We start from the raw sequence: 72,089 nt of genomic DNA on the forward strand, positions 1-72,089 counted from the left end.
TCTTCTTGACTTTGACACGAGTCTTCATCAAGTAACGCGTCTAATTCTGCATCTTTGAAAATCTTCTCCTTCCACCGCGATGGCTGCCTTCGACATGAAAATCGCCATTGTTGAAGCATTGAAACCACTCACGACACGTTCTTTCACTAATGGCAACCTCGACCATACGTATTTGAGAGCATTAGATTAGCCTTTACTGCCTTTGCTGTTGGAACTTGTAACACATTGACCAAAAACATTATAATCATATTAGTACAATTCATATTTTTATTGTGAATTTATGTAGGAACTAATAGATAATGGTTATAAAAAAATAAAACAAAAGTTTTTTCCACCACTACTATTTATTTACATATTATTTGTATATTTTTCAAGAAATGTTTGCGAGAAAGATTTACCCAAATATTTAAATTTTAGAGCTAATTTCAACTAGTCGTAAATAACTCCATGACAAAAATTTGGATCAGGTGTGGTAGAGCAGGGTTCAAACCTCAGACCATAAGTCCTCTACACTACTACAGGGCCACAAGCCGGTTATATATATATCTTCTTCTTCTTCTTCTTGGTCTAGGTCGTATGGCCTATTTGTGATGGTGGGCTGTCCTGTGATGACATCCAGCTGTCCTTCCAGGATATATATACATATATTAGTCGCCCATTTTTAAAATTCACGCTGTCTAGTTTAAATGAACTGAATATGTCATTTTATGGCTTATTAAATGAGGCACATAAATCTTCTTCAAAAATTTCAAAAACTATTCTTATACAGTCAGTATAACGGTTGAAAAGCATTGTCCAATTTCAAAATGCATCTTGTCTATCTGCTCCCCATTTCCAAATAATATTATCTTGTTCATTTCAAGGTTACATATTTTGTTTACTTTTGTACTTATTCGTTGTTATAATAAATAATAAAATTAACAATGATACATTTTCTCCCCTTAAAACTACTCAAAATATTACCACTAATTAATTTTGCCCCTTAGAAACATTTCCAAAGTGCCATAACACAGTAAGTTACATGTTATCATGTCCTTAAAACAGCAAAAAAAGATATCTTGTCCATAAAATATCTTTTAATAATTTTAAAAATATCTATCGTATTTTAGAAAAGTCGTTTTTTTTGTTAACGCCATATTTAATTCCATTTAATTAGAGATTTTCCTCTTTTTCTTTTATTACTGAGGTCTATACAATTTTTTTGTGAATATCTCAAAACTAAGAAAGTGGACAGGGTGAACATTAAAATAGGCGACTGATATATATTTCTGTATTGATTTCAATTCACATTTTACAAATTTTATGATGAATTCCAGTGATTCTTTGTTTGCAGCGGGAATATTAACAATCATCGGTGTCAGAACTAATGGCATTATCTATTTTTGGAAATACTTTAGGTTTAGGAATTATCTCATTTTTAAGACTACGGATGATTTTTTTTCCAGTCGAAACTTGCTTCATTTTAGCTGAAAAAAAATACAGTAACTTTAATTTAAATAAGATGTTTAAACATCTGCATTTCTACATTTTGAGCTTTTGAAACAAAAGCCGCATAGTTTACATAAATGTCCAATAATTATTGTAATATATAATACACTAGCAGACCCGACAGACGTTGTCCTGCCCGAACGTTGGCTTGCCTGCCTTGGAAAAAGACTTTTCATTGATAAGCAGGTACCTAGGTACTTGTTTATGATTAAATTCCAAAACTAAAAATAAATTAATTTTCAAATATAAAATTATTTTTAAAAATGCCAAACTCGTCTCTTCTCACCAACAATGGTGGTCTTTATTCATGAATGCGATTTAAAAAAAAAAATTGAATGTTAGTTTATATTATTTTAGTATAACCAAAAATCCAGTCAAAAGAAAAAAATGGAGAGAAATTATAAGGAATGTAAGGAAATAATCTGATTGGGATCCATAAAAAGCAAATGTTATTTGTAAATATTCAAAAACAAACTTTTTTTAAACACAAAAAAACAACATTCTTCCATTTTTCTGTAAATGCATTCTCGTCGAATGCAACTCTGGTAGATTGATGAAAAAAAAATTTATGCTTCTAACTTTGTTTTTACAGATTTGAACATTTTAATTTCGACGAACCCGCGCAGCGTAAAGATCTATATTTTGTTGAAAATCACAAGTAAATCGGTTTACCCGTTTAGAAGAAGTTTAGTGACTTCACATGTACAGAAGAATTATACAGGGTGTTCCTTAAACCCTGTCACATCCGAAACCACAATGATCAGTATGACCAAGACATATTGGCACATTAAAATAAATTTTTAGAACGAATGAAATTTACAAAAATAAAATATTTAAAAAAACAAATGGTTGCTTACTTCTTCAAGGGTGCAGTAAGGAGAGGGGAGGGGGGAGTATGATACACCGTCAACCACATGGCCACGCCCCCCTCGCTTCTCCCCTGCAGAAGTAAGCAACCATTTGTTTTTTTTAATATTTTTTTTTTTTAATTTCTGCGTTTTAAATATTGTTTTAAATATGCTAATATGTCTTCTTGCCCATACTGATCATCGTGGTTTCGGATGTGACAGGGTTTAAAGAACAACCTGTATATATAAAGATAAATTAACCTTACTTTGAAATATGACTGTCGCCCAATATATATTGACAAAGTCAAATTAATAGTCAATATCAATAAGTGTACCCTCCTGTCTCGGAGGGGTAAAACTAAGACATCCGCAGCACATGTTCAACCCAGGTCCACTGCCACACCTTTAAGACACTTATTATAGAACGTCCGTTTTCGGAATTCAATATTTGTTATAAAATCAAACCACCTTATAAATACTTTTAATTTTTTAGTTTCATCATTTTTGTGAAATTTTTAAATATGATTTCATTTTTAATCAGTTTTCTATATATTTAAAAAATATATATATTATCTCTAGATGTTATTAAGACTGAAATTAAAATGCTGCCTACCTCAGAACAGGTATTTACAAATACCTAGTGAGGATAGACAGTGCCTAATATGTTTGCATACAATTTAATTTTAATTTAACTTAATTGTATTAGATACCATTGTCACTGTTTTGCAAATAAAACGTACTGCATTATTGACTATAATAAGCGCCGATTTTCGGCACTGAACTGATACTTAGTAAGAGAGAACTTGAAATTTTCAAAAAGTAAAATAACAAAGCATCAAAAATTTAGTCAACATTTTAACTTAACTTTTTTTGTTTTTTTTTGGTAAAAATAAATATTTGCGTTCTTATGATTTACCCAATTATTTCATTTTGAGGGCCATTTTCAACGAATTATAAATAATTCACTATTAGAAAATAAGAATCAAGTTGGCGTAGAGTGGGATTCATACCACGGACCTTTGAGTCGTGAGTCTGAGACACTAGCCACGGGATCACAACCCAATTCAATGTTACCAAAACTGTAAAATTTCGCAATTTTAAAATCACAATATGACAATTATTATTTATACTAACACACAACACACGATTTGGCTAATCTAGACAGACAAAAGTCCTGAAATTGAAATGTTTGAATATTGCTTTTCGTTATATGCCCTTGGATGTTTCCACTAACCGGAAATGCACTCCAAACTATTTATTGTGCCATGGTCCTCTCAAAAACAATGAGTGAAGTTACCATTTCGGATGCATGAAGCCGGCAGCCCGCTCAGGGCGACCGTGAACGTTAACTTTGGGCATACATAAGTGTGTTTTATGTAACTTTAAGTACTTTTTAGTGGTGGATTCTTCAAGTAGAGGTAATGATTGATTTATTATTGCATTTTAATTCACCAAAATATTAGTGAAAACTTAGCAATACGGTCATAACAAGCACCATTTTCAAAACACTAAAAATAGCATAATTTAATTTCGGATACGCCTAAAGTACATACTTTAGCAAGCTGAGTCAAGGCATGAAAAAGTTCTCAACATATCATCGCATCATTTGTGGAGGGTATAATTATTTCGAGCGATTATTTTATGATTTTTTTTTTTTTTAATTTTTTCTTTATATGTGCCCACATAAAAAGAAAAAAATTGATATTATTATTACCTTAACCTGCAAACTTTTATCTTCACTTTTACACAAAGAATAAGATCTTAGTGCATGAAGCAGAAATAATAAGGCATTTTGTCATACCAATAAGACAAGTAATGTCCAAAAAGGCTTTAGATGCCGACAACAAAGAAATTAAGAAGGTTAGATCGGGTTACACATCAAAAACTTCTTGTGTTCGTATGAATTATGGTTTAATTAAATATGTATGAATATCATCTGATCCCTATATTTATTTGTAGCAGAAAACGCCTAAGAAAAGCGGCCAAAAATATTTCATTAATATAAAAACATATTTAAAATCAAAAATAAATTGAGTGGAATCAACGAAATGATGTTTTATTTGCTGGCACATCTCTAAACTGTCACATCGAGTTTAAAATCCTACAAGTCTGATTTCGATTTTTGTCCAGCTAGATTGATCAATTTGTATTTAGCCTTTAGATTTGCAATGACGTTAGATTTTAATTATAGAATAAAACAAAAGTATCTCACGATTCCCCGGCCCATTGATTGCTTCATATTCAGCGAGTTCAACTGGATGCTTCCTTCGCTTGTGAATTCTACAGTTTGATCCATCAGCAAAAGTTTTTGGACACCATGGACAAGAAAAGGGTGTTTTTCCAGTATGAAGATTAAGATGACTCTTAAAAACAAAATTAATAGATGAATACACATTTATTTGACATGTTTTACAATAGAAAATATAATATGTACAAATCAGTGTTATTTTTTGAAGCAGCATTATTTGCCCATCATCTCCCATCCACCATCAAAGATGTTACTACATTATCTCTGTTTAAATCACGTCTGAAGAAACATCTCCTTTCTCTTCCTTAATCTCTCTTCCTTTCCTCTTTCCTATTTGTTCCCTTTTCCTATTGAGTAATAGTTTTGATTTAAGGTAATTTATAAACGAATATGTTTATTTCTATTTTTATAGATCTTTAGCTTTTTAATCTTTATTTTCTATTGAATGTGTTCTGTAACTTGAATTATAAAAATAAAACTATTATTTTTTTGGTTGGTTAGAAGAAATTGCCATTTGGCAATAAGCTAGCCAATGTACAAATAACATTATGTACAAAAATTTGAATAAATAAATAAATATTTGCGATGCAATATCCTTGTTTAGTTTTTAAACCTTCCGAGCCTGAAGAAAATCCGTAAGTTTCTGGGGGAGTTACCAGGAATACCCCAGCTAAAATGCTGTAAATACAACTTCAAAAAAAAAAAGTCATTATGTTTGTCATGGTAGTATTTATAAAACTGTTTCATAATAGTTTTCTGTGAAATTCATACATTTTTTAATATGAAGGATGCTATATGGCAACACGCTTCTCTCTCTGCCACACGTTAAACAACACTGATCAAAAATCTCTAGGAGTTAGGAGCGAGAATGCATGTAAAATGTAAAGCACGAAATCCATTTTTTCGTGAAATTTGGCTGGAAATTTGCGCCCAAATAGTAAAAAGTACACATGCTAACTAACCAATATATCAAAGATTATTAAACTGGTAAGCGATGAATTGTAATGCTTGCTGTTTGCACAGAGGGAAAGCAAAGACAAATGTGAATTATTATTGAAAGAATTCGGCAGAAAAATATTTTAATAATTTTGATATATTCTTAACATATTGACAAAACAGTTGTTGAAAATAAATGCTACCTGGGGCACCCTAGATACCCCTCTTAGGCCCGGAAGGGTTAAATACATAACACCTTAAATATGATATTGAATGTATTTTTATATTTTTTAATAGAAAGAGTATTTTTTAGAAAACTATATTAATAAATAACCTACCTCAAATGATCGTTTCCATTTAAATCCTTTGTTACAAAATCCACAAATAAATCGGAATACATCTAAATGAACGTACATATGTTCTTTTAAAGTTTTTTCGTATGAAAATGTAGAGGGACATTTAGAACACTTATATTTTACACCTTCGTGGGCATCTGTGTGTCTCCGGAGGTTCCTCGAACTTTTATAGCTGGAAAAAATAATATAATTAAATGAAAAGTTCACAATATTATAATGATTTGTTAATATCTTTTATATTAATATATCGAGTGTTTAAATAACAAAAGAAATATTACGTTTTGGGGCAATGTGGGCAAGGAAACGGTCGTTCTGCGGTATGAAAAAGTAGATGAGATTTCAGATTGCCTTTCGTAGTGAATGCTTTACCACAAATATCACAAACAAAACTTCTCTCCTTATTGTGAACGGTTCTGACGTGAAGTTGGAGAGCATGATTGGAAGCAAACCTAAAGAAATTTAGAAAATATGTAAGTTTTTTTTTATCACATTGGCCAATTTCTTAAAACTACAAAAACGTGTAAAATATATAGGGGCAAGTTGTGTTCTCCGAGTGCTTATTTATTTCTAGACCACTCATTTTCTTATTATACATGCACATAATCTCTAGTCTCTCATAGTGAATGAGGCTTGCTTGACTTTTTAAAAGAATAATCATTTTCTGTTTTTATCCATTTTATTAATACATACATAACTATTGATAGATATTACAACAGATAAACTCCTTAGGGTGATAAAATCCAGTTCTTCTCTTCAAACTTTAAATAACAAATAATTCAGACAGTTTAATATGTAATGTAAGCTTAGTTAGAATGTAAGTATACATATAGAATTGTAAAGCGTCCTTGAGGTGATTTTTCACAAAAATGGCGATATAAAAATATAATTAATGATAATTTTAGATCAGGGAAATATAAAGAGTTATACATAAACACAGAAAAATATCTTAATAAATAAAATAAATATCATATTGCCATATTATAATGTTTGTTAGAACGTGTCATCTTGGTACTTTTGCAGGAATTGAGTAAATAATTAATTGCTTGCTGTACCAAAATAGTGTCCAGAGAAAAAGGAGTTTATTTTTCTAGATAAAATAATGTTTAAATAATTAAGTAACAAGGATAAAGAAAATTTTTGAGCAGGGAATATAGAAGACTTTCATCTGTTGATTTTTGTAAGAAAATTCTTTAATAATAATATGAAAACAAGAAATCAAATAAAAATCTCGCAAACTTATTATAGTTGTATTATTTGGGTAAGCAGTAAGAAATTGCCATAAAGCAATATACCCACCCTTACATGTATGTAAAATGTATAAATAAATATACATATTATAGGCTAAATATTGGAAGTTTTTTCTAGGAATACAGCTTGCTCCAATGCAGTAAAAACTTAGTGATTCCAATCATAATTTGTATTAAGTATGAATATTTGCGATACCAACCTTCCTCCACAAATTTCGCAGCCACTTTTCATCCTTTCTTCTTTAGGGAGATGATTTCTTTCATGTATCTTCAATTTATAATTTTTAGCAAATGTTTTATCACAATGTTCACATTTGAAAATATTTCCTATAGCATGTGTCAATAAATGTTTCGTATAATATTTTTCTGTGAGAAAAGAGCTCTTGCATTTGAGACATCTGCAAATTTATTTGAAAAAAAATTTAATAAAATTTGGAAAAATTGCGGACAGTGCTATTTATTATTTTCCTTGTCCATTTATATTAACACAAAGGGAACACTTTTATTTATTTAAATAAAGATGTTATCGTTTTATGTTTCCTCAATATTTATAGATTTACATTAAATAATATAATTGATTTATTTCTCGACAAGAATAAACTATTTTGGCTGTAGAGTCACATCTTGCATCTACATATATCGACAATAAAAGGCCTAAATGACTGATTTGTCATAAAATAAATTTTGTATAAGGGTCAATAAAGATCATGAGCAATCAAATTCCAATTTCGTATGATAATACGTGATAATATGAATATGATGATTTTATGAATGTCATGTTGTATCGGTGGGTTTTTGATGTAAATGCCAAAATTAATGTCCTGTATTCACGGGTGTCAGCCAGTGACGTGCGGTGACAATTTGACCACTTTCATTGTGGGTGTTTTGTCATTACTTAAATCTCAAATCACACATATAATTAACGTTCAACTTAATCATTTCCCTGTTTGCACCCGATGCAGTGTAATGCACTAATGCAGTATATGTTACACGAAGGTAAGATGATCAGCCTTACGCTTCAGACGCCAGTCCAGGAACATGAAATATTGCACGGTAGAACTACCTTTTTACTTAATATTTCATGTCGACCTTCCCGAAAATCATACTCGGGACCTCAAACACGGTAGGCGGATGGGCCATCACTACACTACGAGGTGGACTTATCTCCACTCTAGTTATTTAGGTTGCTTACCTAAGAGCAGCCATAGAGTTGAAAACACTTGTTCAGGATTCTGGTTTTATTTCAGACACATTACTGTATTCTTAATCCGCCCGGACACATAGAAAACTATACACGTTAATCTGATTATAATAACGTATTCATAAGTCCTTTTTGTCCACCATTTATTAATGTTTTACAAAATAAATATTTGGGTCAAATTTCGGCTATAGTGTAGAAAGAATGATAGAATCGGGTTGTGGTCCCGTGGCTAGTGTTGCGGACTCACGGGCCGGAGGTCCGAGGTTCAAACCCCACTCTACCCCAACTTGATTTCCATTTTCTAATAGTGAGTTATTTACGACTCGTTAAAAATGGCCACCAACATTGAAATATTAGGGTATATTATATGAATACTTCTTTTCTTTTAATAAAAAAAAAAAGACTAAAAGTCGTATCTGCTAAATTGAAAATTTTACAGGACATTCCAGTTTTATGCTTTGCCCTGCTGAATCATTTTTTATAAGAGAATATCTCATATTTGAGAAGCAGAAATGACTTGTTGGCTTAGTAAATATGTGAGGCTATCGAATATCTATTACTGAAAAAAAATAGCAAACCAAAAATTTTCAGTTATGACTTTTTTGCTTAGCGTGGCAGCATAGCTATCAGTCACTAAGCTTTTTTAGTGTCAACACAAAGTATTTCTACATTAAGACCTCTTGGAATAACAAGGTTCTAACCAAAAAAAATTGTTGAATTGAGTTATTGAGTAAAAACAGTTCCATTTGCAATAATCCTTCTGACACACTAACACCATATACTGGCTATTGAAATAATTAGGAAGTGTTAAAAGTTTCAACTGCATCCAGTTATTTGATACAATTTGTGAAACAAGGTGCCCAAATTCTATTAAATAATTCAGTGAAATTTTCAGATGGAATCTTGTTATTCCAAGGGGTCGATAAGTTGTTTACCCACATAAGTTTTCGCCCTATTTCAAATCTTCCCATCGTATCAAAAATACTAGAAAAAATAGTTTCTCACAGGCTCGTTAACTATATCGAGCGGAATTCTTTATTTTCGGTAAGGCAATCGGCATACCGACGTTTTCATTCCACGGAGACGGGAGTGATAAGAGTACTGTCTGACATTATAACGTCGGTGGACTCTGGTAATCTGGTGTTGATGGCTCTTCTGGACATGAGTGCTGCATTTGATACTGTAGACCATAATATTTTGCTTGAACGTCTGGAGAAAACTTATGGTATCCGTGATCAGGCACATATGTGGTTCAGTTCATATCTTAATAAAAGAGAATATGCAGTCGTGTTCCAGGGTAAAAGCTCAACCAACTTTCGGGTGTCTACAGGAGTGCCTCAAGGGTCAGTACTCGGACCACTTCTCTATCTCCTTTACACTAAAGATATAGAGAACATTATCAAAGAATGTGGATTGTGGTCGCACTGCTATGCAGATGATACGCAGATTTATTTTTATTGCAAACCAGGCGAGAGAAGTGTGCTTGTCAATTTAATTGATGGATGCATCAAGAAAATAGGAAACTGGATGGCTGAAAACAGACTAACATTAAACCCATCAAAAACTGAACAACTGTGGGTGGCTTCAGCCAGACGACAGAATTTGATCCAGGATACGGCTCTACCCAATGTAGGGAGTGCCGTTTTACCCACCGTTAAACTACTGGGAGTTTTACTCAATTCTGACCTATCTCTTGACGCTCAAATTAGTAGAACGATAAGTTCATGCTTCTACCAGCTGAGACAAATTAAATGCATACGCAAAAATTTGCCGGTTGATGCCGCCCGTCAATTAATAAATGCGTTTGTAGTGTCTAGAGTCGATTATTGTAATGGTATCTATGCAGGTCTACCAATGAACAAAATGACTCGCCTACAATCTGTATTGAATGCCGCAGCGAGACTTATTTTCGGAATCTCTAAGTTCAGTCATATCACTCCACTACTTCGGGAACTACACTGGCTACGTTTTCCACAGAGGGTCGAATACAAACTCTGTTGGCTTATGTATAAGTCACTGCACAACTCGGCTCCGGAATATCTAAGGGAACTATGCATTCCAGATGAACTAGCTGACAGGCGTCTCACGCTTAGATCAGCTACGTCTACGGCGAGAGGAAAAGTTATTATACCTCTACGCAAACAGCGCACTAAATTTGGTGAGCGCGCATTTGCGGTCGCAGGCCCTATGGCATGGAATGCTCTCCCAGCAGAGGTGCGAGGCTGTGAAAGTGAAGTGATGTTTCGGAAAAAACTTAAAACCCACTTGTTCTCTAAATCATTTGAATAAATCCGTAGCACGTGACAACAAAATAAATTATTTTAATCAAATTACAAATTTAAAGCTTCAATTAAATTAACTTAACAGTAGAATCACCATGTAAAGCGCCCTTGAGGTATTTTATTACGAAAATGGCGCTATATAAGTTATCCACAATAAATAAATAAATAACTCATAAGTATTAAAAAATAAATAAATAAGCTTCCCTCGTTAAGTTCTCTTTGAAATCAGGTTGTAGTCTATGGTAATGTCACAATCTCATAAATCTGTGGTTCGAATCCAGCTCTACCACAACTTAGTTCTCATTTAACATCATTGAGTTATTTACAACTCCTTGAAAACGGCCCCAAAATTTAAATATTTGATTAAATCATAAGGATGCAAATATTTATTTAATTTTTAAAACTATAATCTAGTAAGAATGTATGTACATATGTATAAAATATAACTTACTTGTAGATAGAATCTTCGAAGCTATGTTTCTTTATGTGTTTATACACATTCTGTTTAGATCTGAGATATTTACTGCAGGTACATAAAATCTTGGGTTTAGTATTGTGAATTTGATTGGTGTGATTAAACAGATCACTCCATTTTGAAAACTCTTCATGGCAAATATGACAAACAAAACTGAAATTTTAAATAGCCCTGTTATATTTATAATATAAAATAAGAAAATTTAATGTTTTAAAATACATGTATATTAATACTGTACTACTTAACTAAGCCGATACATTTTATAAAAAATATTTTTGTTATTTTGACGAAACAATGTATTTTACTAATTCAGATTTTTAAAATCCTCTCTGTAATTATTCTTTGTAATGTGACTTTTTTTCTGGTTGTTTATACTAAATCTGTGAATTTTTTTATACTACGGTCAACAGGGTGTTTATGATTGGCAAACCAATTTGTGAATTGTAACAACATAAGTATGAGTATTCAAAATGTTACATTTATGTTCATAAATTTTTTCTACTTTTTCATCATTTTAGGGAAATTTCAGAATACAATTAAATGTTCATATCGTTATCGTGTCCATGACATTTGAAAGATATAATTTTTGATATTTTGTTATTAATATTCACATAGACCGGCTATTTAATTTAATATTTATGTTTCGGTGATTTTAAGACTAAGAAGTCCATTTTCCGTTTAAATAATATTTATGTATTTGAGGGCGAAGCTGTACCCTGACTTACGCGAATTTAAGCTATTTTCATGGGATTCACCCATCGTGTAACTTCAAGGTATTGCGAGATTATGAAGTCGGTTTAGTACAATTAAAATTGTAGATGTATTAACCTTTCCCTTACTGTCCTAAAAACACCCGCGCGTTACGGTGCTGTGTAGTCACTACACATTAAAAAAATAAGAGATTAAAAAAGAGAAAAATGGAATGTTTATAGAGAATGGCTTTAATTAACCATAATTTAATTCAAAGATGATAATATTTCAAATCTAACTGCTGAAAACATGAAAAAATTTGGGTATCGCTAATGACTCGGGTGAAACAAACACCTGTGCCAACTTCCGAGAGCTACTAAGTAGCTAGTACTGGACATGTAGTGGACGTGTAACGCCAGGTGTTATTGGTATACTGTGAGTATACTTTTGATGATATTTGTAATTTATCCCCGATTTTCGATAAAATGCTTTTTTTGTGCCTTAATAAGTACTTATTATTTAATAACAAATTATTTCAGTCAATACGTAAATGTGTAATGGAGGCCTACTGAAAATCTAAACTCAATATTTACTGTATTCATAAAGATATTATAGTTATTAGACGCAATGTGTACTAGCTACACATCACCGGGGAGGGGGGATTAATAATGTCAGTTTAAGTACGAGCGTGTCCATATGGTCACAGTGGACACTGAGTCCCGAAACACCATCCTCCCACCTCTAGTTTTAAAGTAACTATAGTTGCGTTTACTATATTTCAGCCCGAAAGATATGTTCTTTAGTTGTGCCACAATGGAATAAACATTGTGTGGAATTAATGGCAATTTTTTTAGTAAAACAATTCGTTCATAAAAGACAAGAACCCTCGTTCTTGAAGGGTTAAAAATCAATATCTGTAAATACACTTTTGTAGATTGATCCTTTTATGCTTCTGAGAATAAGTGAACTACTTACTTCATAAACAAACTATTGTTTAGTGTATATCCTTTCTTTTTCAAGTCAATATTTTCATCTTCTAATTTTAAATCAGATTCGATTTTAACTAACGGGTCCAGTTTTAATTCAGCGAGCTGAGAAACATTCTGTATTTTCATCTCCTTTTTCTTCAGGGCAAGCTTGTTCTTCTTCCCTTTGGATTTTTTACTTTTACGGGATTTACTTGTTTTTCTTTTAGATTTCCTTCTCGAACCTAACATACAAGAGTAGTATAAATATATTTGTTAACACTATAGCATTATTGCGCAGGCCGAGAGGCCCAATTACTGGGGCGAATTACAACACAAAACACCCAGGTTTGAGAAAAATCACATTTTTATTTTTATTGTTCTCATCGGGAATCGAACCAAGAAACCTTTTGAACGTGAGTCAAATGTCTTAACCATTACACCACAGAGGTGGCCATTAAGGGAATATTGATCAGTCTTATATATATAGTAGCACATTATGCCTTATTTCATGTCAACCTTACCGAAAATCGAACCCATCATCTCTTGTATAGCAAACGCGAGGCAAATTTCTCGACCGGCTTGCCTATCACATACCGCACACTACACTAGAGGACATGAGTCTTCTCGGCGGTGCCCACAAGCACGGAAAAATTGCTCATTGCCAAAGGAGAAAAGCTGCCCGAAAGAGCTCTCTGTAATCTGGTAGCCTTACCATTATTATATAGAAGGTAATTTGAGAATTAAAAAGGTAGTTTGTGCTAAAAGAAGGTAATCCAGGAGAACATAATATGCACTTCATTGGATTGAGAAAAGAGGGAAGTGAATTCTTCAAATTCATTAACCACTAGACCACAAAGAGGACTAATTTCCACTTGATTTTCTTTATCAGGATTTCTATCTGAGAATAGCTGTTGAGTTGAAAGACTTGTCAAAAATTCTGGTTCTATTTCATGCACATAACCGTATTCTTCATTCCATTCAGACACGGGAAATAAAGTATATTAAAAAATCTTACTTTTTTCCGAGTAGGAATCATCATCATCATCATCAATGAAGTGCGAATCCTCTTCGGATTTAACAGATTGATCGGAGAATTCCTCTTTTATATAATCCTTAATACTTAAATTATCTTCTGGCTTTATTGAATTCTTGTCGTCGTTATCTATTTGCTTATCTGTTACTGAAGACAGAGTTATTTGAGTTAAAGCACATTTATGTGCATACTCGTCAAAGGATGTTAATCTTGATCTACATGATGTGCATATTTGAATTGGTAACAAGTCTTTGATTGTTATCTAAAAACAAAGGTTTAAAAACAAATAGTAATAAATTGACAATATCTTGGGTATGTCTGAATGTTTGTAGACTAATACTCGATTTCACCCTCTAGGAAGTTTATCAAGATTTATGAAAAGACATGGAGAAACCCTCTGAGAAGGAAGTAGGGTCTGGCCACTTACAGGGCTGTTGTGGGCTGCCGTCGACTAGTGGCGACTTTAATTTGGTCCAGTGATGGCAATAGGTTATATCGCAGATTAACAAGAGAGAAAATTCAAATTAAAATTATTAAAATTGACATGAATTTTTTTATATAAAATTAATCTAAGGAGGACTGGACTGTACAGTATAAATTATTATTTTTTACATATTTCACATGTCACTCAAATATACTTTGTATTTATTCAGTGCCAGTTGATCAGTTAATCCAATTTTAAGTATTGTTATATTATCAACAATGTTTTGAGTATGTCAAAATGTTTGTAGACAGGCTGGATTTTCTCCATAGGGAGTTATCTAGATCTAAATTTGTTGCAACAGAAAGGGAACACATTTTTAAGAAGGGAATATGGAAGTCTAGGCATTTACGGGGCTTATGACCTGTCATTGGCTGGTTTAAGTGGTGATAGAGATTTCAGCTCTTTTACTTCACAAAAGTCAACGGATTGAAGAGTTGATGAAATGTGGATGTTTAAACATAGGCTGAATGGTAAATGATACACAGTATGTAAAGTGGCTACTCAAACCAGCCAATGACAGGTTCACCATTCTGCCTTTGTTAAAACATCCATATTTCTTCAATATGGAGGAGATTCATTAGAATTATTTCACCTAATTGGCAACGCCTGCATTTACTTGCAAACTTGTATACAGTCGAACTCGGTTATAACAATCACGGAAATAGTGAGATCTCGGATTTAACGAGGAAACATTAGTTGACATTTTAATTCATGGTTTTCTCCATACAAATATTCACTGTTATAACGAGCTTCTCCTCGGACATACGGAACAAAAATATTGTCAAAAATTATACAAAAAATCTTCAATTGTTAAAAACATCATTCTCAAAATAAGAATCCAAGTTATAAAATCAAAACGGTTGGCTAATGTAAAGGATAAATACCGCCGGGCGTTGGGATTGGATTATATTTATGATAGCTATGTATGTGTCCAAGTACCTAATTGGATTTTTCACCAACAATATTGAAAAATGAACACACATGGTTTATAAAAAATCCAAGCTTTGTGAACTTAGTAAGTGCCGGTTCGGCACATTGTTACAATTTACAGCTGCTTTTGTAGTTTATGAATGACATGTTTGTTTCGGGGTTTTAACGGGGTCTTTTTAGATTTTTTAATGTTCTAGGCTTATTTCAATACACAATAAACATTACAAGTGGGTGACATCAAATAAGTTCTAGACCAGATCAGTCAAAACCTAAACCCTGTGAAAAAAAACTGTATGAATTATATGTACAAATATGTATTTACTTGTTTACTTAGTGACAATGTGCAATAGCGATTGTATAAAAAACCCTTCTCTGGTATAACGAGTAACGCTTATAAACGAGCAAATTCAAGTGATCCCATCTTCCTCGTAATAACCAAGTTCAACCGTATTTCTATTTAGACCGCCGATGTGATAAATGCTGAATTTTAATTTCATAGATTTTAATAAATCAAAATATTTGTCAGTACTCTTCACAAATATTTTGATTTAAAGGTCATTTTTATAAGTCGTAAATAAATGCATTATAAAATGGGAATCAAGAAGCGGGGGGCGAACATCAAACCTGTGATCCAGATAAATAAAAATTTGAATTAATGCTGACTATTAAACGATTTATTTTTTACTAATTTCAGATCTAAACTGACCATAACTCTTTGATGATCTGGATGAGTCGGGAAAATATTACATTTAAAGAAAATAAAAAAAAATTGTTCAAAAGTGACAAAACTGAAGGAAAAATTGCGTTAGTACGAACGATATTCATTTACAGTTTAAAATCTCAAATGACATAATTATAATATGCGGTAAATTATTATTACTTACACACACATATGATAAACCATTAGAAAGCGCCATTGAAAAACGTTTATTCTAAATCTGACTGCCGTCTTTTCTGAAATCTATACGTAATATAAATTATTCTACATATTAAACAAAAGGGGAAAAAATACGAAGAAGTCATGACAGGCAAGACATAATTATATGAATTAAAGTAGTATATGTAAAAAAAAAATTATATATATATACTTACGTGTATTGAGAGATATTTTTGAATAATTTCTACGAGAGGAACATTATCATCCGAAAAAATACAGTCTAAAGATGAATTACACAATTCAGCACACAATCGACACGGGCTGTTCGAAGTCATTATTTACATACAATTTTTGTGTGTATTAATTTTATTCTAAAAGGGTCACACAGGTAAATAAAGCCGGATCGACAACAAAAACAATTATTTTACTGTTATTGGATATAATATAGAGATGAATGATCGAAATCGAGCAAGATTTGACGATTTGATACAATTTGACACTTGTCAACAGTCAACACCTTCTTAAATATCATAGACAAAAATCAAAAGACACGAGTAGAGTGATATAGTAACTGGTTGCGAGATTCGAATGTTCGATTTTTTACATAACTGTAATCGTTATAATAATCGGTAAAAATCGACGGTAAAAATAGACAAAATAATGCCAAAATAATAAATTCCTGACGATGAAGTAGTAACCTTGAAACCTGTCGAAGTGTAATTTAAAAAATTAAGTGATTTATACGAATTTATCAACAAATAAGTGTAAAATGTCATACCACAAAGTGAAAAATGTTTTTGATAACAATAATATAAAATAATGCTTGTTTAAGAAATTGGTTATACAGAAACTTTTCTTGCGAAAAGTTCTTAGTAAATAAAAATAAGCTTTTATGAAACAATCGTACACGTATCAATTTATAAATGACAAACTTTCGTTTTGCTGTTTTTGAAAATATTGAATGATTTTTTGAATGATTTTTTGAAATAATTGAATAGTAAAGTTAAGATTCATGAAAAAGTTTTAGAAAATATACAACCTTAAAATAAGACACTTGACTCAAATACGGAAGGTTCTGGGTTCGATTCCTGGTGAGAACACAAAAATTAAATGTGATTTTTATCTAGCCTGAGTGTACTGTACTGTAACTTATCACTGTAATTGGGCCTCAAGGCCTGTTGTGGTGCAAATAATTAAAAAATCACTGACTTGAAATTTTAAAAGATGAAAATCTGTTCCTTTATAGTCGTTATCGACTGAAAGATACTACATAAAGATTAAAGATTTTTTTAATTCGAATTAGTGTACAACCGGTTATCAGTTTATATTTTTAAAAATACATCGATCTAAAATGGATGTTTTTGCAAGTGCCAAGTTAATCTTTTGAATTGTGAATTTATTCTGGCAGTTGTAATCAATATTTTATACTTTATATCAAATAAAAAATATTTTTAAAATGTTGGAGTTTTTACATTATTATTATTTCTTATAGTTTAGAAGTTACGTTCGTTCGTTCGTTTGAACATAAATAAAGTAACAAAAGCTGTTATTGTATGGGAAATAATTACCAGTTGCAAATACATACTAAAATCAATTTTATCAAATTAAAAAAAAAACATTTCTTCTTTATTTATTTATTTCATACTTCACAAGAATACATTATATTATAATTGAATTCAAAATGTTTTCCTCACTGGGAAAACCCGTGCCGTGGAAGAAATGTTACAATTTTAGTTTAGTGTAATGTATAAATATATATTTCTTACACAATCATTTATTTAAGGGTTTTTAAATATATATTATTTGAAAACATACATAAATTTAAACACATTAATAATGTTCTGATTATGTTCAAATGCTTGTAGACAGGCTGGATTTCCTTCTTAAGAAGATATTTAGATCTTCATTTGTTGCAACAGAGAGGAAATACATTTTTGAGAATGTAATATGGATATCTTGGCATTTATAGGGCTCATAAACAAAGGCATAAGCTCTGTAAATGCCTAAACATCTATATTCTCAGGCCTGTTAAGTTTTACGAAAATAATTTTCCCTCTTTCCACTCAATTTGCTCTTAACAGTTTTATTTTATTTTTTAAACTGTTTTTTACTTACACTATTGTTAAATCTAGTTTTAGTAAAAAAAAATATTTATAACCCCGGCATTTTTGTTTGATGTGGTCCATTCACTGCGCTATACCTCGAAGAGCTCTTTTCTTGAAACTGATATGGTTCCCGTTAAAAAACAACAAAAATTAATCCGCAAACATAAGCAAAAGGTCTTATGGAAACAGAAAAGATATAAACAGTGTTTGCTAGAAAAAAACAAATCTCCGAACAGCGGCGGACTAGGTAGGTTTCAAGTCTATTAAAAAAAACTCATACAGCATATCACGAGTCAGAAAACCCAAGGCAATTCAAAAATTAATTCTGGTAAAAATATGATCCTAAGCAAATAAAAATTGAACTACAAAATATATATATATCTTGAGCTCAAATATTCACATAGAGAAAAAAATACGCACTGCATTTCAACTTTGTACACGATGCTTTCAAGTAAATGAACAAATTTTGAGTGAAATCATTTTAAAACTGATGTTACAACTTACTCATGTTTAATGACTTCTCAATTATTCCCGTGAACTAATACATTTTCTTTGAATTGTAAATTGCTAAATAGTTACCTAGTTACTTTATTCAATGGAATTTTTGAGAATTGGTAAAGACATGAATACTGAACTTATTAGCTCCTAGAATCCAAAAACCCGGCATTATTATTTGATCTATTTGGGGAAAAATTAGTGTTCGTTTAAACATATGTACGGTATTAAAGGGTTAAGATTTAAAATAAATAAAATCACACACTAAGTAGAAGACTGGTGTAACTCAAAATTTCTGATTTTACAGGAGAGCAGAAATTCAGTTTCACTGTACATCAAGTTATACTTCTAAGAAAAAGTGGTAGATTTTTTCAGTATTTTATATATAATGTATTTGTATCAGGATTAAATGAAAGTGTAATGTTTTTTTATCAAATATAAAATATATAGAAATATATAATGAAAAAGTGAAGTAATTGGTATAACTAACGGGATAGAATTACGACTGTTTTAGTCAAATATGCAGAACGAAATCAACGTTTTGACTGTGTCCATAACTCAAAATCGATTAATTTTGAGTTACAACAGTTTTCTATTCAATGTGTGAAAAATGTAACGAACTTTACCATTCGCTTATGCACAACACTAACCAATAACAATGTAACCATAGAGTAGATTTATATGTCTATGGCATGTTATGGTTATCTTGTTATTGTTTTTATCTGTGTTCTCTATCGCCTGTCATAAGTCAAACGCGTTAAACCACATCGTAAAACGCCGTGAAACCGCGGTATAACCTGTAACCATCTAAAACCCAAATCGTTTAGCCCGTTTTTGGCTCAGGAATAGTGGAGAATACAACATAATTGTATCTATTAATTTATATTTCCAGTGACCCCTTTGAAACTTGTTCTCAATCGGTATAAATTTAAGATTATGTCAGATCCAAGCAGTAAGGAACAAGTGGCGATGAAGACTCCAATGGTATACGTTTGTGGAGGTATTTTTAGAAATTATGAATAAATCATGCCATATGACTAAATTCTGAAATATTTCGAAATTCTGGACACAAATGACAGTCTTACAAGTATATTTTTGGATTCTAGTTCTCCATATTTTTTTTGTCTTATAATGCGTGCTTTTATTTCAGAATGTCATCGTGAAAACGAAATCAAACCAAGAGATCCTATTCGATGCAGAGAATGCGGTTACAGAATTATGTACAAAAAAAGAACTAAACGACGTATCCTTTTCAAAAGTTTATCCAAAATATTTGTTGTCTCATCCCTACAGTCCATAAGTATATTCATACAAAACAAAAATGTTTCAATACATAACCTATCAATTTTTCAAAAATGTGTAGCCTGTTAAATTGCCTTGCAACAAAAAAATTGAGTTATTTACAACTCATTAAAAATGGCCCCCAAAACAAAAATATTTTCCTTAATTATAAGAAAACAAAAATTAGTTTTTTGCTAAGAAAATACGCTCTCATTAAAGAAACCACTGTTAAAATACACTCTTAAACCCTTCACTCTTCTCACCAATAGTAAAAAATATTTCAAACCCCCCATCTACCACATTAACCCTCCCTCCCCGGTAATGTGTAGCTAGTACACATGGCGTCTAATAACTATAATATCTTTATAAATATTAGGTTTAGATTTTCAGTATTCCTCCATTACACATTTACATATCGACTGAAATAATTTGTTATTAAATAATAAGTACTTATTAGGCACAAAAAAGGCATTTTATCGGAAATCAGGGATAAATTACAATTATCATCAAAAGTATACTCACAGTATACCAGTAACACCTGGCGTTACACGCCCACTACATGTCCAGTACTAGCTACTTAGTAGCCTCGGGAAGTTGGCGCGGGTGTTTGTTTCGCCCGAGTCGTTAGCGATACCCAATGGTTTTTTCATGTTTTCAGCAGTTAGATTTGAAATATTATCTTTGAATTAAATTATGGTTAATTAAAGCTATTCTCTATAAATATTCCATTTTTCCCTTTTTAAATCTCTTAATTTTTTCATGTGTAGTGACTACACAGCACCGTAACGCGCGGGTGTTTTTAGGACAGTAAGGGAAAGGTACTCATATTCTATCATGTTTTTTTTTTCTATTAGTTAAAAATGACCCCAACATTGAAATATTTAGGTAAATCATAAGAATGTAAGTTTTTTTTTTTCAAAAATTATTTTTTGCATTTAAGTATTCATAATTTATTTGTAACAGAACATCATCAGAAATTATTAAAATTGTAGATGTGACAGTGTACATGGGCATACACAGAACATAATTGTTGTAGACTACTTTATGGACTATCCATCTAATGCATTTCTTTTCCTCTGCCTATAGTGCATTTCACTATACCAACTGCACCAAATTTTTATTATTTTATTGTTAATTATTTACACGAAGACAAGCTGATCTGTCTTTATCTTTCAGATAAGTGTCAAAAGGAACTATGTAATAACACTTATAACATAACATAAATAAATGATAAAATCATTGTAAATTTTAAGCATATAATTACACCTGCTCAGCATAGCTTTATGTCAGGAAAATTTTTGAATTGGTTGAACAGTTATTTATGTAATTGTAAACTTTTTGTAAAATTGAATGGTTGTTCTTTATATGAATTTACTGTAACTTCGGGTTTACCACAAGGATCTCACTTAGGGCCACTTCTTTTTGTACTGTACATAAATGATTTATCGTCTTTTTTCAGTTATGTTCTTTATGTTGATGACTTGAAACTTTTTAGAATTATTAAAGACTTAAACAATATTAACATACTGTAAAAAAATATAGACAAGCTAACTAAATGGTGCGAACTCAATGCATCTGCAGTTTGGACTCCCACTTATTACTGCAACCCTTATGATCTTGAACGAGTACAAAGAAAGTTTTTAAGATACATTCAATTTAAATTAGGTTGAAAAAGAATTAACTAAAAATTAAAATAATGATAATTTCTTCACTTTTGTTTTAACTCTTTACTCTTGTGTGTATAATTATTTTTTAAATTTATTATTGTTTGGTATTAATATTTATAAAAACCATGAAGTAAACTTTATAACTTTCCTTTTAAAGCACTTTTTTTTCTCTTTTTTTTTCTTCTCTTCCTCTTTTTTAAAACTGCTATTTTCTTTAATTTATTTTTCTTTTACATAGGTAAATATTTATACTTGTTACAGATGTAACACTTTTTTATATATATAAATACTGTTTACCATTGAATACTTTTCTCGATTCTTTTATTCTTTTTTAAATGATGCTATTTTTTGTTGTATTTTTTTTCACTGGTTGTAATTATGTAAAAGGTTCATGGAACCGTAAATAAATAAATAAAAAATGTAAATTTGAAGCTAAACTCACCATAAATATTATCATGCTAGGAGCATAGTAGTCAAACATACGGTCAAACTTGGTTATTACGAGGAAGACGGGACCGACTGAATTTACTTGTTATAAGCATTACTCATTATACCAGAGAAAGGTTTTTTAAATCCAATCGCCATTGCATATTGTCACTATTAAAAAATTATAATAAATGCTTACAAACATACCAGTTTCTAAATTTCAAATTTAGAAAAATAAACATTCATATTTTGTCATAATGTTGACAATGTAATAAGGAAATCAAAAACTTTTTACACACTTTAACATATTTCGGGCCTTGTTCTATTTAACAAATAATTGCCACTTGTTTGCAACTTGAAACTCTTCTGCTTGTTAGTAGTCATGTTTTAAATTCAAAGGTTAGGTTTTAACTTATCTGACATCACCTACTCATAATGTTCATTATGCATTGACTATGGAACATATATTTTTTTTAAACTGTAAAAAACCCCCGAAACAAGGGTGTCATTCATAAACTACCAAAGAAGTCGAAATTGTAATGAGGTGCCGAACCTTCGCTTACTAAGTTCAGAAAGCTTGGATTTTTTACACGCATTTTCAACTGTATGTGTGATACTTTGTCAATGTTGTCAGCAAAAACACCAATTAGGTATTTAGACACTTACATAATATCGTAAATGTAAACTGATCCCAACGCCCAGCGGCATTGTCGGTAATAGTCCCCCATTTTTATTTTTTACTTATGTTCTTATTTCGAAAATGATGTTTTTAAACAATTTAAGAGTTTTTGCTTAACTGTTGGCCATATTTTTTTTCGGTATGTCCGAGAAGAAGCATGTTGTAAAAATGAATAAATGTATCGAGAAAACCACCAACTAAAATGTCAACTAATGTTTCCTCACCATATCCGAGATCTCACCATTTTCGTGATCGTTATAACCAAGTTTGACTGTAGCTAATTGCAACAGGGAATTGCTAAAATGTATAAAGGTCTGTAAGATTTCCTATCTGGGTCACATCCTGCACGGAGACAAGTATGAAATCCTCCAACTTATGCTAATTGGCAAGATTGAGGGACAATATTGGCCTGGCAGAAGGCAAACGTCTTGGCTACTCGACATAATGAGAGACGACTGTGAGTGGAGGGGTTGTTCCGGGCAGCGCAAGACAGAGAGACCTGTAATGCAGAATTTGCCATTATTAAGCTAGGGTTTCCTAAGACAGCGGTGCCCGTATCTTAACGGTCGTTGTGAACGGTGATGCGATGGACAGCCGTCGTAACGGTGACAAAAGAGTGGTTTCCTAAAAAAACGGTGTTATCAACACCGTTTTCCTAGAAAACCACTCTCTAGTCACCATTACGACGGCTGTCCACCGCAACACCGTTCACTACGGCCGTTAAGATACGGGCACCGCTGTCCTAGGAAACCTAAGCTTTAGGGCCATTCGCTTGCTGAATATGACTTCTGCGGATAATATGGACCTATTTTTCTGTACATATCGACATTAACTTCTACCTTATATTTACAGTCTGCATTACGTACGGGTTAAGCAACCTTTTAAAGAAATAAATAGGGGACACCTGACAGGGCGCAAGAAAAATATGGAGAAGTCAAGCATTTTATCTACTAATCGTATGTAATGCGTCTCCCACACCTCGAGTGTGTCGTATTTGAAATAAATTGCATCAATATTTTTATATTTGTAAAAACATTTTTGCAATAAAATGTGGAGTGTCTATCTTAAATTGATTGAGAAATGTATTTTGATATAATTAATATGTTATCTACATACAACATTGAGTGCAGGTTGCCTGAGTCAATTATACTCGTATCTAATGTAAATTATTGACCATGCCTTTTATTTTAAATGTTTTTTTTTTTATATGAATCTATAAAATATTTTTATCCTTAACTTTTTGTTCACAGTTGTGGTTTTTGACGCCAGATGAATCAAGAAATATGTTCCTGATAAAGAAAAATGCTCTTAATCAAATTAGTCTTTTATTTTGTAATCTTATAAAATATGAATACATTTAACCAATAAATAAGTAAAACTTGCGACTTTTCATGTCTTTTAAAACAAAACATTTATTATTTCAAGTTATCTACATGATATGGAAGACTTGCACACTTTTGGATTGTAAAATTGTTACCATTCAACTTATCATTGGAAAACTGATATGCCAATATTCACTGCATCAGCATTACTTCTCGAGGAATATGCTTATAAAAAATACATTAAAATGTGTTTACTATCAATGTTACGACTCAAATTAGAAGAACATAGATTATGCTATCTGAATATGTTAGCGTGATATTTGATGAATGCAACAATACCCCAGTCACCAATACTGACATGGAAGCATTATCAGGGAAGCATATAGTCTGCCTCACATTACACTCGGCATTCAGTACCAGAATTTGGCAACTCCTTGGGCTTACAATTACCACTATTTACAATATTACTTATAGATAAATATCAATGTATGGTGTGCACACAATATGTATATATATATATATATATAGTATGTATATAAATATGTCTACCTCACATAAAGATACAACCGAAGTTGATTTGGTATCCTCGATTCGGTGACATGATTGCACATTTAATACAACTACTTAAATTACTTTTGGCACTAAGTATCTGTGGCACTATATTTTACATAACTCGTTTCATCAGTACTATCACTATCATTAACAGTTCTGTTTTCACCATCCATTGAGGCGTTGGGAGTTTGTGGACTAGGTGGTTCATCATCATCCGAGGAATCTGGACCAGGAGGTAAAAGTGGGGGCGCCATCGTCACCGGATCCCACTTTTCTAATTTAGTTGGATCTTTTTCGTGTAATTTTTGAGCCAGAATTTGTAAACTTGCCAATGAGTTATCACAATCTGTTGTATCTATATCAGTTAAGCTAACACCCGCTCTTTCTATTTCTGCAAATGTTCCAAAAGGTAGTTTTCCCAAACATTCCAATCTCATGACGTGCATCTTGCTCCTGAGGTGTTTGGCCAGATGCCCGTGTATTCTAAATGCAATTTTACAATCTGAACATTTAAAAGGTCTAGGGTTTGTAGTTGTAGCTGCTCCGAAAGTTGAGGTCATAGAAACTTTATTATGATGTGAACCAGAACGTTCGTGTTTTTGTAAATGTCCACGTGTCCTAAAACTGACAGCACACGCACTACAGCGGAACGGTCTTTCCATATAATGAATATTGATATGCAAACGTAATTGAGATGGCTTGGAAAAAGTTTTATTACACACTACACAAACTGATCTTCCATCTTCAGTAAGATGACCTTTAGCAAATGCAGCAACAGCGGAAAATTCGTTGGACGGTGTTGTCAATTTAAATCCCACACCTCCAGCCCCAACGACTACTTTCCTCGCTATACCAATGTGTTCTGAAGAGATTATTCCTAACTCTGTTTCCTTATCGCTTTGCGTTATTTCATCCGCATTCGTATTACAAGGATTAACATCACCATTCATTTTATCTGATCTGTTTTCTACACCTGTTTTGGTATTTTGCATTTCCACATTTTCATTGGTTTTTCCACAAGCTACTTTTAAATATTCAGAAGCTACAAACTTAGCATTCTCTGTGCTTGTTGAAGACTCTGAACACTGGGGACTTGACGGCCTTGCCAAAGTAGCAGCTTCTACTATAATTTGAACATTAGAATTTTCAGCTGGTGAAACTTGAGATGGTGCATTTGTTACAATAGTATTTTTCTCCGTCGTACTTGGACTGGGGATTTTGTTGACATGGGTACGCATTACAGAAGAACTCTCTCTTGGCAACATGCTCTTTGCAGTATCATTAACTCCGGTGCTGACCTCTATTTGGCGAAATTGGGCAATCGTATACTGACTTTGCTTAATTTTGGAATCTTTCAAAGCTTTTTCTGTCAAATAGGCTTGTAACATGGGCTCATCATCATCGCGCCATCTGTCATTACGCTGAGGAAGTTTCGCCGTACTTTGGACAAGAGACGCTAACAGGTCAGGTTCACCTACTGGTGTTAAGATATCTGTGACAGGATAACGAACACTCTTTCGTTCCCATCTCTCGCTATCTCTCATATCACTTTTACTAAGATCCATGGGTTTACTCAAATCCATAGGATGCCATAACTGATTATTCTGTCTCGAATTTCCCATTGACTTATCAGATTTATATGATGCCACCTGAATGATGGACTGCTTTCTCCCAAAAGATAGATCGACATCCCGGTGAGCCATATCAGCTTCCTCCATCCTAATATCATCGTTGAGCTGACTTGGCTGGGTGATGTTGGGGCTGTACGGGTAGGTGGAGGGACGTGCGGAGGACAGCAGACCGGGAGCGGGTCTCCCGCCCCACAGGGATAGCAGACAGTGGGCGGCCTCATGTTCCAAGCGAGACTTCCATGAGTCCGTATCTAAAACAGTCAAAGAATATCCGTGTTATCGAGTTTCAAGATACAAAATCAATATTGCAACTGTTTATAATGATATAATTTTAGTTCACCCATGGGCCTAATTTAGAAGTAAACATATTTACTCACCACTAGATTCAGTTTCTCCTTCGTTTCCATCATCCTCGGAATCTGATTCATCGTCAGACTCGCCGACTCCCTGAGAACCATCAGCACCTTCACTACCATCACCATCTTCCGAGGGACTGATGCCCAACTCTGCACATTTCTTATAATGTGACTTACTCTTCATATGTTTAGTCAAATTTCCTTTAGTTTTGAAGCTAGAAAAAAACAGCTCAAATTAAAGCTCTCGATATTTAAAGTAAATTACTTTATATTTATTAGTATAAAAGGCAAGACTCGTATTACTGATCTTGCCAGTTTATCGTTCAACATAATGAAGTGTATCATCAACTGTTATTCAATAAATAAATAAAATGCTACAGTAATAATGCTATATACCTGAAAGCGCAGTGTTTGCAAGTGAAAGGGCGAACATCTGTGTGTGTGCGTATGTGCTTCTTGAGCATAGAAGGCTTCTTGCAACGTATTCCACACTCTGAGCACACATAGCGCCCTCTGCCACGACCGCGTACATATGTATACTCCTCATTACTTTCAAATCCCCCCTTTAAACTCTTAACACTTTTATTATTCGGCACTGTTGCCTCACCATTCACTATTTTAAGATCGTCGCCGCCATTCATTTCTGTATTTGAAGGCTCCTGTAAAATTATAAAGGTTCCGGTTAGAATGTAATATAAGCGCGGCTGTAATAAAGTTTTTCTAGTAAGAATTCGAGTACACGATATATTATCAAGTATGCATATTTACCTGCTGTTTAGCAACTGTGACAGTCCACTGGGACGAATGCGTCATAAGATGATCTTGCTTTATTGTTGCAATGGAAACATTCTGAGGGCGATGACGAGAATCATAGAATGTCATAGCCTTTCCAGGAGTTAGGCCCAGTGGATTTGGTGTAGAATCTGAACAAACCTAAAAATACATAACAATTTTACTGGGTATTCCAAATCAAAATACTTTTCCATCAATAAAATATTTTGTGCTCATTTTATCATGTTCAAATAAAGACTACACTCACCTGCCAATTGCTGTACATGGAAAGAGAATGTTGATTAGCGACATATGTTGGCTGAGGCCTGTTAAGTGTGCAATAATACACTTTGGTGGAGCACTTTAACCCTAAATATGTATAAGCGTGTCCATTTAAATATAGCTGTCCATACGCTTTAGCTGGTCGGGGGGTTTCTGGAGATATTAAAGGCAAAGTATTTGCATTCGGTGTGATGCCATGATGCCGCTTGGGTGTGAAGGTTCCTGGCTTCAGAGGAAGGGATGTAGGTCTTAGAAATTTGGGTTTTTCACATTCCACTTTTAAAGTTGCAACTGATGTATTAATAGTTTTCTTAAAATATGATGTTTCGGATCTTTCTGAAATTTTTGTTGATGTTTCATCTAATTTAAGTCTTGTAATACCTCCAACTTCGGTGCTATTAGAATTGCTTATATCCACTGTCTTATTTAGAATTTCACATTTGGATATTAGGTTTTCGAAATTTTCATAGTTGAATTGTTTATGTGTTTCACCTTTTGTTGTAATTTTCTTTTCTCTTTCGGCAATTTTTGGAATCATCTCTTTTGGTTTTGATTCAAAGCTGTTTTCGAGTGTTTTGTTTTTATTAATATTTTTGCTAAAAACGCCTGTATTATGTAGAAATAATACTTTACTCTCACGGGGTGATTCACTCAAACTTGTTGAACTTCTCTGAAGAATTTCGGTATTTCTTCTCAATATTTCATCAATTTTGTTTTGAGTAAAATTTTGTTTTGCATATAATGATCTTTCAGTCTTAGAATTTTGAGAATTAGTTGGTGAAGAAGTTTCAGTAATAATTTGTATGGATGGTATGAGTGATTTGGATTTAGGACTGCTTTGAATAATAGAGTTACTCGATTTCCAGGTTGATTCACTAATGCTTGTATTAAAACCAGGCACACTGCTGTTAGAAACTCTGTATTTTGATGATGGTTGAATTTTCAGAGTAAATTCTGAGTCAGGCAGTGAAGATTTAATCCCTTTTGATCTTTCATTGAAGTTCACATCACTGCGTGGAGACAGTTCTGGCACATTATTGAGCGCTTGGATAGACTTGACCATATTCAGCATCATGATCTTGGGAGAGGAGGGAATATGAGTGGTGAGAGTATTAGGGCCTGGCATACCAGGCACATAGGGTATAAACTTGCCTCCATGCAAAATGGTAGAAGCCCCGCTAGGGGATGCAGCAGGACTTAGTACTGGCAAAGTAAGGGGATTGTAGGCTGATAGAGATCCGATCGGAGGAAACTGGAATTTTGTCAAGTTTGGTGCTGGTATTCCGGCAACACTTAGATTGGGTGTTGATATATTAGGAGCGATAGAAACCAACATTCTAGGAGTATGAGGATGCGGTGAAGGAAGCGGTTCTTTAGGTGTAGGAGGATTATGAACGATAGTTCCTCCGGAGTGTAAGCCAGATCTGACAACAATACTACTGGTTTCTGGACCTTGGGGTTTTGGTGAAGCCTTGCTTTGTGAAATCATTGTTGGAGAATGTTGAGAGGTGGTCGGTTCTATTCTCATTGTCGTTGATCCCCCAGAATTATCCACAATCTTCACTTCTCCTCCAAACATCTGTAATGAAGTTGAATTTTGCCGCATTGGAGATAAGGATAACTCTTCGAGTGATCTTAACGTAGTTGGCGTTTCTGAACAACGTATCTTTGCAGGCGGACTGTACAAATCAGAACGCTCCAAACTATCTTCACTTTTAGGTCCTGAACATAAACTTTCAACTGAGCTTTCTTCTCTCTTTCTAAACGGAGATATGAGTTTGGAATTATCCGTTATGACAAAAAATGATGATCTTGATGTTTCAGACGTTCGTTGAGTATCAATCAGACGAGTGTTTCCAAGCAATGGACCTGGGGAAGGCAGCGGTGCGGATACTTCGTTATTATCTGATTTAAATATGATAAGATTCTCTGGCTTATGTGATCGCACAACAGGAGTTTTAAGTGTTGAACTAGCTAATTTAGCTAATGTGTTAGGATTGTATGTTTCCGGAAGAGTAACATGAACAGAATTACTTCTTATATAATTATGTTCAGGTTTATTTAACTTAAACGCTTGACCTTTGCAATAGTAAAGCCTGTGAATTTCCAAATTGTCAGCACTCCTATAAGGAACTTGACATAGTGGACATATGTATAATGTTTCCGAAGCATCGTAAGTCTCACTAGTCACTGGTAGAAGACCGGTTGCCTGCGCTCGGGCTTTGAGTAAGAGGTCCTTTATAATTGAACCCTCCGGGTTAAGTGGATGTTGAGGAGCTTTAGAAGAAAGAATATCCGGTTGGGCAAAACTTTCGGAATAACATCTTTTTCTATGAGCCGCTTCAACACTCTCCGAATGTTTAGTAAGATTGAGTGGTTGATTATCATTCTTTAAAGCTTCGTGCGAACTTTGAGTGATTTCATTAGTGCTCGATCTTTGATTATTACTTTCTTTCATATATCGTCTTTGTAAAGGAGAATCTATTGAATCAACTATGGCTTCATTATCTGATATAATTTTTAAGATATGTCTATTTAAAACTTCAGTGTTAGTTGCTAAAACGCTTTTAGATTTATCTTCATCTTCGTGATACAAATTTGCTTTGTGAAATTTAGGCTTGTATATTGTTTTTGGTCTGGAATCAGTCTGTGGACCGGAGTTACTAGGAGGTGAAATGGAGTCTTGGGCTGATGCTTCAGAAAAAGAATTATCATTAAACCCTAAAGCATCACCGCTTGTTCTATCAACTGTCCACGAAGAATCCGCTCTAGGCATGTGATTTCCATTGACTATATCAGTTTCTGATCCGAGAGACCAATCCTCGTCTATACTAGGTGCATCTTCTGAACCTTGAAGTCTTAATGCGTGAGATCTGGATCTACAGTGTTTAAAGAGATTTGATTTAGTCTTAAAAGCGAATCCACAAGGAACACAAGGATAAGGGCGCTCATTGGTATGAGCGCGGATATGTTTTTGAAGAACTGATGGTTTGGCACAGATCAACTTGCAATACGGGCATATGTGGCGACCATTTCCAGGAGTAGTCGAATGTTTTAAACCTGCCTCGCAAGATTCTTGAAAGTCACCGGTTCCTAAAATTTTACCCTCTATAGAATTACCAACTACGGCGTCTTGGCTGTGGCAGTTCACTCTCCCATCTCTCTCTTCACTTTGCTTATCACTATAGTCCTTAATATTAATTTGTACATTATTCTCCGACTCATTACTTCGCGAGGTGCCTAATTTAGTACTGTACACATTTACAGGAACTGAGGGGTAGTTATATAAGCTGTCTACATCCACGATCTTCCTTCCGGTGGATACATCTTGATACGAAGCCATGTGATGTGAGGTGCTTTCGTGGTTGGAAGCATTCTCCATGAATCTACCGAGATCATTATCCACTTGAAGAATAACAGGTTGCACGACAGTAGCCATCTTCTTGAACTTCTTGTGGAGGTATCTGCTGTCATTGTTGTTATTTAAACTATGGAATTCTTCTCGTGGTTTTTCCAGGAGTACCGAAGATGGATTGGGCTTCATGTTTTCTGAAAATAAAGGAAAAATAAATTAACACTGCAAAATTACATTTAATTGGTTTAATTTTGAATAATAATAATAATAAAATTGTGAAAAATCACCTAAAGGGACCTTTATAATTCTATACTTATCCGACCAAGCTATCACTACATATTAAACTGTTTGATTTTAACATTGAAGGTAAGATTTTTTTGTTCTTACAATGGCTGTTGTTTTCTTTTAATAAATAAAATAAAATAAAAAAATAAAGAAATGATTTTAGTTAAGATCTGAACTGACTGGAATGAGGAACTTCAGCCCTACGAGATTTTGGATACAAAAAATATTTTCTTAAGCGCGGTAAAAATTAAAGTGTTAAATTATTTGGCCAAGTTTCTTGAAAATGTAAGAAAAAAATTATTATAAAAACGAACTACTTTGAACGACGTCACTAGTCATATGAATCAACCAATGATAAGAGAGTTGTGGAAGATTTCCGGTTTACTTATCGTCAACAGACTGATCCAAAAAACTAATCGAGGAGAAGCAGAAGAGAACAGAAATACAAAACTTACATTAAAAAAATTTAAACAATTTTGGATTGGTTTAATGGTCTGTTAACAAATAATAAAATAACACTGAACTTCCGCATTGTCGATGATTTGAACGTAGAGACATTTGACTACGGCAAAAGCATTATCTCCAAACCTAGTGTTTAGGCTGTGCTGGTGTTTAACAAGTTTTCATTTCCCTGAATCAAATGCTGACCTAAGAGTAATTATTTGACATGTATTTTTCGTCTTACAACAGTCAGATAGATATCTTGGAGCCATAATACTATTTTGGGATAGAATACATTTTATAAAAATCTACCATTTTTCTAAAGTATCTTGTTATACTATCCTATATGTAATATGATAATAATATAACCATCGATTGTAATACACTAGAAAATAGAGTATTGTGGTTATTAAAATACTTTTAGAAATACAAATATGCGCAATACTTCATAAAGAATATAATATGCTTTTAGCTCATTGTCCGCCTCGAGGGTCTAATGGTCAGCGCATTTGCCTAGCACTCAAGAGGCCTCGGGTTCGATTCCCGACATGGTTGACATGAAACATTCTTTGAAATAGGTGTTTCTACACCGGAATATTTCGTATTCCTGAAGCATAAGATTGATCATCTTACATTTATGTAACAAAAACGACCAAGGGATGGTGTAGCAATCCAGTGCTCTATGCACCATTAGATGCGGAAAAGGGACGATGATGATGATTTAGCTTATTTATGAAGACAAACTATTGAGTAGTTAATATTAGCAAAATACCTAACTTTCTAAAAGAAATTTAAATATCTAAGTATCATCATTCCCATTCAGTACCAAATGGTGCATAGGGCACTGCATTGGTACACCAATCGCAGCGTGTCTTGATCATTTTTGTTTCATGAAGGTAAGATGATCAGTCTCACGCTTCAGGTACCAGTCCAGAATTTTTATTTTTTTTAAAGGAATAACCCGCTAAGCCTCTATTTAGAGTTTTGAGGTTTGTCAGCAGGTGGGATAGAGGAGATATGGAAGGAGGTAATGAAAAACACACCACAACACCCAGACCAATTGAGAAAAAATCTTTCTTGGTTTTTTTTTCTCGCAACTGGCGGGAATCGAACCCGCGACGCCGGCTTCACAGTTGGCCGTCTAACCAACTGCGCCTTTCAACTATGAAATATTTTAGTGTGAAAACACCCTTTTGAATAAATGTTTCATATCAACCATGTCGGGAATCGGACCCGAGACCTCTTGCACGGTAGGCAAACGCGCTGACCATTACACCACGAGGCCGACGATCTAAGTTGTTGAATTTAATTATTTATTTATCCGGCATTAAAACGAAGGTGAATTTTCATTATGTTTAATTTGCAGCACTTAAGTTGGCGAACGGTAAGCGCTGGCGGCTTCGGGGCGGGAGGGCGGGAGGGCGGGAGAGGCGCCCAGCGGGGCTTTCGCTTCCTAGAACGAGTCATGTTTTCCGAGAAGCGCCCCCCTCGGCCCGCTCCCCCCCAGCGCCCGCGCCCCCGGCCGTAACGCGATCACAACAGTGACAATGTCGTCAGCCGGCCCCCAACTGCCCCATACTCCACCGACTCCACAGTCCGACGGCTGGCAATACAGATGTGCATAATATATTAATAAGTACAAGTCGAATTCCGTACACGCCGCGCCGCGTACTGCGCGAGATGAAAACGCGAACATAGGTAATAATAAATATTTTTATCATACATGAAATAGGTAGTACGCAATATCGTCGACATTCAGCAAAAATCATTTTATTATTTATTTATTTATAGGCTTATTCAGTCCATTTAGTCAAAATAAAATACAGCTAACAAAATTAATTAGCTTTAAAGCTAGGGAAAAAAGAGACAAGATCTGGTCTATTTTTTACTCACTGATCGTCATTGCCTTGCGCGTACTGCGTTGGTACACCAAATCGAATCAATTTATTTTGTTCCACGCTAGCTTAGAGTAATAATAATAACCCAATAGAGTCGCCCATACGGGAAAAAACAATTATATTATTACTGACCACAAATTTATTTATTTTTATTTGGGAAAAAAACAACAGTTTTTACATATATTGTATACAGAAAATAAGAATATATATAAACGAAAATTGTGAAAACAGTCGATAAAAATTTTCCACAGTGGTGTAAGATTAAGTACATTATCGGTATCAAAATAAAAGCAATTTAACAATTAAGAAATGTTGGGCACTTAGAAGTTGCAAATAAAATAAAAATACATATATTTATATGCAGTAATAAAAATAAAGTAAATGGAAAATAAGATAAATTTAAAGAATAAGAAAAGAAAAAAGTTATATAAAAATAATGTAAAAGGTACAAAATATAATAATGAACATACATACTACATTTAGCTACAGATTACAGCAATACATGGGGCCGTAGGTACTTGCGTTGAGAATTGCAAGCGCTAACCGAAACCGTCCATCACACGTTTGTTGTTAAACTAAAAACCAAACTAAAACCAAATCGAAAATTTGGAACGCTTTTGTTCTGTACAATAGAGCGTAAGGGCTTCCCTAGAGAATTATTACTCTGAGCACGCAAGAATGAATTATTTTTTTTACAAGCAAAGGGAGTATGAAATATCGCGGTGAAAAACGCCAATTGCAATAAAGATTTTATGCCGACCTTGCCGGGAATCGAACCAGAGATCCCATGCGCCTAGCGCACTTACCACCTCACTACGAGTTGGCTACAATGAGGTAATATTATTATTTAGTGATTCTTATATTTATTTATGGCATAATAGGATGGGGAGGCACTAATGAATCGATATTAAAACCTCTGGAATCTGCTCAAAAATCAATAATTAAAATAATTTTTAAAAAGCCCTTTAGGTACCCCAACGTCAAGTTATTTGAGAAATTTGAGATCCTAGATATAAGTCAATTAAATATTTTTCGAATAATAATATTTGTGAAAGTAAATTATTCTATCAAATCCCAAAAGGAACACTCCCACACTACTAAAAGTCAAATTAGAGGATGGGTCATGGGGTCTATCACAAACTCTGAATTAGGGCGAAGAAATTTCAAGTTTCTGGGCCCCAAAATATTCAATATGTTACCCAAAGATTGCAAAACCATGACCCGGATTCAATTTAATAAATTTGTAAAAAAATGGTTACTGGGTTTAGGTCAAGAAAAATCGGAAAATTTACTCAAAATACATTCCTAAATAATTAATTGATATTGTATAACTGTATAGTAAATTAACTAGTAGGTAGTAATGTTATTGATTATTTTTTGCATAAAAATGTCTGCCTTAAAACAGGTTGTACCTAGTTGGGCCGACTAGACATGATCCAGAGAAATCTATTACCTAAGTGTGTCTGTAGTAGATAAAGTAATTGTTATTTTTGTTAATAAACTATGATTATTATTAATATTATTATCATCCTCAAAAGTATTCACGAAAATGATACTATGAAAGTGTGATTTGTACAGTAGGAAAAAAGCGCTCAATGATTACTTTACTGTTGATACTGTTGAGAAAATAAAGTAATTAAGTTTTTGAAAAAAAGATCTTCCTACAAGCCATATAAATCGGCTTGGTCAATTTTGTAGGTAAATAATAATATAGATGTAAGATTGTGGCCTCGTGGTGGTGTCGTGGACTCACGGATCAAAGGTCCGAGGTTCAAATCGCAATCTACCACAACTCGATTCCCATTTTTCAATCACAACTTATTTACGACCTTTGGGAAATGGTCCAAAAATTGAAATATTTGGATAATTATTAAGAACGCAAATATTTATTTTTCATTTTAAAAATCTGTAATGCGTTTCGTATGTACCTTTATTGTATTATTAAAAAAACGATTTGAATACCTAATCTTTTTTTAAGTATATTATAATGTTTGCAATTGGTTGCTGCACATCGATAGGGACAAGGTTGTCAATTTTTTTTAAAGTTCGAGATTAGCAATTAGCAAAAATTTACAAATTTGCTTTCCTTCCATACTTTTACTTTTATTTGCCTTTTATATATCTTGATATTTTTATGTTTTTTTAATATGTATTTTTGTATTATTAATTTAGTATGTACTATTATTTGGCATATTATTTATTACTCCTATTTCTTACTATAGTATTGAGTTTTCAGAAAACATATCTCAATTATCATTTCAATTTTGTTTTTTTAATACTACTATATTTTACTATTGTTTTGTTGATTTTAATGATACCATTATTTTGTATATTTGATTATGTGTGAATCTTAGTTTGTATAATTTATATTTTAAAATTTATTTCTGATTATCTTTTTTGCATTGTATTCTTTGGAATTTTATTATTTATTACTTATACATTTTTTCTAGATTGTTATTCTATTGCATCACATGTCATTATAATTTAATCTAATTAATTTTACTTTGTATTTTTATTATTAATTATTATGGCTTGACACGGGCATAGACTAAAAAGTCTTAATAAGTTCATTAATATTTAAACTAATGTAATTTTAAATAAATAAATAAATATACATTTAATTTAATCTAAAAGCGTGTTTCAAGAATCGGACTGATGCATAGGTACTAAAAATATTTGTATTTAAATGAACAGAATCAACTGACTAGCCGTAAAGCTCGTAACCAACCTTTTCGGTCGAAACAGCTACAAAAAGGCAATAAATATAAAGATTTATTCATTGGAAAAGTACCTAAAACGTGTACCTATTGTTAATTTAGAATAATGCTCTACGGAGATATTCGATAAACACCTGTATCAACCTGTGAACAAGAAAACCCACTGAACAACGGTTGAAGAATGATAGCTTTCTCGTAGAAAAAAAACAATATAAAGTACAAATACATAGTCTATATAGGGTGTTCTTTAAACCCTGTCACATCCGAAACTACGATGATCAATATATAGCATATTTAGAAATATATTTGGAACGAAGAAAATTTAAAAAAATTAAATATTTTAAAAAAACAAATGGTTGCTTACTTCTGCAGAGGATAAGCAACCATTTGTTTTCTTTTATATTTTATTCTTTAAAAAAAAATTGTTTTAAAAATGTATTTTAATGCGCAAATATGTATTCTTGCTCATACTGATTATCGTGGTTTCGGATGTGACAGGGTTTAAATAACATCCTGTATAACGTGTTCACAATACGAATACATTTTAAAAAAAAAAATTTATTAGGGAACAATAACAGATAACTGGACATACATACATAGATAGATAACATACGAGACATATAATAATATTAAACCCGTCACCCTTTATGAATATTGTTACAAATTATAAATTGATAAAAGTAATAATAAGGTATAAATGCTAAAGAAACATATTTTTAAGAAAATAAAATTTTAAAAAAACACTTTGAAGAAGAAAATTCAAGATATACTAAAACTCACTAGGAAAATTAATAAAAAATACATAAAGGAAAGCGCAGAAAAAATTACGCTGTAGTTACTTGTAAAAATGACTTAATAATAGATAGTAAAATATTTTTTAATTGGCCTAGGGAATTCCCAAAAATGTCTACATCTTTCGCGTTGCACTCACGTATCTTATTGTACTCCCGCACGTGCGAGAGAGGGGATTATAATATCCCGTATTCGAGAAAAGCACTCAACTCTGGAGATGTCAGGATTACGCAGTCGTAATTACTCGTATGATTTGCGTCAATTATTTAGTATTTAAAATTCTCTCATGTATGGCCAATATATTGCCACAATGAAATAAAAAGACAATTTACCGTATGCGAAAAAAAATAGGTTTAGGAAAGGATCGATATAAGAGATTCTCACTTTTTAAAAAATAAATGTTGACCGAGTTATTTGCTTTTACCTACATTCATTTTATTCAAAATCAAAACCTTTCATAAATTTGACAGATCCAGCGGATAATTTTGACGACTCATTTGATATGTTATATGCTGATTGTAATTATGCATTGTGTTAATATTTATTTTTTATAAGTACCTAATACCTACTAGCGAGATTAAGACGCAAACAACGGCGTAGGCTTTTGTTTTAAAACAAATAAAAAATATATAAATTATAGCAAATACCGACGTCCAATAACACCTGCTGGTCCGCTGCATGCATTCCTTTAGTATTTTATACTCAAGGACGATTTACCAACCGATCACCTACGCTCATTCATTTATTGATGTTGACAGGTATCTTGCCTACAAAAATATGCATATTTTTATCTCCAGTAACTCATTATGCGCTCAGTAAAAAAAATAAACAAAGTTTAAAACTTCGTAACAAAACGCTGGGCATCGGTCATCCACCACAATATACTATCGGAGGAATGGTTTATACCTATGCCGAGTCCTTCATTGTAGACCTACCTATACGTGTAGGGTACTAGGTACGTCAATGATGCATCTTTATTGTGTAGGTACCGAGAAAAAGGCGGCAACGCTCTACAACAAGTCGGCATCAACATTCACGGCATACAGCGAACCGGCGAGTTCTCGGCGGTTCCGAGAATCGATTCGGGAGCATCATTATCAGCCATTCAACGGACGCGACAAGTAACGAAGCGGAAAATAAGAGAGAAAAGAGTTGAAACGTTTCTTGCGCGTACGGGGGCGGGGGAGGCGGGAAAAAACCGGCGGGCGGGGACGAATAATGTAGACTTGTTGTTCCTCCTTACCGGTCAGTTGAAGTTATATGGGTTGTAAGTTGTAAGCTGTAAGAAACCCGAACTGGTAATACAATACAATACGGGCCACGAAACCAGTTACATAGTTGTTCATCCGCTCGTGGTAGGTAGAAATATCGCAAACGACGCCGATACCGCGGTGGTTATTCGCGGCAAGTCGCATTCCGCCATTCCGCGTCGAAGTTGATGGCGACCTGTCCATGTGTCCGTAGGACCATCAGCGTCGCCAGCCTTCGGTTCTATCCGCATGCACAGCCTATACAACTACAAATTCAATTAATATAAAGTTCTAGAAACTAAATCCGTTCCTGGTACCCGGTACAACGAAACAGAAATTCAATTTTATGAATAAATCTTCTACGCGGTCTACCTGTCCGAGTCCAAAGTACAGTATTTCAAAAACAACTAACGAATATAAATGTATCCAAGACCACCTAGTCCATTACATAGCAGGATGCGGAAGTGGGGATTACTATGACTACCTAGTACTACCCACCTACCTAGCATCGCCATCGGTAGGTATCGTATAACATAAATGATAAAGTCCTTGACTTCTGTTATGATAGTAATCAGAAGCTCCCGAACCGCGAACACCCTTCAGTTAGGATATATTTCTATATTATAGGGATAATTATACTAATTTGTCCAAATCGCATTTCGTGTGTATATAATATTACATTATGTAGGTAGAGTAAAACTTCAACTACCCGAATTCACGAGTGCCAGACGTTATCACACAAAAACTTACCGTGCACAAAGTTAATTGCTTTGACAAAGAAACGCGACGGCCGCCGGTGCTCTTTTTTATTCGTTATTATAACATCTCCATTATTTTTTGTCTCCTGATATTTGGCGATCCGGATGACTGGAGTTCGCATAAACGGAGTTCTTCTGTATATTTATTTGTGCATGTATACATTGTATACTTCCCCGCTAATAAAGTTTAGACCGTTTTCTCGCAACATATGATTAGTAGTTATGAATGTTCGTTCATCTTTGTTTAATTAATAACATCATATTTTACTTTTTCTATTATTTTATGTTCAGAACAATATTATTATTATTTATCTGCTAGATCACGAAAAGAAAATCCACTCTGCTTTTGAAGAGGATCAGATATTAATTTGTGCCCTATGTCATTATCAATTTGTGCGAAGTCAGTTCCACGTTACATCAGTGCAATGAACCGCGTGCAAAAAATGGGATACTCAAATAAATTGCGAGAGAAAAAGAGGTTGGGACGCAATGGAAAAAAAAGAAACAGTTTTATAATAATTGACTTCGGTAAACGAAGCGCGACAAGTCACAAAATTTTGAACGACTGAGCGGAGCGAGGCATTAGCCAGTCAAAATAGGTACGGTATGCTACCAAACTACGGACATCGCGTTAGGGCGCCTCTAGGCCTCTAGCTCTAAAGTAGAAACTAGAAACCGCATCGTCCGCGTCCTTGTCCGCGTGCAGCGCGAAACTCCGAACGGCGAGCGGCGTGCGGCGAGGGGGCGACGGTGGCGGCGCAGGAGTGCCGAGGGGGGAGCGAGGGGCACTTGTTGCGCTAGTGCCGATGTACTCAATGGGAGACTCCGCTCTGGCGGCGCCAACCGGTTTCCCTCCCCACCCACCCCGCCGTCCTTCTCCGCAGGCCGCAGCCCCAGAGGTCGGCCGGGAGTCCGCCGTCCGCCACGCGCCACCATGCGATATAATGTTATGGCACATGGCATAGGACAGTTTGTTATTATTTTTATTGTCAGCACATTCAGCGGTGATTATTGTTTACGTTTAAACACATCTAAGCTTGATGGTTGCAGAACTCGATACCCACAGTTAGACGCGGCATAAAAATTTAAATAAAGGTCACGAGGGAAAGGTTTAAGTATTATGAGAAGAGTAGGTACAGCTTTTGAAATTAAATTTCGCTAAAAAATCTGTAGTGAAACTGTATTCATCTTTAAAACATAGTCCACGATACGTTTTTGAAATGTGTTCCCAAAGATACCATAGATTGTGAAGGCATACATTAATATTACCGAAAAACTTTCGATAATGAAAACGAATGCATTGAAAATCATGTTAAAACAGGGTCAGTTGAAGGCGAGAAAAATGATAGTATCTTCTATATTTTACTATATTCGAATAAAAGGAAACAACTCATACTCATCCAGAAACACTGAATAAAACAAAATGTAATAAAAAGATGAACCGTTGCATTAAAAAGTTCCACCTGCAACTCGTCAGCTGCCTGAACAAACGGATCTTATTTGTGTGTTATGGTAACCTCGACTATCACCTGAGAGTAAGTGTTCCTGTCCTGAGCAGTTCTAAACGGTGCCTCGAATGTTCTAATCCTTGTCCGGTCTACAATTGTCCGGAGTCAGGACAATTGCTTTCTGTCCGCACGTCGTCGACCCTCTATTTTGCCTTTTATAATAAGGTGCGGTAGTTCGCACTTCTTTTATAATACTTTTTAATAATCTTTCCAAGACTAGGTATAATCATTTAGAGTTTACAATGCACCTACACAAATATTATTAGGTTTAGGTAAGTCCATCTAACTTCGCGTTCAATTTTTTAGTAAATTAAAACAATGACACCTAGTGTTTCGTGTTCGGGACTAGGAAATTCTCAGACTGATCGGAAATTCAATTCCGCGAATTAATATTAATGTGACCGTTAAATCTCAAGGCTGACTTTCCATGGACGTACGTCGTGTTTTGCATTTTAAATAACCTAAAACACTCATATTACAACTTGTACTTCACCCACGAATGTCTCTTTAGAGTTAAGATGCGTATAATATGTTTAGGTATATTTCTTATTGGTATGGAGATCGTTAAGAACACGATCACAATTGAGGGTTTTTGTTTACAAAAACTGCATAGCTGAAATTTGATTTTTTCCTCATATACTGCAAAAAACATTCTGTATTAAAAATTTGGATTATTTTGAACACAATATGAGATATGAACTCATTAGCTTATTATGCTTATTGTTATATTTTTAAGTAACGTAACTGCACTCGTTTTTTTTTTTTTAAATAGAATTTTGTTAAACAATGTTTGATTATGTCCAAATGCTTGCAGACTGGTTGGATTTCCTCCCTAGGGAATTTTGTTAATTTATATGAAACTTAAGTTTTACAATATATCAATCCAAATGTTTCATTAATTTTGAATGCAGAATGTTTTTTGCAGTTAATGAGAAAATATTCCAATTTCAGTTATGCATTTTTTGTAAAAAAAACAAACCGATTATGAAAGAACAGAATATTCCAAACGCTCTCGCGGCCGTGTTATCTCGTGTATTTACATACAAAGTACACGAGAAAAACTGTTTTCTCGTGCCACGAGAGCGGTTCAGAAGAGCACCCCTGAAGACAATAGATAGCTTTTCATAATCACACGGAGTTATTAGACTGGAGACTTATCGATACTTATTACTATGTATGCATTTCACATATTTTACTTACTGGGAAAATTTCCAAAATAGATGTATTCATATAAGAGCACACTCGACTATATGGCGCCCTCTGATAATATATTTATATTCTACATTCCTTTTCCGCACCTAATGGTGCATAGGGCACTGCTTTGGTACACCAATCTCAACGTATCTTGATTTTTTCGTTACATGAAAGCAAGATGATCAGTTTTACGCTTTTCTATTTAACTTTTTGAACATAATGTTTTTTGTACATTGGCGGGCTTATTGCCAAATAGCAATTTCTTCCAACCAACCAACAAAATAAAAGTTTTATTTTTATAATTCAAGTTACAGAACATATTCAATAGAAATAAACGTATTTGTTTATAAATTACCTTAAATAAAAACTATTACTCAATGGGAAAAGGGACAAAAGAGGAAAGAGGAAAAAGGAAAGGAGGAGAGATTAAAGAAGAGAAAGGAGATGTTTCTTCAGACGTGATTTAAACAGAGATAATGTAGTAACATCTTTGATGGTGGATGGGAGATGATTCCACAGTCGAGCCGCATGGACACTATATGAGTTAGAGAAGAAAGAGGAATTGTGGATGGGTATTAAGAGAGTGCCTTGAGAATTAGAACGAAGAGGTAAACCATGAACTGATAAGCGTTGAAATTTTTCACGCAGGTATATAGGAGCGTTAGGACTATGAAGTACATTGAACAGAAGTGAGAGGGAGTGATAGTCTCTCCGCTGTCTAATTTTTAGCCATTTCAGTTGCCTACGATAGTCAGAAATGTGGTCATATTTCCTAAGACCAAAAATGTACCGTACGCATGTATTCTGAAGTCGTTCAAGTTTATCGAGTTGCTCACAGCTTAAATCAGTCATGAAAACATCAGCGTAATCTAGAATGGGTAGTAGTAATGCTTCAGATGCCAGTCCAGGGACTATGAAATGTTCTAGTGTAAAAACACATTTTTAAATAAATATTTCATGTCAACGATATAGGGAATTGAACCCGAGACCTCTCGCATGGTAGGCAAAAGCGCTGACCACTAGATCACGAGGCCGACATTCTACATTATGGAATAAAAAACATATAATCTCGTAGACAAATGATAACTCCACTACGACATTAAAAATAACAGCGTAGAATATTGAATGAATAATAATATTTAAGTCCGATTACTGTGTAGACTTTCTTAAATTGTGTAAATTATTCGTAACGGCCGCGGCCGGTTATTCCGAACACTGAATTTTGCATAACATTATATCTGACTACCGCGCGGGTCACGGAGTGAGACCTTTGCTTTAATTCAAATCAGGCCATTACGTTCCTACAGACATTGTTATCACTTCTCGTGTATATCGGTGGAACTGCAATCATTCTACTGATTCAAGACATCGCGCGGCTAAACCCTCGCGGAAACTGGACATCTTTGCAAACGTGCGAACCACGAGCCCACCGCTTGATAACGATAACTGTTAGCCATTCAAGCCTCAACCACACGCACGCGCACACCAACGAAAAAATATTTAAAATTTTACGTAGGATAAAGATAAATTGTTCGAATCATATGTTTTATTTTTAAGAATGGAGAAGTTTAAAACAATGTTTAATACGCATCTGATTTAATTTTAAAATGTAAAATTTTATGATTCAAATATTTTTGTGTAAACACGTGTTTTATTTTTTTATTTACTACTATAAATCACACCAATAGTAAATAGACAAATTAGGACAGTGCAGTACAATAAAATAATAAATATTTTAATATACCATTCTCTTCGAGCACACTTAAAACCACTTAAACAGTAAACAAATAAAAAGTAACCAGAAAGTAGAACGTTTGTAGCGATAACAAAAACAAGATATAAAATATTTCATTCAAAAGTTTTTTTTAGAAAGCAGCCCAAAAATTATTCTTAATTTTATATGGATGCTTAAAACTGTTTACATTTGACCTATCGCGCGATTCGCCCATTTCACACGTATCGTTCAAATCCACGCGACACGGTAAAAAAAGGGTGGATTGAGATTTAAAAAATATTCAGCGATTACTCTCAGGTAAAAAAACCAGCGAAAGGACATTGAGTGGAAATAAGTCGGCCTCATGGTGTACTGGTTAGTGTGTTTGCCTGCCATTAAATAAACAAAAATAATTATAATATTTAAGTTTGTCCAAATGTTCATGGACAAAAGACTGGATTTCACCCCCTCGGGGGTCATTAAGATTAACAAATTACAACAGGGATGGAGAATACCTTAAATAAGGGAATATGGAAGTCAAGGCATTTACAGGGCTTATGACCTGTCATTGGCTGGTTTAAGTGGCCACTTTACACACTGTGTAACATTCACCATTTTGCCTATGTTTGAACATCCATATTTCTTCAATTCTTCCATCTGTTGATTTTAGTGAAGTTAAAGAGCTGAAACCTTTATTGTTGTGAAGAGATTCATCTGACTGAATTATTTCACATACTAGGCAACGCCTGAAAACAATTTTTCAATTTTTAAACTTCTTCTTGGACCAGTTGGTTTCATTACAATATTTGAGTTTGTCCAAATGTTCATAGACAAAAGACTGGATTTCACCCCCTCGGGGGGCAAAATGGTGAAAGTTACACAGTGTGTAAAGTGGCCACTTAAACCAACCAATGACAGGTCATAAGGTCATGAATATGCATCACATTTTGATATATTTAGTTTATTTCTGCCTAACTTAAAAAATAAAGTGACCAACATATTTTTATCAAAAAGAGCAAATCATCTTCAGAAGATTGGGTTGGAATAGTTATAATTTGATTGATTAATGTATTCTGTTATTGTATAATTTCTTTAAAATATGTATGTATTTCAAGTTATTAATAATGTGTATAGTACGAGTATATTAATATTTCATACTTGATTTTTTTTATTTTTAATCTTTTTATTTCTAAGCACTCTTTATACTACATATATGTAAATGGCAGAAATGCCGTATATAAATAAATAAATAAATAAATAAGCCCTGTAAATTCCTTTGACTTCCATATTCCCTTATTTAAGGTATTCTCCATCCCTGTTGTAATTTGTTAATAAAAATAATTATAATACAATAAAAATCAATCTTACGTATGTTACTTTATGGTGCCGCTTGGATTCTTACGGTCGTCTGATATTAAGTTCTCCAAAACGAACGCCATTTTCGGGAGGAGTGTACAAGTCTGGATTTTGTCTAAGGGAAGAGACCATTGCAGAAGACTGCTGCGAGATATTGCATAGATGTATATACTATTAAGCGTGTTGTCCAGATGCCCTTTGAAATATATGTATGTTTATGTAATAATATTTCATTTTTATTTTTTTTGCTTTTATTTAATTATATATGTGCTTCCACTTTCCATTATGTTGTATCCCAACTCTACACAGGGCCCTTGGCCTTTAGAGTTTGGGATACGTTATTATTGTATTTTTTTTGGAATATGTATGTATTTGTATGTATGAATATATAAATAAAACATTATATATTTTTTTTTAAATGGGCCATTGTCTGGCGGATGTCACCCAATTCAGAGCTAAAAAAAAAACGTTTTTGTAGTAACGTCAAAGGAGTTATTTATATTGACACACGAAAAATCATTTGTATCTGGCGTGTTAATTTATTTTTTTATTACAATGCTTGAAACATATATCAACATTAAAATGTAAAATCAGCTTAAAACTAAAAAAAAACTAAAATAAACCTAATTATTAACGACGTTCTTACAAGGTTACATCATTTTGCAAAAACGTTAGAGATGGGACAAATTGATCAATGTAAATTGATCGAATAAAAAATTTATTAATTTGATGTTGTTCATGAAAAAAGTATAAATGCCTCATTTTTTGGTGAATATTAAACACACTATAATAGGCTTGTTTTTCCTTTTTTTATGTCAATTTTCGGAAACAGAGTTTCATGATTGCATGAAATAACTGATAAAATCGATTTGATCAGTGATCAATAATTTCCCATCACTAATGAAATTAGTGTGACAACTGTCACTCTAATCAAGCTATATTTTACGGACTATAGTAACTTTTTCCTTTCCACCGTCGGCGTCGATATGTATTTATTAAAACATGTTATGGGAGCACTATCTTATTTTCGTCGAGTATGAATCTGATCATCCGAGAGCTTGCATGATGAGTACGCCACGCCAGTACCGAGTGCTGGGTACATAATAATTTTATTTATCAACGGCCGTAGACAATTTTTAAAACAAATTGTACAACATCGTTAAAAAGTGATCAAATATAAAATACATATTAAGTTTATAAATCTTACATACATATTACTATGTATACCTGCTAATCCCAATGGCAAGCTTTTTTTTTACTTTTTCATCAGCACCATCAGCCTTAAATCATAGAATCCTACATATTCCGTTACAAATTACTTAACTCTTTGAGTATTTTTTTTTCCTACTGTGTATTTGAAAATTTACGAAAAAAGCAAAAGTTTTCGCTCGACCATAATTTATTTATTATTAAAATCAAAAATTAATCTAGTCGTATTATCAGAAACACTGCATGATTGTTTACATAAGGTGAATAATTTGGGCCTATATCATTAAATTTACTCAGCTACAGCAAAACATCAGGTGAACGTGAGATTACTTATCAAAATATGATACTGGATACTGACATGTGTACAGGTATTTTAATTGCTTTCAGTTGTTAAATTATTTATAAATATGAAATTGCTTATCGCTGATATGAAAATCTGACAATACACTCATTAGCATTTGATTTTTGATAAGTAGTTAAAATTAGTGAAAATGTCCCAAAAATATTGACAATAATACAAAAATAGTAACTTCTCTGTGGCTGCGAATATATATTTAATAAAAAAAAATATTGCAATAAATATGACTATATAAATATAACAATAAATAATAATTAACTATAAGTCGTTAGTACATAGTCGTACTGGTTCCAAAAGCCACCCACTCCAGAATCAATAATTTGCTTTTCCCGAAAAAAAAAATAATTGCTTTTCAAAATTATTTATTGTTTTTAATGTGAAATTTGTACTCAGTACACTATTTTTAATTTTATGGCCGATTTTGTTATTTTAAAAAGAAAAACATAACGCCCAAAATATCGTTCTATGACCGTTCCTTCACCCAGTAGGGGGTTGACATGTTTGGTGACATTTACCGACTGAATCAATAGGTACACCCTTATTTTATTAATACTAAACAATAAGGTGTTCGTCTAGTATAAAAATATGTAATACGTAATTAGTATCTACGCTTAAATATTTCTAATGTGTAATTTTTTATTTGAAATACTAAAATAATATTAAATACACAATAATTATTGTGATAAATAACATATAACATATTTATTCTAATGATCGCATGATTCATACAAATATGCAATGATATTTGTTTGATATTTGTATCTACTTAACTCTTCAATTAGTGCAGTGTATATTCAACAAATTCTTTGTAGAATTTTTCTGCATACATACCTACATGCTACATATATACTCGTATTTGCACAACTGCTAGGCGTATTGGAACACCGCTATATCGGTTGAAAATATATTCATTAAATTGTTAGAGCAATATCACCGTTGTTATAAAACAACAAATAAACAAAAATTACAATTTGTAGCTAAATAAATATAATAAAAGAACATTCACACTCATAAATGTGTGATCACAGCAGATACCGAAAGGATGAAAGGCGAGTTTCTGGCGCCTCAAAACCAAACCCAACCAGCTAAGGGAAGGTAACCCCGACAGAAAAATCCAACAGAAAAGATAACGGGAAACCACTATGGTCATCTTTTCCCAGGAATTTCTATGGCGAGTACATCCAATAAGCAGTTGTCTTGGCTGCGGAATATAAGAGTAGCGCAGGACCGAGATGCTTTCGCTGTAGTGATCGCCAACGTCGAGGGGGACATGACAAGGCACCGCAAAAAGAAGAGGAAGAAGAAATAGCATTCAATTTGCTATCGTTCGTAAAATCGCAGTCTCTTCATTCTCAACTAAGAATACTTCGTTTGAAAAAAAAATGTGTAGAAAGTATGTTTCCACATTATTTAGTCACAATGCTCCCTTGCAGTCTCACGTACTTAGGACACGTGACATTATTTATGTACTTACTATTTTACTAAATGATGAATAAAAAACAAAAAAAATATTTCAACATATACTCGTATGTATTATGAAATATTACATATCTGTTATTTTTTTTAATACTTTATTACAATTTCCAGAAACTATTATACTATTAATAAAGGCTAGCTTGTGGTTTGATATTTTTGTACTATGAGACAGTGTGTGGGACTTCCGGAAACCGAACGTTTATTTTGCAGATAAAATTTTCCTCAAAAGATCGATTTAAAATCGAACGATAAAAGCATTAATTCTAGTACTGCTGGTCTAAAAAATAAAAATGAATGATAAAAAAATAATAATGAATTTAAAGATACTTAAAGTAATCTAAATAGGACACAAATAAAAATAATAAATAAGGAAAGCAAGCATTGAACTTTTTTAGGGACCGCATGCTCTTTTCCAACTTTTATGACGTAGTTGATGGGAAACGAGGAAAAAAAATAGGTACTTCCATATTTCTTTCTCAAACAAGATCTTCATCTTAAAATATCAATCAACAATGAATTATTAAGTTATTATTGTTTTTTCTTTATATAGAATGGCAGTGCGACGCCGTCGCCGCGCCGCCGACGTTGAAGCGCGAAGCGATGCAAAGCGACGAAGGAAAAACACTAAGACGTATTTTCTAGATGGAAATTAAACATTGTCTAAAACACATTAAATTTATATATATTATTGAATTATGTATTTAAGTTGTTTTACAGTGACAGTACAATAGAGCAAACGTAAATATTTTATATATCACTAAATTTTCTACAAATTTTTCAATTTAAAAAAATTAAATTATTAGCCCTGTTTCAGATCAACATAAAAATACAATGTAATAATCATCATGATGAACGACAATTAACGTTTAATCAAATATTTCATTCACTATTAATTCCTAGTATGTATTTTAAAAACGTAATTAAAAACCTTACTTTGCTTTTTTAGAAGTTTGCTTTGTTTAATGTGACTGCTTGTGACTGGTGAATTATTATGAATCGTAAAAAAAGGAAAACAAAAAAAGTAAAAACCAGAAAAGTTGTCATACAATAAAGGTCTGCAAAATCATGATAACGTAAAAAGTAACGGAATGGGGAAAATGTGATATTTTCAGTGGGTATTAAAAATAATGACTTAATGAACACTTGAACTCATGAAAATAGTTTACATTTTCCTGAAAATACTGTATACTGCACTAAAGGGATTTAGGGATAAGAATAAAGGGAGGTAATGTGCCATTTTTCTTGTTGAAATATATTTTTGGATGACGCATTTTTCTTATTTATATACTTTATAATGGATAACGACGTAAATATAGTTCAGACGGGATTAATTCATATACGTACATTGTGTCGAAAGATTTTACTCGTAAATATGGTATATAAGTTAATTTTGGTAACATTTCTATTTACTTTGCATTCCATTATGTTTAACGGGGCGTTGGGATACAAAATATAAAATAACAATGCTATCTGAATGTTTACAACTAACAGAATAAAAATAAAGCATAGATAAGACACAGCACAAAAGAATATTGCGGCTAAAATAATTTATTAGAAATAAATACTCCCATTCAATCCAGCAGATGAAAGAAAACCACAATATCGAGTAATAAGAAATAACAGGAAGTGGGATATACTCACGAAACTGCTATCATTATAATATTATATTCACTTCTGGGGACGAGCTTATCAATATTCCCATATAGTTATACCATTATATTTTATTTACAAATTGGTACAATATAAAACAGTAATGACGGCTAGTAACTGAATAAAACGTGTAATCATTATTCCTATTACCTACGACGATTTACGTATCTTTATAAATATTTTTTTATATTCTGTGCTGAACCAAAGAAAATGTGTTTAGAAAATTATAGTAAGAAAAGACAGAATTATGAATATTTCGGTGTGTAAAGCAGCTATTCATCATCAGTGCCACTGCAGCTCATTGTGGGCCCTGGCGTCCTACAGAATCTATCTCTATTCCTCCCTGCACCCTGCGGCTTTCTCCAGTTTGTCAGGCCAATTGCTCTAATATCACTTTCCACATTACCCAGCCATTTTAATTTTGGTCTGCCTCTGCTTCGCCTGCCTTCCGGAGTGGTATAAAGAGTTTGTTTGGGAGTAAGATTGTCATTGATTCTGCGCACATGGCCCAATCATTGTAATCTTCTTATTTTCATAAAGTGTGCAGTGTTGGGTTCCCCATACAGTGCCTCTAATTCATGATCAATCCGTTTCCTCCACACTCTATTTTGGATAGCAGCACCAAATCTTTTTTTCTTTCAAATACTAATACCATGTTTTTATCTCTTTTGGTCATAACCCAGCATTCGGCGCCATATGCAATGACCGGTCTGAGGAGATTTTTGTAAATAATGGTCTTGGAAGCAGCTATCGTTGGACCGTAATGTCGTGCAGAAAGCTCAGAATAGGGGAATGGGAACGATATTGAGATGTGGCATATATAAAAAGATTCAACATAATATGTTGACGCTGCTGAACATGCTTTCGGTAAAGCAAATGTATTTTCAAACACATAAGTATTTATGTTTTTAATTAAAAAATAAATTGTTGAAGAATACATGTTCAGTAATGTTCAACGTAATAACGAAATTCATCGCTATCCAACGAGGGGAGGTGAAGGTTTCAGACTCCCTAAAACAAGAATCCAGGCAACTCAGAACAATCTGTATCACGAAGGACTTAAGATGTTTAATGGGTCGCCGAAAGAGATTAGGGATGCTGGGTTTATCGCATCGTTTTGTGGGATGGCGATGGGTTTTGTTAAAAACAAACATCCATATAGGTAGATAGAGTGTCCTCGGAAAGCGTCTGGATTTTATAACCAAATTTGGTTTTTAAAATTATTTCTGTATATATATGGATATTGTTTATTAGTTAAGGTATAACTAGGTTTTCAAATTTTCTTTGTAAGTACAACTATCTTAAACTAAATAATTTACATTATAATATAAGTCTAGAATTATTATTTTATTTTTTGTCCTAACTTTAATTTTCTTAAGTTGTTTTTTATTTAAATTGTACCTGTATGTACTCGTATTATAAAGAAATATATGTACCATTGTTAAATGGACTTAAAACGTCCGTAAATAAATCAATTTTATTAGTATTTCCATCCCTAAGAATTGAGGTTCCGACTATTCAATGTTCTGTGTCTCCATTCTCCATATATTATTTTATTGCTAGAAATGTTAGTTTTGTGATGTCCCAAAAAGTTTTTCATAGCTCTTCAAAATTGTATTTTTTATTAATTACTTTTAGTTTTTAATTATCTTGAACATGCATTTTCCTGTCAACGGTTGACCAACACCAATTTAAAAGTATATTTTTGAAGCGAGTACCGGTTTACCAAAATAAATATACAGAATTGTAATATATTGGTAATTTTAAGAATACTTATTGAAAGATAAAAAAAAAACTTTGTAAGACGTCACTCCATAATCTCCCCATAATTGTACGGATGAATATATTATTTCTTTCGAGTAATGAGAAACGTTAAAAAAATATTTTAAAGTAGATATATAATGTTGCATTATCGTGTAATATTTATTTCCAATAAAGACATTAAAAGTATCGTTGAATAAACTTACCGTTTGACGCTGTAAGCGTCCCGACGCCGACGTCTCTAACCGGCGTCTGTTGCGCCCCGAGAGAAAGTGTAATTCCGCCCCCTGTAACGAAAATAACAACACAAATTGATACCAAGGTTTCTTCATTTGTTACGGAAAGTTATGTGTGACGATAAACGGATAATAAAATATGGGATTATAGTATTTTATAAATTTCATTTTCTTATATACTATAGCCTGTTAATGAGAGGGCGTAAGTACCTCTTCTAAAAACGAATTAAATCAATGATGATTATAAATGCTTAGCGGAAAATATAGTACATAAAAACCGTATTATCAATATAATCGTTCACAACTTTGGAAAGTTTTAGAAAAAAATCCATGTGTAGCTACATATTAGTTTTCAGATCTTTTTTTTATTGTTGTATTTTTATTAAGTACCGATGATTTACAAAAAAAAACTTAATAAAGATAAATTTATTTTGATGCCTTCGAAAATAAAATAAATACCAAGGGTGCAAAATTTAAAGATTAGTAATTATTAAATGGATAGTGGAGGTGGGTTGCGCACGGATCGATGAGTGGATCAAGCCAAATATGTAAAATGTATGCACTGTTTATGAATTTTATTAATTAGTCTATATAAATTGGTTATGTTTTTTATGAATATTTTTGTTTTTTTATTGTTTATTGTGTTAATTATAATTAGGTTAATTGGTTTAATTACGTTTTTTTATTGTTATTATTTTGTTTACTTTGTTAACTTTGTTAAATAGCTAATCTTAGGCATTTTTCACATTTTGTAAAATGTTTCCCTCGGCACGGGACACCCCACCCCAGTGAGGGAACATTATTCTGTATAAAAAAAAGAATACAAACAATGTAAAAGTATAAATAAATAAATAAATATGAAGATTACAATGGTTGGGGCATGTGCACAGAATAAATGATAATCGTACACCAAAAAATATTCTTTATACCACTCCGGAAGGTAGACGAAGCAGAGGCAGACCAAAATAAAGATGGTTGAATAATGTGGAAAGTGACATTAGAGTGATTGGCCTCACGAACTGGGGAGGAGCTGCAGGGTGCAGGGAGGAATGGAGACTAATTCTGGAGGATGCCAAGGCCCACAACGGGCTGTAGCGCCACTGATGATGATAACAGAATTTCAGGGGTGGGTGTCAATTTTTATGTATTTTAAACTAATCCGACGGCAGCTCACATGATCTAAATTTCTACTGAATAAAATTTGACATTAAGGTTGTACTTTCCAAGATAACTGGCCAAGAAAAAATGCATACAGGGGATAAGGGATGGATGTCAGTTAAATGCTGGAAATTAAGTGAAGTTAATATTCATGAAAACCATTTTAGATGATATAAAACAGTGTAGGCCGTTAACAATAAGCAGGTTCTTTTATCAAAATGTGTTGCAACCGAGAGGGAAAACATTTTCAAGAAGGGATATGGAAGTCTGGGCATTTACAGGGCTTACGACCTGTCATTGACTGGTTTAAGTGGCACTATTCACACTGCGTAACATTCACCCTTCTGCCTATGTTTAAACATCCACATTTCTTTAACTCTTCCATCTGTTGACTTTTGTGAAGTAAAAGAGCTGAAACCTTTATCGTGTGAGTGAGATTCATCCGGCTGAACCGTTTCACCTACTGGGCAACGACTAAAAACACTTCTTCAATTTTTATGCTTCTTCTTTTACCAGTTAGTTCAATCAACAATGTGATGAGTATATCCAAATGTCCAAGATTCTTTTATATTTATAAGTTTACTTTAATATCCAAGAGGTGTGAAATTTTAAAAACGTTATATCTCAAAACTTCAATTTTTGACATTCATGCTTTATATCCTGTACCCTTCATAAACGAGTAGTTTGTATTTAATTTAAATGTTTATTTATGCATCTAACGGTTTATAACAGGAAACAAATAAAGTTCACATCTAAATGCCAAAAATGCCAATCATAAAAGTAATTAAAAGATACCACATTGAATTACAGTTATTTTTTGGGAAAAAAAAGTTAGTACATAGATAGTAATACACATGACTTATACATAATTACACAATTTTGATTCATTTACCTTTTTTTATAGCTTTTACATTTTAATGCAATGGCGGCTTTCGTTTCAATTTCAGCTTAGAAATATTTTCTAATACAAAAGCAATTAAATATAATATAATAGAATTCAGATCCCAAAAAATAATGACACGTTAAGGTCGCGTATATACCTTTTAATGATTTTTTACTCGAACGGAGATCATATTATTATGTCAGCCGAATGTGCAAAAAGTTGCTAAACATCAAAATAAATAATTTATGCAGACGCGAAAGAAGTTTTCGAAAAAACTACGCGTATTTTACCGCGAGTTATACAATAATAGTATAATGAACAGGTGACGTAAGATTCTGCAGTCATAGTTGGTAATAAATTAAAAGCGCAAAGGTGACTAGAATAATGTAAATTGTAAATAAAACAAACGGTCCGGTCTATTCGGTAAATCCGGGTCCAGAGGACGGAGGTAAAGGTAGAGAGGGAGAGGACGATCATCACACGAGACGTGACTCACCTGTCCTACTCACAGATCACACCTCGCTAAAGCACCTACATATTTAGCAAAACCGATTACTGCTATTTAGTTTCATTAGCATGCGATTTTTTTTAGCTTAGAATGTAAAATGATACATGTATTTATTTACTGTATTTAAATCAATTACAGACACGTTACAAGTGCGAAGAAAATGGCATTTTAATTTTCTAACGGACTGTCATGGTGATCAGACGTGATGTTACGCTGAAATATGTTGTGTGTGATTAAATAAATCTTGCAACTGTGAAAAAACAACACAGATACATCGTTTCTTTCGTAAATAAAATCCAATATACGAAATTAGGAGGTAATTAATTATATATTTCTAAATTACGTTTTTCAAAATTTTGACAGATGTCAGTTAATGTCGTTTTTATGGTAACGCGTTACACAGAAGCAAATAAGAACTAAAGAAATATGCATATTTTTTATTACTATTTAATTATACGTCAGTGTACATACAGTCAACATACATTACAAAAATCACAATTTTGAAATTTTACAAATATGTTTATTATGCCATATAATATATATTATGGGAAACGTCTGTTATGTAAGATGCATGTCTAAAGAACCGATGTAATGTATTGTTTTTTAAAAGTTATGAGGCCCTTCAGTGTTTTTCAGAATCTTTCAGGGCCTATCTTCAAGGGACTATTTCAGAGGTTATTTTAAAATTTTCGTGAAGTATTTTAAAAAGATTTATCGCTCCATTTTGAGAAAGTAGGTTTTACGGGTGGCTTTTCAGAATGTTGTTAAAAAAAATTTAGACACTCCAAACAATCGATCAATATAATAACCGACTATTATTGTGCCATAACCATAATGCGATGCTTAATTGCCAAACTGAAATTTCCAGTGACCGACCGAAAATTCGGTTTCGGCCAATAAAACGGGTTCCGGCCGCGGTTTCGGTTTCAGACAAAATTTGGCCTAAAAATCGGCTCAGCCGAAACCTGCGGTTGGAATATGTCGGATTGCATTCGGCTGTATAAGTTATAATATCTATAACAAAACAAGAAATTAAAAAGCATTTGTAATAAACCAATTTATGGCTTTTTTTAAATGAACTCGTAAGGTTAAATAGTAAAAACGCCTAATTTTGGGCGTTTCTAAGTGATTTTTAACTTACTTAAATAAGTTTCGGTTTCAGCCGAAACTAGAACAGAAGCCGAAATTCGGTACCGGTTTTGGCTGAAAACATTTTATCGGCCGGTTACTAGAAATTACATTAAGATATTAAAATTAGCAAATCCTTCACGCAGTTGCCACTGCTATTTTTAAATAATTATTCACCTTCACTAAATAGAGTAGCGAGGTACGATATACAGGTGAGTCGTGATCTCACTATATCGCTACTCAGTCTACTTACCACTCACCATCTAATCCTATCACCGAATCACCCACTTCTATTTATTTTTTTTATAACGTCGTGATTACAGGTCGATATCGAGAGTTTTACTGTATGCGATATATTAATATATGTATAACTAATGTGACTAATCGAACACATATTTAATTACGTTGATTATGACGTACCTATATTCCACAAATCAGTGTTTTTCCACCTGTGGGTCGCGACTCGCGGCGTCCTGGGGGGGAAAAGTTAGGGATAAAAACCTGGCATCCTGAGGGGGGTGTAGCGCAGATCTTAAGAAATCTGGAGTAACTCCCCTCTCCCCCCTCAAACACGACCTTAGCTAAGAAGAGGGGGGTTGCCAGCCACTTTTCTACTCGTAGGGGGGCGCGTATTAAAAAAGGTAGAAAAACACTGCCTTAAATTAGGTACCTAACCAACTCAGCTTTTAATAAAATACATGATCGTTTGCCAACTATGCAAGAGGCCTTGGTTTCGATTGCCGACACGGTTGAGATGAAATATTTATTTAAAAATGTGGTTTTACAGTAGAATATTTCATAGTCCCTGGATTGCCCCTTGGAAGCGTAACACTTATCATCATACTTTCATGTAACAAAAATGATCAAGATAAGCCGCGGTTGGTGTACCAAAACAGTGCCCTATGCATACATAAATTTGACGTCCACCCTGCCGGGAATCGAACCTAGGACCCTAAGCACGGAAGGCGAACCTGAGATTAGCCATCGAGTCTAAAACACTCGTCGATGGTTCTGGTTCTACAACTGTATGCATCATCCTCCCGGGCAGAGATAAATATTGACCTCAAGGTGTAATTATACTAGGGTCCCGAAAAAAAAATAGTCGTGATTTTTGCGAATTAATAAACGTGTAAACGCATATAGTATAAGTGTTTTATGTACCTATAATAATTTTTACACCCACCATCGCCATTATAATATAATATTTATCGAGAGTATTTTAATCCTAAACTAAAGCAGCGTATATAAGAACATAAATGTTCTTTATCTTTTTATTTAAATTAAATTTTACACGGCTTACCGCCTTTTATTGTACACAGTAATACTAAATTAAATATACCTACTACATTGGTACACGTGATGTAAAACATGCAAATTACATTAAATAAACCAAATACAATCAAAGAACAAAATTAAATTGGAAAATAAAGATAAGATACAAAATACATTTGCACGCGTGGAGAAAATTTTCTAAATCTATAGCTCCCAAGTAATTTTAAAAATTAATTTTATCGGTACCTACGATTTAGATTTCCAGAAAAATTTGCAATGTCCAAAATGATTTTTTCTGGCTTAAACGATTTATTAATACTACGGAAAACAAAAAAAAAGTTAAGGGTTCGTGCTTAATAAAGGCTGCACTCAAATAGTTTTCCAGTAATTGTAGCGTTCTCAATATCGTGCAAATTTACCATAGCTAATCAATTTAATTTAGATAGTATTGCTATTATACACAGCTAGATACTATTTTTCATTCTTGACATGCCTCAATAGTTGCCAACTTGTCAAATAGCCAACTCTCAAGACTCCTATCTGTCTCACGTTAACATTTAGATCCTAATATTAGTCAATTAATTGATTAATATTATTAGTATGTGGCATGATCAGATAAACCAAAATCTTAAGTTTGGTCATGTCAAAAGCAGACAGAACCGAAGGACATGTATGACAAGATGTATGAATGTAGAAGAAGCTAGGAATATATGCCAGGATAGACGTGTGTGGCGGTCTATTCTCTCTGCCTACCCCTACAAAGAAATGGCGTGATGGTAGTAGTAAAATGAGGAAAACAAATTTAGCCCGTGAATTGATTGAGTAATTACATGTTTTTAACTTGTGTATTATTTTCTATTTTTAACACACGAGTACTTTGATAACCTTAGGTTACACGAAAATAATCTACAATAGATTGTACTCACATCACCAACGTGAGTTTTTAGATAAATAAAGAACCGTGAAATAAACAAATATAACAGAACTCACATTCTCCTGCCGTGATTTTTTTCAGTGCAAAACTGCCTAATCAGACCATTTCTGGGTAAATTTAAATGTATCGCAGAATAATCGGTGAAGTTAAGAAATTCGTTAAAACTGCTCACATAAAAAAATCGCGGTAAGTAAATTTATTGCTGTATTTTATGTATTCAGCTTTTTATCTGAGAAGAAGCTTGTGGATACAGTAACAATTATGTATGCGTATATACAAAGTAAACACAGTAAATCATTCTGATAATGAAAAATAATGTCGAAGATTCATTTTTTGTTCGTTCGGCATTGAAACTTCAGTGCGAAATCATTTTTTGCCGTGACATGTCACGTGCGCAGAAATGAGATGATAAATACATATAAAATAATAAAGATTTCAATAATAACTATGGATAAATTTAAATTTATTAATCGTTTTTATGATTTATGTTAAAAACGTTAAATTATTATTTACCGTTCTCGCGTTTAGTAGTAACTTTAGATTTTATTTACATACATTGTTAAGTAAAATATTGAACCTATGTTTGAGCACCCGATTACAAATTACTTGAAAAATAGTTTATCGGGATTTACGCGAATTTTTGTTTTTGTAAAAAACTCCGCAAACATATTTTTTATCCGAATAGAGACTTGTGTTAAAAAAAAAAAACCTAGAAAGTATATTTTTGCACAGAAAAACTAATCGTCTCAAATAAATTGTTTTACTATTCCAACCTATCTACACGTGTTATAATTGGAATTATATCAAATAGTACCTACATGTTTATATTTTAATTACATTTTTTTCTTCGCTTACTCCGAGCGGTTCATTCATAGCATGGCCGGATCTAGACACTAGACCACTGCTCATAATCGAAAGCTTGATAATTTAAATAAAAATTTAAAAGGAACAAAGGTGCCGCCTCTTAAAATACATAATGTTACAGAAGTAATATTTAAAAAACCAAGATGCGTTAAAGGAGCATTTAAAGATATATTTTTACTTATATTATAATATTATAAAAAGCCCTTCAGGTACCCAAGCGTCAAGTTATTTGAGGAATTTGAGATCCTAGATAGAAAACAATTATATATTGTTAGAATAATAATGTTTGTGAAAGCAAATTATTCTACCAAATCCCAAAAGGAACACTCCCACACTACCAGATATCAAACTAGAGGATGGGTCATGGGGTCTACCACAAACTCTGAATTCGGGGAAAGAAATTTCAGGTTTCTGGGCCCCAAAATATTCAATATGTTACCCAAACATTGCGAAACCATGACCCAGATTCAATTTAATAAATTTGTAAAAAATTGGTTACTGGGTTTAGGTCAAAAAAATCGGAAAATTTACTCAAAAACATTCTTAAATAATAAATAGTATAATAAAATAATTAAAACAAAGTATTTAGTGAACACGATAAAAATGAAAGGGGAATTAATTCATTAGTTACGTAATCCTTGACGAAGAAGCTTGTTTGCTTTAAAACCGGTGGGTGAAAAATAAAAATTAGTGGTTAAAAACAAAGTTGTTTTATTTATTTTATTATAATGAATAACCAAAAAGGTTAGTGCTTCAAATATAAACTTTATAATAAATAGTATAAATTAATATTGTATAACTGTATAGTAAATTAACTAGTAGGTGGAAACGTTTTTATTTATTTTGCATAAAAATGTCTGCCTTAAAACAGGTTGTACCTAGTTAGGCAGAGTAGACATGATCCAGAGAAATCTATTACCTAAGTGTGTATAAAGTAGATAAAGTAATTGTTATTTTTGTTAATAAATCATGAATATTATTATTATTATTGTTCATTTGTATAGTTGACAAATATGATAATCCACATAAATTAAATAAACTTATTTTAATGAATAAATTTTTTAAAAAAGGTTTCAGTTACAGTGCTGCAGAGCAGCGATTATTTTATAATTAAAAAATACATACAAGAATTCGTTACCCACTAAGTCTAAAGACTTTTCGGTGGGACACATTTTTTTATGACAGGTTTATATTACATTTATTTTATTTATATTTTACAAATTTGTTCATAAACAGGCACTATTAAGTATCTAGAAGACATTTCTTCAGTTCTTTTTTTTCATTTGAAGATCTTTCATGTTAATGATGGTTTGTGGGAGATCACTGAACAATCTTGGAACAACGCAATTTAATGTTCGCTCTCCGAAGTAATTTGTAATCCGGGGAACAAACAGGGAGCCCTTAGTTTTTAATCTAGTGTTGTGAGTGTGGGAAACTCTTTTTTTATATTTCGGATCAATAAAGTGATCTACAATCAATTTGTAGTCACAAAATTGTTTTACCGGCAGGACATTACAGAATTTAAAATATACACCTTCGCCCATATGTTTCGCCTCACGGATTATGCTATCCGGTACAATCCCCCTCAACAGTCTCACCTGAATATCATAAATTTTACCCAGATGAGACCCCAGACACGCACTCCGTAAGATATAATGGATTCAATGAGCGATTCTGTATCTTAACGTTTTGAAAGGAAGTATGCTTTTGATTTCATAAATCATTTAATTCTTCAAGTCTTCCGTATTCTGTTCGAATTGAGCATCATATCAATATTCATATCCGGACTATCCGTGGTCCGCGGTCCGTAGCCAGTAGCCAGTTGGCACCTATTTGGCACAACTCCAAAACAATACTGATACTGACCGACCAAAAGAAAAGAGAAACAGTCAGATAGGACAACCACAGATATTTATCAGCGGATATATTCATGGATACCTACACAATATTATATTATCTACTTCATTAATGCAGCGCGCGGTGTTAATGTTAAAACTATTTTTTATAGTGACATGCGAGCGTACATTAATTTAGTCATCGTAAACAAGGCTCAAAATGTATCATAAACACAATAAATCCATGTATAGGTTAGTAATAATACGAGTACTTAATAAGTATTTTGGATAAATGAGATAACAATAAATTGCGGAGGGTAAATAAGTAATTGGTAGGCACAACTACGAGTGAGTTAAGCGCGAGTACAGGGCCTACATGATGCACTACTGTTTACTAAATACATAGGTGCACGGCGCGAGCCAATTACAACAGTTATATGAAGAAACGTATGTGCAAGAAACCGAATGAAAAGAACAAGAATAACGTAAAACTATGTAGCAAAGGCAAACAAGGGTAATAAAATAATGGTATACAATATATTTAAAAACACGATCAACATATAAGACTTCGAGCTAACCCATACCGGTCCATCTTCATCGCACTCTGTATTAATGACGAAGAGATCTACGAATAGCCGGAAGATATATCCCAAATAATTTCAAGTTGTGTGACAAATTGACTTATCTACACATTCTGGACATTGGGACATAAAAATAGTCGCTTTTAAAAGATTTGATAAATATCTATTTCAAAATTACCCATTTGCAATTCGAGCAATCGTGCCACTTTAATTTTTTTAATATTAAAAAAAAATATATATTTCACAAAAAAAAAAAATAACGTATCCCTAGCTCTAAAAAGCCAACAGTACTGTATTGATTTGGAATACAACATCATTTTCTCAGAAAACGGCGTTGGACAGACTCGATATGGTCAATATTAACATTAATTTGTTAATACCATTTTTTTTACGTATATATGTTTAAATTCTTTACAAGTTATTTACAATTTCACTTTTCTTGTATCATTATTATTTCTTTTTTACTTTGTAAAGTTTTACTTTTTATTTTGCATAGCAGTATGCTTTTTATTGTTTCTACATGTATACAAAAAAACGTTGTTTATTTTTAAAATTATTACTTACTGTGTTTGTACTTCCCTGTATATTTTTTGTAAATGCCCCTTGAGCGTATTGTAAAATTATAAAAATAAATTTGAGTCATATAGAATGGAGACCAAATTGGAGAAGCATTTCTAGACGGGGTCGAACTAGTAAGCAGCAAAATTGTTTGATGGTATTTGTAATCTACCCGTGACCTGTGACTCACGAGCAAAATTATTAAAACACTTCATCGATTGAATGGAATTTTCGTGCAAAAATAATATGCAAAAAAGCAATTTACCCGTGGATATTCGTCATTAGGATGGACGTGATTTTATAAAAATTGACGAGTTCAATCACGAAAGATAATGGTGCGCGCATACCCAAAAATAGAGCTCAGAGCTCGTCATTCTTTACTCTTCACTAACTACCTCGCTGTTGCACTGTCAAACATTCAGAAATTAACGAAGATAAATGGACCAATAATGACAGATTGGAAACACAACATTTCTCTACGTTTGGAAGAGCAAAAAATGAGAAGATCTAAAATAACAACACAATTATTCGTAAAATTTACAAGTGCCAAAAAATTCAGGTATATTGGTAGATACACACGGGTAATGAATACGTAAATAAACAGAATACTTACTGTAAATGTACATACCTAGTAGATTAATAATAAATTATTACATAATGTATGATGTTGCTGGTAAAATATGTATGTTGCAGCGCTCAGAAGACATGTACCTAGTATAAATGAAAGAATAAATAATATAAACTGATAACGCGACATTAAATGCGAAGGTCGCGGTGGTTCGCGGAATTCTTAGTAATCTAGGAAAAGAGCTCTCGGGACACTGTTGCGTATCATCACCCTAATACTAACTAGTCTTGCTCATTATAATTTATTGGGGGGACAACGAGACGAAATGTTACACGTACCGAACACAGGGACTGGGGCATTGGGAAATCGCTGATATTGGAAGTACCTTCGATCTAGTTAGAAGTTACATTGTCGGGTCGGTGTACCTACTCATGAAGTGAGTCCACATGACGCGTGACGTGGCGAGTAGTGGTGGCCAGTGGCCAGTGGCCAGTAATCAGTAACCATGCTCGCACCAGCAACTGATGCCTCGGGCTAACGGTGTCAGACGGTGAACAAGTTATTACAACGTGCCTACGCGTTCATTTTACGATGGATCCAATACCGGACGACTTGTATAGCTATTTGCTCGAGCTAATATGGTAATAGAGGGACCCTGCCGTGCAACTCGAGCCAACACATACTTATTACGTGATATTGTTTTCATTTGTTTATTGATTGAATGAACCTATGATCATTCGGATACAGTCAAACGAACAGTCATACTGAAGTTATTGGACTAAGTACTAAGTACCGAGTACTCAATTTGTTTGATAAAATGCCTTTCAGGCGTTGGCGCACTATGGACGTAGATTAAGGTATAATCTAATGCAGTAAATAATTATGGATGTGGATTGTTAATCAACCCTCTTTACGCCTAAGTGATAACAAATACCGACTACTTTTTACTTCTACTTACCAACTCAATGGACAGTTCGTTCGTCATTTAAGCTACAAAATGTTACTATCAATTTTTGGTGGATTTGAGAGTTATGTACATCGTCTGCTAAAAATAAAAATCACAACGTGAGAATTGATTTATTATTAATATGTTAGTATTTGGTACTTAAAAATACTTTCCGCTCAATGTTAAACTGAACTCTGCGGAGTCTGCCAAATGACCGCGGACGTCCAGTTTATATCAGTTCGGGACGTAAATGACCATCGCGTCCCGCCAAATCTGAAAACGATTACTGACGTAGGATATGGTTTTTAGTCCACTCGAGCTTCGAAAAATACCCGAATGCATCACAGGCCATAAATAAAATCAAGATCATGGAATTAATAAATGAATAAACCTATAAATACATTAAAACGTTATTATTTCAATCTGAATCTATTCCAACCGTGAGGAGTTCTTATCAATTAACCGTTCGCGGAGTATTTTTATACACCCGATGACGTTAGCAGAATGACGCAAGTAGCGAATACAATATTTATGATTCAAGATATTAACTATTAACGCCATTGATGAACGGTTGAATTGTAATATTGACAATGGACAATAATATTATCATATAAGAATTACACAAAAAATCGCAATTAGATCGCTGTTAAACTGGGGGTTTCTGTAAATAGAGTAAATAGCTACATTTTTAGGTACCACATAGGAGATGCACTTGAATGAAATTAAGATTTTTTTATGCATGATAAAAACCTCATTATAATTCGTATTTAAACTAAACATACTCTGGATACGGATATTACTAGGACGCTTTTTTACAGAATTTTGAGTCGGTCAACGCGGTGATATTAAGGTAAAAATATAAAAGCATATATAAATAGGAATAGTATGAGTTATTAAGATTAATTGAACAAAATATCAAAACATTTCAAATCCAATGATGAAGTTTTAGGAAATTAAAAAGCAGAGAAAATTGTACATAGGGAATTTTTGCTGTAACTGGGGGGTTTTTAGAAGTGTAAAATAAAGGGTTTATGCAGCTCCTAAAGTTTACTTACAGTAAAGCTATGTTTATCGGTTACCTGATACAAATTTTTAAACATAAATAATTTGAAACATTTTAGTATTCCTCAATTCTATTTGAAATGGATACAATTACTCATAAGCAGGTGCTTTTTCTCAAGTACTGGTAGCGCAAAGAGTGTTTGATTATATGTAAATAGTAAATACAATAATACGAGTATTACAATATGTGTCTTGTATCTGTTACGTAAGTCTCTGGTGAAATAAATAACCGCAAGTTGTTATTCAAGGTGAAAAGCAATAAAGGAGAAGCGGAGATTGGGAACACCGAGTAAATAATTAATTTGACCACCTGACGTCACGAAGCTGTGGGAGGATTCGTCTGTCGGCTGTTCTTGCACTGGCTGATAGGTGTTAGGGGAGATCCCCGCCTGGGATTCTCGAGGTATTTTAATACTCCCCGAGACCGGATGTAGTAAAACTACGCGTACAAGAAAGGGAAGGCTTTATTTATGAGATGATTAATGATTTTATTTCACGTAATGATCTCACATCAATTATAGGTATCTATAGCGTGTTTTGCCAGGTCAGGTCAAAGGTCAAGTCAAAACATATAGGTAATTTAACAGTATGGTGACGTCGGAATTATTTTAGGCAAATACATACATACTAATATCAGAAAAGTGACATATTTTTTTAAGAAGGTAATATGGAAGTCTGGACATTTGCAGGGCTTCTCATTTCTGACCAAATTTCTTTAATTCTTCCAAACAATTTTAATGCCTCGACTAACATATTCCTTTCTCAAAAGTAATCCTTGCGTCTATCGTAACATAATAAACAAAACGCTAAGAAGATCTCACAGACAAATTTCGTGGAAAAGGAATAAAAAATATATGGTAGCAGTAAAGTTTATACATACTTAATACATAGATCAGTTATGAAAAATACAAATTTAGTTTCAAAACGGTATCATAAACTTTCTCAAAAGATTGACGTACATCGTAAGTCACCATACACTCACTAGCGAAAAGTCTGAGATTACACATAATATGGTCGGGTTGTGGTCCTGTGGCTAGTGTCTCGGACTCACAGACCAAAGGTCCGTGGTTCGAATCCCACTCTACTCCAACTTGATTCCATTTTCTAATAGTGAGTTATTTACAACTCGTTGAAAATGGCCCTCGAAATTAAATATTTGGGTAAATTATAAGAACGCAAATATTTCTTTTTTCTAAAAAAAATAAAAAATAATTTCGAAACTGCTGCGATCTTGCACCATATAATATATTATTATCTTATAAACATGCTGTATTTTTTATTTTTTAAATATTTTCAACCCTTATCTTGGCAGAACGAAAATAACATTTTTACACATTTATTTATGCTTTTTTAAATTGGTTCATAACATCTTAAGAACTAATATATACTTTTAATAATATTACATTTTTTTTATCAAAATTTCTTAATCACATATTTTTTCAAATAAATTTTATATGTTTCGATTTTTTTTATTTCCTTTATTTCTTCAGGTAACTCATTGTACAGCTTCAATCCCTTGTACAATGAGTTTTGAGATTCTGTTTTTCTCCTCGTTGGTAATCTTATCTTTTTTTACCCCTTGTTTCATATGTATGACATTGTTGGTTAAATTTTATTATTGTTTTCATTTTATTCATCCCCTTAATTATTTTACGTATAAAAATTGCTACATTATTTTTAATTTGTTGCTTTACTGTGAGCGAGCCAATTTCTTTGTGCATTCTTTCTACATTAGAATAGATATTTCTTTTCAGTATAATCCTCATCGCCTTATTTTGAAGAATTTGTACATTTTTTATTTCTCCTTCATTACATAAAAAAAGAATGGAAGAACAGTAATTTCATAGTTGAATAGGCTTCAGAATCCCAAAGAATTATTTTTTTTGACACGTAATGTCACAACATGAAAAGTACAAAAGTAGTTATATTAAAAAATATATCCATATTTTTTTAAAACTGGTCGTAAACCTTTTCAAGATCAAATATAAAAGAAAGTTAATGTCGAATTTTTCGCACATCCGTCGATGTTATACGATTCCAACGATTTATCTTTTTTTTTCTCTTTTTTGTTACTCTAAGTGTTATTTTGCATAGCAGCGTGCTTTTTTGGTTTCTACATGTCTTAAAAAAAAAAATCTATGCTGTTTTTTTTAAAAATTATTTCTGTTTATTTTTGTAAATGCCCCTTGGGCGTAATGTAAAATTTAAATAAATAAATGTCTATCTGTGTATTCGATAAACCGCTCGTTATTGCGGGCGCCTAGTTCACTACGCGTTACAGGCTACGGGTCGGAGGAATGCTCGGTCACCCCAGGGCCTGCCTCCGTCACCCGACGGGCGCGGCGCCCGCCGGGGAAGCCGTCCGCTCACACTCCCTGCACGCCGCCGCCGGCGCTGACGTGCTGCGGCTGCCCGGAGCCAGCGCGCCCTTTCCTAGGCCCGAATTACGAGTTCTTTGGCAATGATTGCATATTAATTTCAATTTCGTTTTATTATCTACAAATCGGTCCCCCAGAAAAATATTGAATTGGGCATTTTCGTAACACTTCATGTATGTAATGTCAGTACATTACAATGCTCAGTATTTGCTCATTTGACTGTAAAGATAGGAGAAGAGCATTGTACATAGCATCATAGTTTCTGCAGAGTTCTTATCTATATTTTACTGAATTGATTTAAAAGAATAAGGAAGTTTGTGGTATATCTCGCTCAAAAAAAATTATAGAGATACGTTAGTATTCTCATAAGAGAAAAAAAATGTGATTAAAATGCATTCATAAGTATTCATGAGTATTCCTCTGTTATCTGGTATCCATATTATGATGTTCACATCAAGAATATTGAATCAGTTCAACATCGATTTTTAAGAAAGATAGGCTGGAGGTTGGGCTTATCCAGAGACCTATATACGTATAATGAGTTAGAAACTACCTTGAATATATCTTATCTTCAAGACCGTCGAAATAAATCCTACCTTATAGTCCTATTTAAAATTCTCAACTCACTCTTTGATGCGCCTGAACTACTGAGCTCAATAAAATTAAATATCCCAACTAAAAACCTCAGACAAAACTTACTCTTTCATACCGATATCCATAGAACTAACTATGGTTTTCATTCCCCTATGCCCAGAATTCTTAGGTCTGCCAACAAACATACCAGTCTTGGTTTCTTTGATAACAAGTTGTCTTCTTTCAAACGATCGCTGAATCAAATTCAATTATAACCACCTCTCTCCCGCTTCCACTCCCACAAAGTCTACTATAAACCATTGAGTCTTTCTATTTTTTTTATAATAATTTTCTATGTATAAATGTGTCCATAAAAATGCCCATTGGGCGTATATATAAGTAAATAAATAAATAACTCAAAACAGAATTTAAACTTCAACAGTGTACTTTTGGGGGGGAGTGCAAAATGATGAGATCTTTTTCAGAAACATTCAGGGCGATAATTTTTTACAGGATAGTTAAGATCCTCTAATTTAGCAAGGAAGATTGTTTTGGCCTTTTCCAGAATTTATTTCAGTCTTTACACTATTATTTAGTGAATGCTATTAAAATTAAGATATTGTCAAGCTGTAAATTCATCACGCTAATTCTAATTATTATGCCATCACAAGAATAAACGCACTCGCAGAATGCCTGTGCCCCCCCCCCCCGCCCAACTCCGCGGACAATCACACTTCACAGTGACCGAGCAGAAAGGCAAAGGCGACAGCCAATCGCAGCTCAATCATACAATTATTACCTAAAATAAGGTATTTAAGGTGCCTACTACCTACAAATTTGCTCGATTTTTGTCGATCTACATCCGATGTGCAATCAAATATCGAGAAAATCTGTAGCTTTGATAATCAACAAACTTGAGCGAGTAAGTCAACTGTCAGGTTCTGTCGAATGCCATTGACGCAGTGTATTGAGCAACAGCGTTGATCGATAAAAATCTTCGATAAAGATCTAAGATTTTGTCACGGTCAGAAAAGCTTACCTAAACCCACTCGGCATAATATGGCTAAAAACCTGTCTCCCGTCTCGTACATACCTACACCTTGTCGCGTAGTGCCGTCTCATCTCGAAATAGATCGGAAGAAAAGCCGGCGCGACTGAAGTCTGAAAAGGCCGCATAAACCCATTCCAGTGCCTCGATTGTAAACGCTCTCTTCATCTGTATATATCGAGACGGTATACTTTACTTCTGACTATCTGTATCTTACCTCGGTATGTTTTACCTACTTGTCATATCGACATAATATGATCGAAACAAGCCAATGGAATGAACGCAAGCAATTAGTCCGCGTTCCTTACGTCATTAACATTTAAAATTTCTTTTAAAAGTTCTCATTTATAATTTAAATAGGCTTCTGTAATAAAAAGTGCTCACTTCAAAGAGATTATAAACTCCAATAAATCCCAATTCAAGCAAAACATGCTCGCTTGAACATGAATTTTGTATGACTTTTGGAAATCACCTAGACGGTACGCTTAACGATCGTCTGTATGTATCTACCGATCGACCACAAAGCCGGCTTCTTTAACGTCTTAATACATGCACTCGGAAAGATAGTAAATCAAATGGAAAAAATATAATAACTAAATTATTTTTTTAGAGTGGTAACCTTTTGACGCATATAATCTGTGTCTGTCGCCTAGATACTCTTATTTGTTAATAGGACAGAACCTAGATACATTATTTTCACATCTAGGCGTTCATTTTATTAAAGTGACAGTTATGTCGGAAATTAATTAGACTTTAAAACTTACTTATTTCTCTCTCATAGTTTTAATAGGCTTTTAAGAAAAAAGTGCTAACCACAAAACGATTAAAATTGTTGATAAATCATAATTTAAAGAAAAATTGCTCGGTGGAACAAAATTTTTGACACTTTTAATGCGTGTCAAAAATATATATTATCGAGATATACGTATCGAGGGGTTCTAGACCCGTCGGTATAAAACAATGTACTTACATCAAAACTTGATGGTGGGGGTATCGGTACTATACCTTTGTAGTCGGTGGGGAGACTTTTATCTTTAACTATGACGTCATACTGAAGCTATGTCATTTTAGAGCGTAGATATGTGTACCGTGACGTACGCTTCCCCTTGATTCATATCGATGTACCTACTCAAAACTTGAAGGTGGGGGGTCGGTAGTATATCTTTATAATCGCTAGAGGGAATCCATCTTCAACTATATGGTCAAGGTGAAGTAATGGCGTCTTTATCTTCCCATCATAATCGAGGCCCAGAAAAGCGGCAGCCGGAAAAAAACATTTTGTAAAGCCACCGCAGAAAATGTACGGCGACACTTGAATGATTGCAAAACGATCATGCTACAGAATTTGTTGAAAGTCTCGGTCATCGCCCCATTCGATTCCCATCCGGGTATCGATAATATTTATTTACCCGTAAAGAATTTGCGGAGTAAAAGTAAGGCGCGGCTAACGAGCACGACAAAGTTAGAAGCCTCGCGAAGAACGGATGGAGGGGGGTGGAGCGGGGAGGGGCGGGGAAGAGGAAGGAGGAGGTCGCCTCGCATTCTGCGCCCGCGGCCCGTTCCAAGAAGCAGACCACAACACACCGACTGACTATAATAGACTATGGACTATACTATGTAACTTCTCTACTTCTGCACACCCGCTGCCTACTGCCTACTGCCTACTGCCTGTTGCTTGTTGCTCCCGACTGCGTCATATCTGTTTGTGTAAATTTGACTGAATACATAGTACCGATGCATACACGATATTATGTAGCCATACCCGGCAATGTTTGCATTCAGATTCCGAGATCTCGTCTCTCGAGCTCTCATCATTTCGAGTGCAAATAGGTATGGTGCTCGAACAAACAATGATGTGAATGGTGGATGACGTTTTCGTTTCTCGGAATGCTGACGGAATACATTAGAATTGATTATATTATTTACTACCGACTTATTTGTAGCTCACGATTTGGTCAGGGCGGTGTTGACACGCTGCAAGACACAAGCTATCTTTTTATATTTTCGTAATTTCGAGAAATATGATTTCACGTATTGTTAATCCTTAGAATATCCGCAGATGAGGAATAAGTTGTAGTATATACGACAAATAATAATATAGTCTCGATCACGCGAGCATGACCCAGTATGTCGATGCCGACGGCACGAATGCATCTTGCGCAAATAATGTCAAGTTGTCGCTATTTGGTACAGTTAGATCGTTAGATATACCTACATAACATATTGTCCGATAAGGTGCATCAATCATCTCTCTAACTTTATCTGAAGCCGATTGTTATTAAAGTATTTTTTTTAACGCACTAGAACCAACAAATCAATTTGGATATGCGTACGCTGAAAATAGAAATACGGCATACCGAGGTGACAACCAATTGAAGACCATGTTTTGAAAACCTCAAATGTCACAAACCAACAATTTTCAAGGAGAGTGTTTAAACTGAATACCAGGGTTTTACTATGATTTTTAGTTTATATGTCTCACTTATATAGAACTTAGAACTAGAAAATTTTACAAATATTGTATGTATATTTCAATACTAAATAAAATGTCACTGTGATATGTGTTGTTTTTAGACAATATTTGGACCTTTTCGGTTTTTAGCGCAAACTATGAAAAAATTGATATAAATGGTTGAAATGAAAATAGCAGTTTTTCAGAAACTTGAATAGTAGTGAACCTCCATGATATATAAATTTGTCTAAATATTCAGTAAACACTGCTAAAAGCATATATGCTAATTAAACGATATTTTCTGTTCATTCAAACAGATTGATGTGGACAATAATTTATTGCAGTTTTCAAAAACACACCGTATTTTAAATGGTGCTTTTGAGGTACTGATTTCTTAGAAATATTTGAAAAGAACGATTGTATTGACTTATAGATAGGAAACCATAAAATCCAATAACATCCTTTTGGAAAATTTCGGACATTTGACGTTTTTAGAACGAGGTCTTCAATTGAAATCTAAAGGCGTCCTTTTAAACCTTGACATAATGGCGAACAACTGGGGAAAATAGTTCATAAAATTACCGTAGGTATTATATATAATTACATTGTACATGCATAACTTATTAAGAATTTATAATTTATTTGATTACATATTTTAAAAAAAAAGGAAACTGTTTAATCCATGACGACTGGTAGAATCATAATCATCTCCCTATCCGCACCCAGCGGTGCACAGGGCACTGAATTAGAATTCCAACTGCAGCGTATGCGTATAAGGATCGTTTCCGCCGCATGGAAAGTAAGATGATCCGTCTTACACTCCCTGTCCAGGGACAATGAAATATTGCAATGTAGAACCACCTTTAAAACCAATCGAACCTAGGACCTCGAGCCTGGTAGGCGAACGCACCAGCCAAGACATCACGAGGCGGACTTATCTCCCCTGGATTTTCTTTTTCGGGATGTTCACCTGAGAACATCCATAGAGTCGATTAAAACTGTAGACTCGCGGTTGTGATGTGAAGCTCATGCCGCGCGAAGTGTGCAGTGTGCCCCAGGAATACAGAACAGTCGGTACAGTTAGTATTCATTTATTTAGCATTAGCCACAACAATATTCCCGGACGTCACGCGGCATGCTATGGCGTTATTGGCTATGTGATGGGTGCTGGGTGCTGGGTACTGGGTACTGGGCACTGGGTACAGCGCGTACGGGTGGGTACTCAGCTACTCGCCACAGCTCCGCTACCGGTAAACATTTCTCCCCCACGCACTGTATTCTATTTTAGTGCGATTTGCGTTCTGGAAAATATATTTACTCACGTCAGCTGTATTTAGCTACAATAATTATTGCAAGCGTCGAGCAACGGATTTTCCCAACATTTGGTATGCATCCAACAACGGGCCACAGAAAAAGGAGACACTTGAAATACACGTAAACGAATATTGATAACAAAAGTCATCTTATAATTTGAAAGAGCCGGCGATGAACATCCATAAACATTTTATATTTCAATATCGTTGTATGTTATTTTTGGTCGGTTACACTAGACTTTTAACAATACCGCAAGAAAGCGAGTTTCGCACCGAAGGTTCTTAGAATCGGCTCGGGGTCCCGTGGCTAGTGTCTCGGACTCGCGGCTCAAAGGTCCGTGGCTCGAATCCCACTCTACCCCAACTTGATTCCCATTTTCTAATGTAAGTTGTTTACAACTCGTTGAAAATGGCCCTCAAAATGAAATATTTGGGTAAAT

General features: G+C 33.6%; 3 protein-coding genes across 5 annotated transcripts; 1 reads left to right on the plus strand and 2 right to left on the minus strand.

Annotated features, from left to right (window-relative positions):
• Positions 1-325: 325 nt before the first annotated feature.
• LOC148271697 (uncharacterized) lies at positions 326-16,596 on the minus strand. 3 transcript variants are annotated; one of them, XM_088241042.1, is made up of 10 exons: positions 16,279-16,589; positions 16,073-16,147; positions 13,755-14,034; positions 12,747-12,981; positions 11,058-11,234; positions 7,324-7,521; positions 6,155-6,325; positions 5,859-6,048; positions 4,549-4,699; positions 326-1,466 (listed from the first exon to the last, which is right to left on the minus strand). In XM_088241042.1, the coding sequence occupies exons 1-10, from the start codon at positions 16,396-16,398 to the stop codon at positions 1,342-1,344; spliced, it is 1,722 nt and encodes a 573-aa protein (XP_088097168.1). In that variant the 5' UTR covers positions 16,399-16,589; the 3' UTR covers positions 326-1,341. The 3 variants fall into 3 exon arrangements, with proteins under 3 accessions (XP_088097168.1, XP_088097169.1, XP_088097170.1); XM_088241043.1 differs by lacking the exon at positions 16,073-16,147 and having other exon boundaries at positions 16,279-16,596; XM_088241044.1 differs by lacking the exon at positions 6,155-6,325.
• Positions 16,597-19,396: 2,800 nt separating this feature from the next.
• LOC148271698 (DNA-directed RNA polymerases I, II, and III subunit RPABC4-like) lies at positions 19,397-24,104 on the plus strand. Its single transcript, XM_088241039.1, has 3 exons — positions 19,397-19,663; positions 19,814-19,906; positions 23,967-24,104. Exons 1-3 carry the CDS (start codon positions 19,600-19,602, stop codon positions 23,987-23,989), a joined length of 180 nt encoding a protein of 59 aa, XP_088097165.1. The 5' UTR covers positions 19,397-19,599; the 3' UTR covers positions 23,990-24,104.
• A 445-nt stretch (positions 24,105-24,549) lies between these two features.
• LOC148271699 (protein schnurri-like) lies at positions 24,550-51,636 on the minus strand. The gene is made up of 6 exons (XM_088241038.1): positions 51,559-51,636; positions 27,617-31,179; positions 27,346-27,510; positions 26,974-27,236; positions 26,599-26,792; positions 24,550-26,472 (listed from the first exon to the last, which is right to left on the minus strand). The coding sequence occupies exons 2-6, from the start codon at positions 31,172-31,174 to the stop codon at positions 24,680-24,682; spliced, it is 5,973 nt and encodes a 1,990-aa protein (XP_088097164.1). The 5' UTR covers positions 31,175-31,179; positions 51,559-51,636; the 3' UTR covers positions 24,550-24,679.
• Positions 51,637-72,089: the final 20,453 nt, after the last annotated feature.

This window comes from Micrasema longulum, unplaced genomic scaffold (assembly GCF_059751315.1).
Source record: "Micrasema longulum isolate JH-2025_06_02 unplaced genomic scaffold, ASM5975131v1 h1tg002721l, whole genome shotgun sequence".
NCBI lineage: Eukaryota > Metazoa > Arthropoda > Insecta > Trichoptera > Brachycentridae > Micrasema > Micrasema longulum.

Coding starts and splice junctions, on each gene's coding strand:
- LOC148271697 (XM_088241042.1), bottom strand. CDS start 16,398: ATGACTTCGAACAGCCCGTGTCGATTGTGTGCTGAATTGTGTAATTCA. Junction 6,326..7,323: donor TGCGAAATTTGTGGAGGAAG/GTTGGTATCGCA, acceptor AAATTTCTTTAG/GTTTGCTTCCAATCATGCTC. Junction 6,049..6,154: donor TGCCCACATTGCCCCAAAAC/GTAATATTTCTT, acceptor TATTTTTTCCAG/CTATAAAAGTTCGAGGAACC.
- LOC148271698 (XM_088241039.1), top strand. CDS start 19,600: ATGTCAGATCCAAGCAGTAAGGAACAAGTGGCGATGAAGACTCCAATG. Junction 19,664..19,813: donor AATGGTATACGTTTGTGGAG/GTATTTTTAGAA, acceptor CTTTTATTTCAG/AATGTCATCGTGAAAACGAA. Junction 19,907..23,966: donor CAAAAAAAGAACTAAACGAC/GTATCCTTTTCA, acceptor TTTTGTTCACAG/TTGTGGTTTTTGACGCCAGA.
- LOC148271699 (XM_088241038.1), bottom strand. CDS start 31,174: ATGAAGCCCAATCCATCTTCGGTACTCCTGGAAAAACCACGAGAAGAA. Junction 26,793..26,973: donor TGCAAACACTGCGCTTTCAG/GTATATAGCATT, acceptor GTTTTTTTCTAG/CTTCAAAACTAAAGGAAATT. Junction 26,473..26,598: donor AGGAGAAACTGAATCTAGTG/GTGAGTAAATAT, acceptor TGACTGTTTTAG/ATACGGACTCATGGAAGTCT.